The 51,302-nt window shown below is 38.8% G+C and overlaps 1 protein-coding gene across 1 annotated transcript; it reads right to left on the bottom strand.

Moving 5' to 3' along the window:
* Positions 1–7,424: 7,424 nt before the first annotated feature.
* RhoGAP54D (Rho GTPase activating protein at 54D) lies at positions 7,425–48,888 on the bottom strand. Its single transcript, XM_068368232.1, has 11 exons — positions 48,665–48,888; positions 46,249–46,395; positions 44,730–44,908; positions 33,265–33,474; positions 31,576–31,799; positions 28,199–28,285; positions 27,633–27,707; positions 26,033–26,296; positions 21,004–21,114; positions 12,372–12,944; positions 7,425–10,261 (listed from the first exon to the last, which is right to left on the bottom strand). The coding sequence occupies exons 2-11, from the start codon at positions 46,392–46,394 to the stop codon at positions 9,134–9,136; spliced, it is 2,997 nt and encodes a 998-aa protein (XP_068224333.1). The 5' UTR covers position 46,395; positions 48,665–48,888; the 3' UTR covers positions 7,425–9,133.
* Positions 48,889–51,302: the final 2,414 nt, after the last annotated feature.

Below are 51,302 nucleotides of genomic sequence, written 5' to 3'. Positions count from 1 at the left end.
TAAGAATTCGTTGGTTAATTTTAAGAAGTAGTCCTATATAACTGGCAATATTAAACTTTTAATATAACTGTGCAATAGTTTCAAAATTCTACTAAGTATGAATATATCAAAGAATTTATAGATTAGTAAGTATTCAAGGCAAACTAGGACCAGGTAGGGCCAGGCAATGGCTACTGATGACTAAGCAGCAGATAGATCTATAGGCTCCCTCAAACGCCCCACTTGCAAACACTACAAGCAATCATAGGTCTCGAACGCCCATCCAACAGATTACCAAGCAGGGACTTTTCCAATAGTATAAAACTATGAAGATTTATTTTCACAATTCATCTTTGTCTATCTTTTTTATTTCATATGTCTCTTGCTTGATTTATTTTAATTACCCTCTCCGTTTTCTAATTCTTATCAAAGTTTTGCATGATTTATTTGAGTTATCCCTCTCTTTCCCTTTTTCTAATCCTATCTATCGATAGATATTCAATGCTTGTGACATCACAACAGATAGATTTTCCTGCCTGGTGATCAGCTGGACTGGGGTTCAGATCCTGCTGAAGCTCAATAGTTTCTTGTGGTGCCTGCAACCTCACCATCCTGGTGAGCTAAGAAGGGGAGCTTATAAGTCTACCTACTGAGTCATCATCAGCCATTGCCTGGTCCTCCCTGGTCCCAGATTGGATGCTGATCATATGTATACAGTCAGTCTCTATGGCAGTCACTTGCTTCTGCCATTCATGAGTAGCCTTAAGCCCTTTAAATAATGTGTTGATTAGAAATGCCATTTCCACCACACACAGGCCCTGGCGAATTTTAATCTACATAAAATATTGTATATTTCAAACAGGTTTTGTTAACAAGTATATTCCTTTATAGACGTCCCTCAAGGCCTATGCTTTTACAAAAATTAATCATGATTTCCTATCCGATATGGCAACTCAAATTTGGGAGTGTCCCAAATTTATGACATTTGTTCCATGCCGTTTTCAGTGATTAAAAAAAATGTATGGGGGAGCCTATAGGCCTACCTGCTAAGTCAACAACAGCCATTGCTTGGCCCTCCTTGGTCCTAGCATGGGTGGAGAGGGGACTTTAGTACTCGATCATGTGTATACACTGTATGGTCAGTCTCTAGGGCATTATCAGTCCCTTGTCTGGGCCAATCATGGCGACCTTGAAACCTTGTCCTAATATCTTTTAACATTTTTTCTGGAATTTTCATTCATTGTGTAAATTTGTGGGTAAATACATAGGTTTAAGTGATATCAAATGTTGATAACCTATTCTTTTATTTTACTAATTTTTACAAAATGATACTGTCTAAACTGTGTTATCAGGTGAATTTTTAACGTTAATTATATAGATTCATTATGATAACCTCCTTCAGAGCAAATGTTTTTATGTTGACCAGGCTGACATGAGTCTTTTTATAGTTTATGTATGACATATCTGTTTTTGACAGTATTAATAGTTTATATAAGACATATCTGTTTTGACGCCGTTACTGTTTTTAGAATGATTTATTGTTAATTCATTCTCATCATTCATTTATTTCCTTATTTCCTTTCCACACTTGGCTATTTTTCCCTATTGGAGCCCTTGGGCTTATAGCATCTTGCTTTCCCAACTAGGGTTGTAGCTTGGCTAGTAATAATAATAATAATAATAATAATGATAATAATAATAATAATAATAATAATAATAATAATAATAATAATTGAAATATTCATATGCTCCATAGATTTTGTTATAAAATATTTTTGAGTTGAAGAAACTCCAGGTTCTGGGTGGTTTGTTTTAAACATACGTTAGAAGTGATGTTTACTGTTACATTTCCTGTGTTGCTGAAATGAACAGCTTTCATTCTAGGGTTAGACTACGCTAAATTTTTTATTACTTTAACCCAAAAAGTATCTTCATTACTATTAGCTAAGCCATAAAGGAGGATGCTATAAGCCCAAGGGCTCCAACAGGGAAAAGTAGCTCAGTGAGGAAAGGAATTAAATAAACTACAAAGGAATGAATGATTAATATAAAATATTTTAAGATCCCTAACAACAATGGATCTTTCGTGTATAAGTTACGAAGAGAGAGACTTGTCAGATTGTTCCCCAACACGTTCTTGCATTATTTATTTATAGGCCTACTAAGCTTATGGCGTAATTAATGTTCGCCACTCTCAGATAAGTGTACCATACCATGCTAGGTATAGCGCATGAATGCTTAAGAAGTAAAGTCTGATCTTAAAACCGCGTAATGTTTAATAAACTGCAACACTGTGTTTCCAATCTGTTAGCGATCCAATCCCCCAGGCTTGGATCCTAGATATGTTGCGGGAAGGTCTTTCCAGAAGTTAATTTGCCACACTCCCTCTGATTTTCACAATAACTGTATAAGTAGATATATTTTCTCTTTGTACTGTCACTTGAAGAAAATGCTGTATCATTTCATGAATTTACTTAGTGAAAACATTTCTCTTTTTTCGTACAAGAAATTAGTATACCATTTCTATAAAAAAAAATTGGATTATTATACTTCCTTTACATAATATCAATTGACTATAAGAAAATTGAATAGATATAATGCAGATTTAAATAAAACAAGCATATAATAAGAGAATTCACCTTATCTGTATATGATTTACTTTTAAGCCAATGCATAAAGAAAAAGAAAAAAAAAAAAAGACCAACAGCTAACTATCACACTCTTTAACCCCTCCCTATGTCTTTCTCTTTCTCTCTGTTTCTACATAAATTGACGTATTCCAAAATCAGGAACTCAAAAATAAGAGAAAAGGAATTTATAGGACCAAGGAAGCAACGAGTTTTGAAAAACAGCGACTGCTTTACGGCGACCCTTATTCCACCTTTGCACTCTCTTATAGCTCATCATCATTATGTGCAGATCCAGCAGAGTACCTCTTTTTACAAAATATACCCAGCTGTTGCTGCCAATGCAAGTGCCCGTGATCTGCCTTGATCCAGACCAATCCACACCCCCACCACCACTATTTCCCCCTCTCTCTCTATTTGCTTTGTCTTCTAAAAAGTTCACTGAAAAAAGGGAAAAATATATGTTCATAACAGAAACTATTTTGCTATTGGACCGGACACTCTTGACTAGAAATAAAATAAATTGATTCCATTGAAAATAAAAACTACAGTATTTGCAACATGAAATATTTCTGTTCTAGTAAAAAATACAATCTAAATTTCCAAATTCCATGTTTGTCACCTGTTCTTGTCGATCCCCTGTCATTCACCTGAGATTGGATTACAACACCTTGGCAGAAACCCAACGAAAAGATGCAGAGTACCAAGCATGCAGGACATCATGCACATCCCTCCGTTGGGCAGATGTCGTCCTTGACATTCCCAACACCACCCTTTTCTGTGATGTCAGTACTGGTAGGACGCAACGGTGGATACCTGCCCCATATGTCTACAGGTGGTTGATTTCATCCAGGGCCTCTCACATCCCTCGCACCATTATACTGGACAGCTATTGAAGACTAAGTTCATTTGGCATGGCACTACTAAGGATGCTAAGGATTAGGTCGGCGCCTGTACTTCATGTCGTTTCTAAAGTACATCGACACACGGATTCAGGAGTGGGCAATTTCCTCAACCTCAGCGTCATTTTGCCTAGATTCACGTCGACATAGTAGGTCCCCTACCCACATCACAACACCATTACCGTTTCAAAAGTACATCGACACACGGATTCAGGAGTGGGCACTTTCCTCAACCTCAGCGTCATTTTGCCTAGATTCACGTCGACATAGTAGGTCCCCTACCCACATCACAAGGACATCATTACCTGTCTACCGTCACTGATCGCTCCACTCGGCCTGAATCCATGCCTATGCAAACTGGTATCCCCGAGCATATTAATTCCGACAGGGATAAATTTTTCTTTAGCTTTATTAGAAACAACCTCCGATATTTCTTCCTTTTGTTGTGTCGAAAATACTAAGACTTTCACAGATGTTTGAGCAGACATCTTTCTTGCATTCTAAAAAAGCATTCTCACTTATCTACATCAATATTTTGAGGTCAATCATTGGTAAATAACAGTAACCCTTTGAATTTCAATTTTTAGTAATGTCTATACCTGTACAGAATGTATTTATAACCGGATACAGTATGTACAGTATGTATAGGTAGGTTGGGTGAGCTTGAGCTATTTCAACTAATTTCCTTTGCTCTACGTCATGAAAAAAACAATAGCAGACTTCCTACTTTTATTCTGCATTTCTTGACTAGATTTTTTGTGTGTTTATATTTTATACTGTTACCATCTGTGTACGGTAGGGAAATTTAATTACCGGTAATTGTTTTTAAAGGTAAATATGATGGCAACTTTCTTTTATTGACCGATTTGTTAATGAAATTTGTTAATTGTAAAACATTTCTAGTGTCCCCTAGGCAATGGAATTATGTGGACAACAAATTGTACAAGAGTGAATTGCTTCCTTTATTTCTAGTTACTGGCCAGACATTTCTACGGTGGATCCCTCTGGTTATGGCTCATTTTTCCCTTACCTACAGTTACACCGAATACCCTGGCCTATTCTTTTCACATTTTCCTGTCCTCATACACCTGACAACACTCAAGATTACCAAACAATTCTTCTTTGCTCAAGGGGTTACTATACTGTAATTGTTCAGAGGCTACTTTCCTCTGAGTAAGGGTAGAAGATACTCTTTAACTGATAAGTAGCTCTTCTGGAAGGACACTCCAAAATCAAACCATTGTTCTCTAACCGTGGGTAGTGCCATAGCCTTTGTACCATGGTCTTACACTGTCCTGTGGTAAAGTTCTCTTGCTTGGGGTTACACCATTTTATCTTATTTTTCTTCTTTATTTTATTTAAGTTTTCATAATTTATACATGAAATCTATCTTACTGTTACTGTTCTTAAAATATTGTTTTAATCATGTTTTACTTCTCTTCTAGTTAGTTTATCCATTTCCTTATTTGCTTTCCTCACTGGGCTATCTTTCCCTGTTGGAGCCCTTGGACTTATAGCATCCTGCTTTTCCAACTAGGGTTGTAGCTTAGCAACAATAGTGTAATTATTACAATTCTCCAAGTGCTAAAAGAACCTCTTATTTACTTGCCGAAAACACCAGATAGCTAGTCTTCATAAAAAAGAAAAGGTAAAATACCATTTGCCTCTACACCAGTGGTTCCCAACCTGGGGGAAATTTGAAGCTTCCAGGACGGAAATAATTACACTACCTACTAACTACAACAAGAGGAAAATGTCCACATACTACGTGCGGCAATTTGTTGTTAGCCATTCAATTGTGATATGATCATATAATTTCTCACTGACATGATATTCAAGGGGAGAATTGAAATATCATACCCATTTCCGAGGCAGGTGAGTGGGCATGAGGGCTGGGCGGGGCATGAAGGGGGAAATCTGGATGGTTGAACTCTGGGTGCAGGGGGGAAATGACAGAAAAAAGGTTGGGAACAACTGCTCTACACCAACAATGGGATCTATTGTTGAAGCCGGGACCTCAGGAGCAAGAATTACAGAAGAGGTGCTTTAAAGCACCCAAGAGCTCTTGGAAGGGAGATATAAATTTAGCTCCAGGGAATGGCACAAGCATCTATAAGAGCTCCCAGGAGTCTATATAAATCCAGTGAAACAGTACTACAGGAGCAGGTAAAAGAAAGGTATCCTTATGGAGGGTATGGTCCTTTTCCCCCAGACAGATAGAGTAGTTCTGTAAAATCCTATTCCTGTGGATAATTCTTGAAGAGAAGCTTGGCCGATTAGTGACTGAATTTGGAAGTGTGTGTGAGAGAAGGAAGTTGAGAGTTAATGTGGGTAAGAGTAAGGTTATGAGATGTACAAGAAGGGAAGGTGGTGCAAGGTTGAATGTCATGTTGAATGGAGAGTTACTTGAGGAGGTGGATCAGTTTAAGTACTTGGGGTCTGTTGTTGCAGCAAATGGTGGAGTGGAAGCAGATGTACGCCAGAGAGTGAATGAAGGTTGCAAAGTGTTGGGGGCAGTTAAGGGAGTAGTAAAAAATAGAGGGTTGGGTATGAATGTAAAGAGAGTTCTATATGAGAAACTGATTGTACCAACTGTGATGTATGGATCGGAGTTGTGGGGAATGAAAGTGACGGAGAGACAGAAATTGAATGTGTTTGAGATGAAGTGTCTAAGGAGTATGACTGGTGTATCTCGAGTAGATAGGGTTAGGAACGAAGTGGTGAGAGTGAGAACGGGTGTAAGAAATGAGTTAGCAGCCAGAGTGGATATGAATGTGTTGAGGTGATTTGGCCATGTTGAGAGAATGGAAAATGGCTGTCTGCTAAAGGTGATGAATGCAAGAGTTGGTGGGAGAAGTACAAGAGGAAGGCCAAGGTTTGGGTGGATGGATGGAGTGAAGAAAGCTCTGGGTGATAGGAGGATAGATTTGAGAGGCAAGAGAGCGTGCTAGAAATAGGAATGAATGGCGAGCGATTGTGACGCAGTTCCGGTAGGCCCTGCTGCTGCCTCCGATGCCTTAGATGACCGCAGAGGTAGCAGCAGTAGGGGACTCAGCATTATGAAGCTTCATCTGTGGTGGATAATGTGGGAGGGTGGGCTGTGGCACCCTAGCAGTACCATCTGAACTCGGTTGAGTCCCTTGTTAGGCTGGAGGAACGTAGAGAGTAGAGGTCCCCTTTTTGTTTTTGTTTCATTTGTTGATGTTGGCTAACCCCCAAAATTGGGGGAAGTGCCTTGGTATATGTATGTATGTAATTCTTGAATAAGAGCAGCAGGAATTATTTCAGGTAGAAGCATCAGAACCAAAGACGACTCATCACTCTCAGCAAAACCAACGATCTCAAAGTCCATACTTGGGAAACATAAATAAAAGTATGGAGAAATCTTATCAGCTATCAATAGAAAGGTCTCCCGGTAGATGATTGGACGACCCTTCAACATGATGACACTTAAATACGTTGATGACAAGCTTCAATGAACGATAAAGCTATTGCTGAAAATACTACGTAAGGAAAGTTTGTAATCTGTTTGGAACAAAATTTTATCAATTCTTTCATGGATTGTTTTATTTTACAAAAAAAGGGAGGTAGTTAGATTGCTATCTTCTTAAATTTTAGTCTGGCAAAGCAGCTAGTGGACAACACACAAACATTGCATTTTCTCACTATGTGAACGATAAAATTTTTATAAAGACAATACACAATAAGATTAATACTGTACAAAAAATATTAGGTACAAATAAGCAACAATTGCTTATTGTAATACAAAAGTAGAAGATGAAAACTAAATGCACAGATGTATTTGTAACTCAAAACAGGGAAGAATGAAATAAAATCAAACTTGCTGGTTAACAAACGTTTAAAAAGTAAAAATATGAGAAAGAAAAAAAAAGGTTTTATAAGAAAATAACAACAGTTTGGGTTTTAGAAGTTTAAACAGACATCTCAAGTAATGACTGGACAGTAACAACAAACACTTGGCATTTGAATCAACAAATAGACTCCAAGAATTAGTTACAAAGGTCTCAAATATTTGTTTGCAGTGTGTGGAAAAGCAAGGCGACATGTAGCATTGAATAAACTTGAATCATTTATTCTAATGGCACTTTAGAAAATAATACAAAAATTCCTGTGTATCCTTGAATATATATCTAACATTAAAGACAGAATGAAATTGCTTCAAGGTTTCAATGTACATGGTTTACCTTAAGAAAATATTTTAACAAGAACATCCTGTATTTTAACAATCTTTGGTTAAAGAAATATGGATAAAGTTTGTCATAAGTCTTTTCAAGCAGAATATACTATAAAGGGCAGATTAATTAAATTGCACTATTTGGGAAGGAAATTAACTAAATTCTAACCTAACAAATGCTTTACTCCACGAAGGAGTTTTAATAAACAAATAACTAGCAGACTACTGTTCCTTAGAGAAAGATAGAAGTTTTATTCCACTGGAGTTGCAACTCAAGTTGAGAACACATTCTTTGAACGACGCGGTCGTGTCCGTATCGCTTGAGGTGATAAAAGCTACGTGTCACGAATATAGCCGGTCCTCGACTTACAAACGCAATAGGATACAAGATGTTTATTAGACGAATTCTGTTAAATCTTGGCTTAGGGTAGGCCTAACCTGAAACCCATGCCTATGATTTTCAGTTACAAGTCAACAAATAGTTCCGTTTCATATAAAATAATTATCAGGTTACTGTAAATGTTATTTTGCTAACTGTATTAAATTACATAATATTATATACTATAGTATTTCTTTACCTTATTACAGTATACAAACCTCTGATACAATAGCTGAAATTTGATATTTCTTTTTGTATCGCTGAATGTTTGTGAGTCAATATTTGTATAGTCGGGGACCTTCTTATCATAAGTGATAAGAGCTTAAAAGGTTACTTTTCTACCAAAGTGTGTCTTTGGCAGTTCATTTAACCAATTGAACCTAAAAATGAATGTACGGATCTCAACTTGCATTATTTCCATTGAAAAGTCATTGTGTTAGCAATAAAAATCATTATGGGAAGAAAAGGGAAGATGAAATCTAATATGGAAAGAAAAATGGCAAGAATTATGGTATTAAAATATATGAAATGTACATAAAATATACAATTTGCTATTGAAAGTAATAATGGTTCTGTAGACATAAAATAAAGGCAGTGTTTAACAACTGCTGTCTTTTCTTGAAAGAGAAATTTGTACATGGAACTAGCAATATGTGCTAGCAATATAAGGAAAAAGCTTAGCAACTTCCCATCCTGAAATGTTAATTATTTTTATAATACTGTCAAAGTTTTTAACTTCTATGCAAACTTAAAAAATAATATACAAGAGGACTTGAGTCTACAGGACATGCAAAACCATAACTCAAGAAGCGGACATCTCGATTTAAAGTTACAAATAAAAAATTCATTCGTATCCAACGCTTGGTTTATGTACTCTGAACACATTTCACTCGTTAACGACTGCACTGAACAATATATCAAATAAAACTCTGATCTTATACATGAATTATTACAAATGAATACAGAAAGTACTGTACAGTATAAAGATAAATATAGAAAGACAAACGATGTAACAATATCGAAAATATTCATGAAATTTGAGTACTGTACATCAAAATGATGTTTCAAATACAATTCCTCTCCCGCTACCAAGAATATTTGTACCATCTTTATCTTGAGGGCGTATAGGTGTGCCCTGTCTCGCCTCAATTCTTGACTGTTGTTGACTATCTGGCGTGCACGAGCGACAGTCTGCGCAGGAAGCATTTATCATATTATGATCTTGAACGAAAGTTTCTTTGAGTTCATTATCTCTCTCTTTCTCATTCCTCTTGTCTGCTTTGACGGGAGATTCCGGAATGTTGCCGTCTAGGATGAACAGTAAAGAATCGGATAAACTAGCATTAGGGCTTAATCCGACGGCTGAGTCGGCAGAGAGTCCATGTGCAGGTGTGGAACATAGTTGAGACGACGTGCTGTTTGACCGGTGCATGCTTTTCACGTTAGATTCATCGTTCACAGGATGGGGTTCAATCGGCTCATCTGATACATCTTCCATGGGGTCGGAACGACCTTTACCATTTTCTTTAGCACCATTATCGACGAACTGCATGGATAGATCAACTGGATTGTCCGTCAATATGCTGCGGCTCATGAGGTACTCCCTGAACACGCTAGACAGGGACTCGTTCATTTCTGGTTCGTTGCACATCGTGGTGTCTGGACTATCCTCTTCTTTCTCCTCCATAGGAGAGTCGGCAACGGTAGACGAAGTCAGTCTGGTCGCCAGCTGACCCAGCGAGGACGTGCTCAGATGATGGAAGAAGCTTCCGAAGAGGGACCCTGTAGAACTCACCGAACTCAAGGTTCTTCTAAGCGATGAAGACTTCTTCAACTTTCTGGGCTTGGCATTCTTCTCACTGTCACTGATGTCATCCCCATCTCGTTCTTCCTTGCCGCCGTTTGTGTTAGAATTGCGATAGCTTCCGTAGTCATTCCTTCTCAAGCTGGATACGCTCGATGTTGGTCCCGTTTGAGGTGCTGGGGAAAACAGTAAAGCAGAGGGATTGCTAATAACCGGAGAATTCTGACGAACGTCGTCGCTGTCATGCTTTGCGTTCAGTTCCAAAGTTGTGTTGCAGCTCGAGGAGTCTCGTTCTTCCGGAATGGCTGTGTTTGCGAGGTTGGTAGCAGAGTTTATGATTATAGGACAGCGGCTCCTGGGCGTCATGATCACTTTCTGGAAAGAAATTAAAACTTTTTTTTTTTTTTTTTTACAGAAAAAGGTTTCCTCAAATGAATCTTAGAGTATATTGTATACTAAAGCATTAATATGTATCTTTAATAATACAATTTTTTATCAACATGATTTAATATTTTGCCTTTCTTAATTCCTTAATCATAGAAAATATAATTTAAGAATTACAGGCCTATTATTATTAATGAAAAAGATCTTCAATGCAGAGGCAAATATAACAGGCAACAAGCCTGAACCCAAAACCACGATCCAAATTACCACCATTATCATTACTAGCTAAGCTGCAAGCCTAGTTGGAAAAGCAGGATGATATAACACCAAGGGCTCCAACAGGGAATAATAGCCAAGTGAGGAAAGGAAATAAAGAAACTATATGAGAAGTAATGAATATAAAATATCTTGATATAAGTCACAACGTTAATATAGATTTGTCAAATATAAACCATGAAGAGAGACTTATGTTAGCCTGTTCAACATAACATTCACTGCAAGTTTGAACTTTTGAAGTTCCACCGATACAACTACCTGATTAGGAAGATCATTCCATAATTTGGTCACAGATGGATTAAAACTTCTACATTACTGTGTGGCATTCAGCCTCATGATGGACAAGGCACGACTGTTAGAATTAACTGCATACCTAGTATTAGGAACAGGGTGGTACTGTCCGGGAAGATCTAAATGCAAAGGGTAGTCAGAATTATGAAAAATCTTACGCAACATGGAAAAAGAACTAACTGAACAACAGTGCCAGAGTTTGATATCTAGATCAGGATTATTAAATCTAATAGACTGTAAGTTTTTGTCCAACAAATTAACCCTTCTACCCCCCGGGCTATTTGGAAATTTCCAACCCTTAACCCCCAGGGGGTTATTTTTTTCCCAGCACATTTTGCAGTATATTTTTTTTAAATTGCTCTAATAGCCTTAATTTTTGTCATAGAGAGCTCAGGTTGGTCTCATTCTCTTGGAAAATGGCTGAATTTTCTCAAAAAAAATATCAAAAATATGAAAAAAAATATTTTTTATAGCATTTTTTTGCAAGGATGTACCGGTACGTCCATGGGGGTAAAGGGATGGCTTTTTGTGAAACATACCAGTATGTCCTTTGGGGGTAAAAGGGTTAAGATGAGATTCAGCAGCTGAAGACCAGACAGAAGAACAATACTCGAAACAAGGTAGAATGAAAGAATTAAAACACTTCTTCAGAATAAATTGACTACCATAAATCTCAACAGACTTTCTCAATGAGACATGTTTCTGCACAATTGAATAAGATACAGACCAAGTGTGTTTCTCAGAAGTAAATTTGCAATCAAGAATCACACCTAAAACTTTTAAAAGTTGTATATCGTTAAAGAAACATTATTAATGCAAAAATCTGGATGTTGAGGAGCCACTGTCATTGACCTACTTACAATCGTAATGAATCATTCAAAAATTATATATTCTAATAGGGTTTGATCATTTATCATTACAATATTAATAAGCTTAATCAGAGCACTAGATATGTCTTCAATTAGGGACAAAAAGGGGATCAGGATATAACTCAGAATTAAGCAATAGAACAGAGTAGCTGGGAGCTAAATAACTGCTGCAAGAACCTTTTGATACTGCCAACCGCATGTCACACAAGGCACACTGCATGCTGTAAAATTATGGGTCACTGTCAGTTAACCCTTTTACCCCCAAAGGACGTACTGGTACGTTTCACAAAACACATCCCTTTACCCCCAAAGGACGTACTGGTACGTTTCACAAAACTCATCCCTTTACCCCCATGGACGTACCGGTACGTCCTTGCAAAAAAATGCTATAACATTTTTTTTTTCATATTTTTAATAATTTTTTGAGAAAATTCAGGCATTTTCCAAGAGAATGAGACCAACCTGACCTCTCTATGACAAAAATTAAGGCTGTTAGAGCAATTTAAAAAATATATACTGCAAAATGTGCTGGGGAAAAAATAACCCCTTGGGGGTTAAGGGTTGGAAATTTCCAAAGAGCCTGGGGGTAAAAGGGTTAAGATTAAGAATCCCCTTTTGAGGAGTACCCTGTACCTTATTCATATCAGAAAAAGATGTTAACTCACCTGCGGAATACTCGACCTCAGCATGGCTTCCGATATGGGAGACCGAACCTCCGTCGTCGACCCGGCTGGAGTGGAATGCATCATGTTGCCTGGGAAAATATCGTTCTCCTTCATCTCCTCCAGCACACTGTCGGGAAAGTCGTACATGCGAGAACTTTCGCCTCTCAAAGTGCCGTCAAACGTCGAGTAGCTCATGTCTGATCCTCGGTATCTTCTCGACCCTTCCAGCTGAGAATCCGTGCTTGAATTCAGAGCGAGAGGGGTGAGCGGTAAAGATGCCAGGCTACAGCAGGACCCGGAATCCGAATTAGAGCCAGAGCCACTGTTGTGCCTCGTGGGTCTCGCGCCAGATAAGAAGTGGCTCCCGTCGACCCGGTACCCGGAATTTGGATTGTACGCGGGATGCCTTATGGAGGAGCAGGTCGACTGGTCGCTGGATGGGTAGACCGGGGAGGCATAACCGCTCATCAGCGACGTTATGTCGTCGAGAGACTTTGTTCTCAGCTGGTCGCAAGCGTTAGTGTCCGTCTTGCGATGGAATCTCCGCAATTCAGGCGATCTTTTGGATGGACTCTGAAATTAGAAAACAATCAAAATTGGCAAAAGATCGGACTCTGAAATTAGAAAACAATCAAAATTGGCAAAAGATCAGACTCTAAAATTAGAAAACAATCAAAATTGGCAAAAGATCGGCCTCTGAAATTAGAAAACAATCAAAATTGGCAAAAGATCGGACTCTGAAATTAGAAAACAATCAAAATTGGCAAAAGATCGGACTCTGAAATTAAAAAACAATCAAAATTGGCAAAAGATCGGACTCTGAAATTAAAAAACAATCAAAATTGGCAAAAGATCGGACTCTGAAATTAGAAAACAATCAAAATTGGCAAAAGATCGGACTCTGAAATTAAAAAACAATCAAAATTGGCAAAAGATCGGACTCTGAAATTAAAAAACAATCAAAATTGGCAAAAGATCTGACTCTGAAATTAGAAAACAATCAAAATTGGCAAAAGATCGGACTCTGAAATTAGAAAACAATCAAAATTGGCAAAAGATCGGACTCTGAAATTAGAAAACAATCAAAATTGGCAAAAGATCGGACTCTGAAATTAGAAAACAATCAAAATTGGCAGAACTTGAAAAGTATGAAGTATCATCATTATTATTATAAGAAATTTGCTTTTATTTAATAAGTTGCCACTCATTAAAAATATGGTTTAGTTACTGGCTAAAACTGTTATGTATTGACTTTTAATGAATTGTAAATTGTATGTAAAGCTTATGTAACACCATCGTGATACAAGTATCGTGTGCAACATTGTTGTATCCGTACGTGTATGACTTTAATTATGTTAGTGATTATAAGTAATGATGTATACATATATACATATACCAAGGCATTTCCCCCAATTTTGGGGGGTAGCCGACATCAACAAATGAAACAAAAACAAAAAGGGGACCTCTACTCTCTACGTTCCTCCAGCCTAGCCCCCTGTGGCCGCGGGGGCATATAAAAAATTAGAATAGCGCCAACGTTATCCCTGCGTGTCGTAAGAAGTGACTAAAAGGGACGGGACGAGGGGGCTGGGAACCCCCTCTCCTGTATCTACATCCTGTGAGACATCGTAATGTTGTATATAATCCTTATTATTAGATCTTAAGCGTACTACTTATCTTTGCAGATAAGCACAGCAAAAGCCACAGTTCCGATAGCAATGACCACATAATACACACCACAAAAAAAAAAAAAAAAATTAAATAAAAAAAAAAAAATCCTGATAACATTTCCTTAACTGATTTGTTACCAAAACATTATTTACAATTGGATGAAGAACAATAATAAAAATGTGTAGCTGCTAAGTACTGATCAGCTTTCTCTACATACAGGAACTATCTCACTTGGGCAATTGAATGTGAGGTCCAAATCAAAATTTAAATTTGTTCAATGTTGTGGTCCTTTTTAGTACAAACTAGGACACTCAGTAGAGTGCAAACCTTCACCGCGCCAGCTTATTTCTCGACCATGACCTTGACCTTAATATGTATTAATTGGCGTGGATTTTCATACACTCAAACATGAACCAAATTTGAAGTCTGAGACAACGATGTCCAAACTTATGGCTGATTATGTGAATTGGACATTTAGCTTGACTGTGACCTTGGAAGTACAGGGTGGTTTTAGAAGAGGTAGGGGTTGTATGAATCAGATTTTTACAGTTAGGCAGATATGCGAGAAATATTTAGCAAAAGGTAAGGAGGTGTATGTTGCGTTTATGGATCTGGAGAAAGCATATGATAGAGTTGATAGGGAAGCAATGTGGAATGTGATGAGGTTATATGGAGTTGGTGGAAGGTTGTTGCAAGCAGTGAAAAGTTTCTACAAAGGTAGTAAAGCATGTGTTAGAATAGGAAATGAAGTGAGCGATTGGTTTCCGGTGAGAGTGGGGCTGAGACAGGGATGTGTGATGTCGCCGTGGTTGTTTAACTTGTATGTTGATGGAGTGGTGAGAGAGGTGAATGCTCGAGTGCTTGGACGAGGATTAAAACTGGTTGGCGAGAATGATCATGAATGGGAGGTAAATCAGTTGTTGTTTGCGGATGATACTGTACTGGTAGCAGACACAGAAGAGAAGCTTGACCGACTAGTGACAGAATTTCGAAGGGTGTGTGAGAGAAGGAAGTTGAGAGTTAATGTGGGTAAGAGTAAGGTTATATGTGGGTAAGAGTAAGGTTAAGAGATGTACGAGAAGGGAAGGTGGTGCAAGGTTGAATGTCATGTTGAATGGTGAGTTACTTGAGGAGGTGGATCAGTTTAAGTACTTGGGGTCTGTTGTTGCAGCAAATGGTGGAGTGGAAGCAGATGTACGTCAGAGAGTCAATGAAGGTTGCAAAGTGTTGGGGGCAGTTAAGGGAGTAGTAGAAAATAGAGGGTTGGGCATGAATGTAAAGAGAGTTCTATATGAGAAAGTGATTGTACCAACTGTGATGTATGGATCGGAGTTGTGGGGAATGAAAGTGATGGAGAGACAGAAATTGAATGTGTTTGAGATGAAGTGTCTGAGGAGTATGGCTGGTGTATCTCGAGTAGATAGGGTTAGGAACGAAGTGGTGAGGGTGAGAACGGGTGTAAGAAATGAGTTAGCGGCTAGAGTGGATATGAATGTGTTGAGGTGGTTTGGCCATGTTGAGAGAATGTAAAATGGCTGTCTGCTAAAGAAGGTGATGAATGCAAGAGTTGATGGGAGAAGTACAAGAGGAAGGCCAAGGTTTGGGTGGATGGATGGTGTGAAGAAAGCTCTGGGTGATAGGAGGATAGATGTGAGAGAGGCAAGAGAGCGTGCTAGAAATAGGAATGAATGGCGAGCGATTGTGACGCAGTTCCGGTAGGCCCTGCTGCTTCCTCCGGTGCCTTACATGACCGCGGAGGTAACAGCAGTAGGGGAGTCAGCATTATGAAGCTTCATCTGTGGTGGAAATGTGGGAGGTTGGGCTGTGGCACCCTAGCAGTACCAGCTGAACTCGGCTGAGTCCCTGGTTAGGCTGGAGGAACGTAGAGAGTAGAGGTCCCCTTATTTGTTTTGTTTCTTGTTGATGTCGGCTAACCCCCAAAATTGGGGGAAGTGCCTTTGGTATATATATGTATGTATGTGACCTTGACCTTCCAAAATTTAATAATTTCCACCTTTTTATATAATAGTTAATCCCTGCAAGTTTCATTACTCTATGATTAAAATTGTGACCAAGAAGCTGTTAAAAAACAAACGCACAAACACAGGGTAAAACATAACCTCCTTCCAACTTTGTTGGCGGAGGTAATGAATGAATGAATGAATGACTGTTGAAGTCTGGCATCATTACATCAATGGTCATTGATGCCGATGGGAGTAGGATTAATAACGAATACTTAATTCAAGATAAAAATTGAAAAATAAAACAAATGAATAAATAACTTTATAATGAATCATTCAAAATTTCATGAACTTAAAAACGTCACCAAGAAATGAACGATCTAATTTAATATAGTTATTCTTCTTAAAACATTTTATTTTGAATGTTCGTTACTCCTCTTGTAGTATATCTATTTCCTAGTTTCCTTTCCTCACTGGACTATCTTTCCCTATTGGGGCCCATGGGCTTATAGTACCTTGCTTTTCCAAATACATACATACATATACCAAGGCCCTTCCTCCAATTTTGGGGGGTAGCCGACATCAACAAAGAAACAAAAACAAAAAGGGGACCTCTACTCTCTACGTTCCTCCCAGCCTAACAAGGGACTCAACCGAGTTCAGCTGGTACTGCTAGGGTGTCACAGCCCACCCTCCCACATTATCCACCACAGATGAAGCTTCATAATGCTGAATCCCCTACTGCTGCTACCTCCGCGGTCATCTAAGGCATCGGAGGAAGCAGCAGGGCCTACCGGAACTGCGTCACAATCACTCGCCATTCATTCATATTTCTAGCACGATCTCTTGCCTCGCTCACATCTATCCTCCTATCACCCAGAGCTTCCTTCACTCCATCCATCCACCCAAACCTTGGCCTTCCTCTCGTACTTCTCCCATCAACTCTTGCATTCATCAACTTCTTTAGCAGACAGCCATTTTACATTCTCTCAACATGGGCAAACCACCTCAACACATTCATATCCACTCTAGCTGCTAACTCATTTCTTACACCCGTTCTCACTCTCACCACTTCGTTCCTAACCCTATCTACTCGAGATACACCAGCCATACTCCTTAGACACTTCATCTCAAACACATTCAATTTCTGTCTCTCCATCACTTTCATTCCCCACAACTCCGATCCATACATCACAGTTGGTACAATCACTTTCTCACATAGAACTCTCTTTACATTCATGCCCAACCCTCTATTTTTTTACTACTCCCTTAACTGCCCCCAACGCTTTGCAACCTTCATTCACTCTCTGACGTACATCTGCTTCCACTCCACCATTTGCTGCAACAACAGACCCCAAGTACTTAAACTGATCTACCTCCTCAAGTAACTTTCCATTCAACATGACATTCAACCTTGCACCACCTTCCCTTCTCGTACATCTCATAACCTTACTCTTACCCACATTAACTCTCAACTTCCTTCTCTCACACACTCTTCCAAATTCTGTCATTAATCGTCCAAGCTTCTCTTCTGTGTCTGCAACCAGTACAGTATCATCCGCAAACAAACACTGATTTACCTCCCATTCATGGTCATTCTCGTCTACCAGTTTTAATCCTCGTCCAAGCACTCGAGCATTCACCTCTCTCACCACTACATCAACATACAAGTTAAATAACCACGGCGACATCACACATCCCTGTCTCAGCCCCTCTCTCACCGGAAACCAATCACTCACTTCATTTCCTATCCTAACACATGCTTTACTACCTATGTAGAAACTTTTCACTGCTTGCAACAACCTTCCACCAACTCAATATAATCTCATCACATTCCACATTGCTTCCCTATCAACTCTATCATACGCTTTCTCCAGATCCATAAACGCAACATACACCTCCTTACCTTTTGCTAAATATTTCTCGCATATCTGCCTAACTGTAAAAATCTGATTCATACAACCCTTACCTCTTCTAAAACCACCCTGTATTTCTAAGATTGCATTCTCTGTTTTATCCTTGATCCTATTAATCATTACTCTACCATACACTTTTCCAACTACGCTTAACAAACTAATACCTCTTGAATTACAACACTCATGCACATCTCCCTTACCCTTATATAGTGGTACAATACATGCACAAACCCAATCTACTGGTACCATTGACAACACAAAACACATATTAAACAATCTCACCAACCATTCAAGTACAGTCACACCCCCCTCCTTCAACATCTCAGCTCTCACACCATCCATACCAGATGCTTTTCCTACTCTCGTTTCATCTAGTGCTCTCCTCACTTCATCTATTGTAATCTCTCTCTCATTCTCATCTCCCATCACTGGCACCTCAACACCTGCAACAGCAATTATATCTGCCTCCCTATTATCCTCAACATTCAGTAAACTTTCAAAATATTCCGCCCATCTTTTCCTTGCCTCCTCTCCTTTTAACAACCTTCCATTTCCATCTATCACTGTCTCTTCAATTCTTGAGCCAGCCTTTCTTACTCTCTTCACTTCTTTCCAAAACTTCTTCTTATCCTCTTCATATGAATGACCCAATCCCTGACCCCACCTCAGGTCAGCTGCCCTCTTTGCCTCACGTACCTTGCGCTTTATTTCCACATTTTTCTCTTTATATTTTTCATACTTCTCTATACTATTACTCTGCAGCCATTCTTCAAAAGCCCTCTTTTTCTCTTTCACTTTTACCTTCACTCCTTCATTCCACCATTCACTGCCCTTCCTCATGCTGCCTCCAACAACCTTCTTTCCCCACACATCACTTGCAATCCCAACAAAATTTTCTTTTACTAACTTCCACTCCTCTTCTAAATTGCCAGTTTCTCTTACTTTCACTTCGTCATATATCATTTTCAACCTTCCCTGATATTTACTTTTTACCCCCGGTTTTATTAGCTCTTCAACCCTCACTACCTCCCTTTTACATCCACCTACTCTATTCTCCCATTCTTTTGCTACAACTAATTTTCCTTCCACCAAAAAATGATCAGACATACCGTTAGCCATACCCCTAAACACGTGCACGTCTTTCAATCTTCCAAACATTCTTTTAGTTATCAACACATAATCCATTAATGCCCTTTCTACTACTCTTCCATTTGCCACTCTTACCCATGTATACTTATTTTTAACTTTCTTTTTAAAAAAGCTATTACTTATCACCATCTCTTGCTCAACACACATATCTACCAGTCTCTCACCACTCTCATTTTCACCTGGTACGCCATACTTCCCAATGACACCTTCTACCTCTGCAGCGCCCACTCTAGCATTTAAGTCCCCCATGACAACTACATAATTCCTTCTACCCAGTCCTTCTACACACCTAGTTAATTAATTCCAGAACTCATTCCGCTCTTCTTCACTTTTCTCACTACCTGGCCCATACGCACTGACAAACGCCCAACATTCCCTACTCAACCTAACCCTTACCCACATTAACCTAGATGATATCTCCTTCCATTCCACAACTTTACCTGTCATCCATTCACTCAGCAATAAAGCCACCCCCTCTCTCGCTCTTCCCCTTTCAATCCCAGACACTCTACCAGACATTTCCCCAAACATCACTTCACCCTTTCCTTTTATCTTCGTCTCACACAAGGCCAATACATCCATCCTTCTATTCCTAAACATACTTCCAATTTCACATCTTTTACTCTCTATCGTACTACATCCACGCACATTCAATCACCCCAAAACTAGAGTGCGGGGAGCAGTCACTCTCCCCCCAGCTCCATCTCTTTGTCGATGTCTCACAGGATGTAGTACAGGAGAGGAGGTTCCTAGCCCCCTCGTCATGTCCCTTTTAGTCGCCTCTTACGACACGCAGGGGTAACGTTGGCGCTATTCTTGTTTTTATGCCCCCGCGGCCTTGTAGTAGTAGTAATAATAATAATAATAATAATAATAATAATAATAGTCCCCAAGACTGGGACATTCAATAAGTAACAATCAGGGGAACCAAGCAATCATTGCAAAAGGGTTGGCACCTGCCAGTCATCAAGAACTCGTGTAAAGCGCGTGTCCCCAATTCTAAGGCGACAGAGGACAGTTTCCTATCTTCTAAGCATGGGGTCACGGTCATGAAAAATCTAAACATTTTCGCGGTCTGAAATTTTGTCTTAGAATGCTTCAGAGAGATGTTTTATGAGTAATGTGTGGTCAGTGCATGTTCAACTTTATTTGTTACAATTATGAAGGACATTGAAAGTAAGTTTGACTGCATTTTCAACGGGAATAGTATCTGTTACAATCATAAAAGGTATACAGTACTGTATAGATTTCAAGTTTTCCCATATTTTCAATGAAAAACTCCTGAGGTATGTGGAAAATAGCCAAATGTTAAAGTTTCCATTTTTGCCATGAAATGTTGGGCAGTTAAGCACTTTTTTCTATCTGTCGAACAAACCGAACCAGGAGTGAACCCATATAAATGACTTTGAAGTCTGTATCGGCACAGGAACAAATGGCCGGTAAATAAACCTGGAGAGAGAGAGAGAGAGAGAGAGAGAGAGAGAGAGAGAGAGAGAGAGAGAGAGAGAGAGCGAGAGAGAGAGAGAGAGAGAGAGAGAGAGAGACTCTGCACTCAACTGTAGCTAAATCTAGAGTTAGCTCAGTTACTGGGCGAGGGTACGAGTTGATCTACCTTACGCTCCTCCCCGCAACTAGCAGAGGGTTATCCACACATCGCGTAAAATTTTTTACGGTTAAACTAAAAGGTTTGTAATTTGCATAGGAACAACCATTTAAGTCTATGTTGATGGATGCTTCGAATTATATAATTCTTTCGGATGACTGAACACCACATCAAAAATTTATGTACTTTGTTTAATCTTACAAGTTCTTCTATTAACATTCTATTAAATAAAATGTACCAATATAAGGCTCCCTGTATTACAAAGGTTGAGCTTAACAATTGAATTTTAGACTTAAAATCCCTCTTCCAACAAGAAAGCATCTGATACTCACACTTAAAATATCCTCGCTGTTAGTTCGTTTGACTCCGACCGTGGCGACCAAGGACGCAATTGGCGTCGATTTGGACTTGGAGGACTTGATCGTTTTGTAAAACAAATGTTTCTGCAATCAAAAGAAAGGACTTTAGGACATAACACTGAAAGAAATTCTCTAATCAGGATTGTTATTTGATAAAACCTTAATTTAGTCAGCTCAGGATTCCTACTTTCATTTCAAAAGATTAATTTTGGTCAATAAGGATCTCTTAGTAGGATGGAGGGGACTTACAGCCAGACCTATGTGGCATACTGTAAATGTATCACATCCTGTCTTCTTTTAATTTACATCATTTTCTGTCGGTTTATTTTGAGCTACAAGAACTTAAAAACTTTTCTCAGTAGCTACCTTAAAATTACTTCATTTGAGCACAAGGTTTTCAAACTTTGCTTTTATATCAATTTTTAAGGCAAATTGCATCTTAGTCTACAAAACATTTACAATTTTATCGTATTCTCATTTCTCAACTATCATAAAAGAATAAATATGGAATTTTTATTTTAATATTCATATCAAAAATACTTACCTGGGCCCTGAATTCTATTAACATGTCACAATTTTTACCACATTGGCAACCCTGACATCTCCAATTCTGTCCTGCAATTGGTAACACTGATAGCTGGAACGAGTCAAAACTATTCTTTCCTCAGTTGCGTAATACCAAAAGTGGGGAGGGTTGGGTGGGACTATCTATATCATCCAGCCAAGTATTACTACTATTAATTTTAGAATGAAAATTGCATATTAATAAACATTACCTTAAGATACTTTATCTGCCTATTTATCCCCACTGACAAATAGAAGGGAATTAGAGAATTTCCTCATTTATGAATAGGAGGTAACACCAAAGATTAATTCAAGCAAGGATATACTGAACCTGAACAATTCTCACATGAAACAAAGCGAACTGCAAACAAAAAGACCAAGGGAGAATTGAAGGTCAGTCCAAACAGTGATTGCCTGAAGAATCACTTAGGAGGAGGACAGACCATCGTCCGACAACTCCTGAGGAAACAACAAATGTCCAGCCTATAAAATCATACAAACTATGAGGCGAAAGGCACCCATAGCTTTATGGAGTTCAGAAGACAATGCCTTTGGAGAAGTGCCAGAAGACGGCCGAATGGAAGCAAACAAAACTCCTGTGACAATAAAAGAAGCTAGCTTCTCGCCTACCACCTCTTCCTCTCACAAAACGAGACCCAGAAGCAGGCAACATAAAAAAAAGCACTGGTTAAGGCTACTAGAGCTAAACAAAATCTCTCAAAGAACATGAGGAAGGAAAAAAAAAAAAAAAAAAAAAAAAAAAAAAAAAAAAAAAAAAAAAAAAAAAAAAAAAGACTCCAACAGAAATTTTGCCCCAAGGGAAAAACGAAAATCTTCTTTGTAAATCAACAGAAGACCGCGTACAAGCAGTCAAAAGCCAATCTTGAGTTAGGCAGCAAATACTCCAATCGAGAAAGGAAATCAAATAAAGGAAGCCTAAACATCTTGACAAGAGAAACCTCAACATACCTCCTCCTGCTCAACAGCCAAAAAGGAGGAAGCGCGCACACAGTTGGAATCGGAACAGTCACCAGGACAGCCTTGTAACTAACTCCACAAAGCCGCTGACCAGAAACCACTAACAAATGCCGAAACAACTCTTGAGAATGACATAAAAGGGAAAGGCATAGTTGACAACTCCGTCTACCAGAGATACAAACCATCTCGCTGGAACAGTGCTAGGTGAAGGGAGGAATTTCACACAGACCAGGGTAGCTAACACCGAGTGGCAGACTACCTGTTGCTTCAGAGAAAATGCTTTTGTCAGAAAGAGTGGGGACAGGTAGAAGGCGAATCATGCGCATTAAGTGAGTAATTAGACTGATTAAACCTCGCAGTGTTAAGTGACCTGGAGTTATTGCAAACGACAACTAACGTGGCCAACACTGACCGAGAACATCTGCCACCTAACCCCTGGAGGAGCTGTTGCCAAGCAACATCAGGAGTTGGCAGGCAGCGTTTAGCTTAACAACAAAAGAGCCTGGTGAAAACCCAAAGTTGTCAGCACAGGCCTCAAACTATCATGACACCAGAGATGATAAGGTGCTGGCGTCAAGAGAAAAAGAGCAAGGGAAGAGGACACCTCTTTTCAGCGGAATGAGTCCCTGGACCAAGGCATTGTTTTCAGTATTAGTAGACTTGAGGGAACTCCACCTGTGACTCAAATCACCAACACTGACCACAGACTACTAGTCATCTGATTCATCCAGGCACTGTGCCAGGCAAAAGGCACAAGGAGGCCTTGAAGCACTTAACGTCAAAGAGGAGGGAGCGCACCAACAGTGTGTTAGGATCTGAACAATCTCCAGGATAGGCCTGTTACTAAATCCTCAGAGTCACCTAACAGAGAGGCACTTACGAATGCCAAACCACTCCTCAGAATGGCATTATAAGCGGAGGGAAAAGTCACAGTTGGCAACTCCAACTCCCGAAGGGATCTTGTCTTACTGGTTCAGTGTCAGGCAAAAAAGGGGGAAACTTCACACAGCCCACAGTTGCCACCACTGACCAGCAGACTACCTGTCACCTCACATGAGAAGGCACTGTCATCAAGAAGCCATCTCCAACATTTAATGACAGGAATATTCCACCTGAGAGTCACTGTTGTAGTCATGACTCTGAGCCTGTCGACTCTTGGATCCTGGTTCCCATGGACACCCAGGACCCCTAACCAGAGCCCCCATCCAACAAAATGCCTCTCTAAAAAAATGAAATCACATTCTAAACAAAAAGCAACAAGAACCAACAAAGAGACTTAAAAGCAACAAGTACGATTAGGCACATCAGGTACTTCTACGTAAGAGAGGTTCTCACTGAACAGGTAATTAATTACTTGAAGGCTGTTTCTCTGGTTATAGCACACGTGGAAACCCTGTGCCCTGCCGGAGCTAACAGATCAGTTTGCCATATACAGTCTTGGGGAAGGAGAATTATACAGCGTACTCCACATAAAATGCCAATTCCAAAGATTGAAGCACTCAGAAAACAAAAAAAAAAAAAAAACAAAAAAAAAAAAAAAAAAAAAAAAAAAAAAAAAAAAAAAAAAAGACTTCCTACTTGAAATCTTTCGGATGTCTAAAGTGAGCTTGTTGTAAGACTAGGAGCTATATACTGAACACCCAACACTTACCGGAAAGTCCATGACAAAAATTTCTCATTAACCGTGGCCTTCTAAAGCCCTTCCTGCTGCAATGACCTATGATTATTGAACTACGCAGCCATTCATTTTTGGCCAAGAGCAACACAATATGCCGATGGAAGAATGATTAAAAAACCTTTCCTCTGCATTCGAACATTCTCATAACATTCCTTAGAACTCATGCATTTCCTGCGGCTGTCTTCTCACAGAATTAGAAGTGGAAGCATCGGTAATTCTTGAGAACTCCAATTTCGATGGGTTGCAGAAATAACGACTGCCATATTAATAGCATCAAGCAAGATAAAACAAAGCACCCTTAACACTGGAATTGCTATAAGACACTACAAACCAACAAATGCTTGAGGAAGCTATGGCAACAATCTGTTGAAAAGACTCTCATGGGTAATAGAAATTCAGAGCCTTTGTACATGTTTATAACACTTTCAGAAGGCTAAAATACCACATGCACTCACTGCATATCATCAACAATGTTTATGACGATTCCAAAAGACTGAATTAATAAAGGAGTAGCCGTTGTTATCCGACCGTCGCTCAAAGCAAACTGACAAAATAACATTTTTGACTCTTGCTCCACCCTGCAGTGTTACCAATGGCACGACAGAATAGGAGGTATCAGGGTTGCCAATGCAGTAAAAATTTGAGCGGTTCATTTGGATTCAGGGCTAGATAATTGATCCTTAGGTAATGTTTATTATTTTTTCTTTTAATGCACTAATGTACTGAATGATGTTTGACATTACTAATTGGTGTGATTACTTGCAGTACGATCAAGCGAATGTGCCTCGCTACAAAACTTAAAAGGCTAAATATAGCATAAAGATTCAATAATCTTCTCATGACTGCATTACAATATTCAGAAATTCTATATATTATCATTAATGGCTTTTTCTTCTAATCAAAAATTACCATATATAATAAGCTGAAACTTTTTAAAGATTCCATCACTTGATGAGAACTGCAAGAATATCCTCAAAGGTTTGTATCCGAGAAACGACATTCGATGCAAGTGAAGATGAGAAGTAGCTAAAAGTACATCGAAGCTACAATTAAATCGAATTCTCTTCACTTGTGGAATGGACGAGGCAGGAAAATAACTCCTTAATCATTACAATTACCTTAACCCTTTTACCCCCGAGGTATTTGGAAATTTCCAACCCTTAACCCCCAGGGGGTTATTTTTTTCCCAGCACATTTTGTAGTATATTTTTTTTAAATTGCTCTAACAGCCTTAATTTTTGTCATAGAGAGGTCAGGTTGGTCTCATTCTCTTGGAAAATGCCTGAATTTTCTCAAAAAATTATCAAAAAATATGAAAAAAAAATTTTTATAGCATTTTTTTTGTAAGGACGTACCGGTACGTCCATGGGGGTAAAGGGATGGCTTTTGTGAAACGTACCAGTACGTCCTTTGGGGGTAAAAGGGTTAACATAATAGGCTTTATATATACATATACATATATATACCAAGGCACTTCCCCCAATTTTGGGGGGTAGCCGACACCAACAATGAAACAAAACAAAAAGGGGACCTCTACTCTCTACGTTCCTTCAACCTAACCAGGGACTCAACCGAGTTCAGCTGGTACTGCTAGGGTGCCACAGCCCAACCTCCCACATTATCCACCACAGATGAAGCTTCATAATGCTGAATCCCCTACTGCTGCTACCTCCGCGGTCATCTAAGGCACCGGAGGAAGCAGCAGGGCCTACTGGAACTGCGTCACAATCGCTTTATATATATATATAAAACCTCAAAACAAAAAATGACAACAACGTTAACCTTTATGGAATCACCCAAGCTTTTCCCCGGGACTTCTTGCTTTCGAGACACAGTACTGTTGTTGAGGTGCGGCGTCCCGATCCCGCTGGCGTGATTGAACTTCTTGATCAGACGTTTCTTCTTGGCCGAGTCCGGCAACGATTGCACGTAGGCATAGAGTTCGGCCAGGGCCACTTCGGTGACGTCTTTGTCGTTCGCCTGGGCCGTCAACTCCCGGTCGATGAAGGTGAATATTGTATTCGTAGGAGCATCCATTAATGACCTCTGAAGAGGGATTAGAAGTTTTAGTATTTTATACAACTTTCTTTTAACGTTTTCTGTATAACTAATCCAAATAAAATAATGCTAAAGACCTCTCAAATGGATTAAAATCATTAGGATTTCAGATAGATTTCTTTTAACATTCTCTGTATAACTAATTTTAATAAAATAATGCAAAATTACTATAAAATATTGTCTCCAGGTAAAGTAACACTAGCAATCATGATTTAATTTGAGTTATATATAGAATATATTGAGTTAAATAAATATTGCAAATATAATAAGATGCAGTTAGTAATTTTTGTATTGCAATAGTGTTTCAAGACTATACCTGTACAATACCGAAAAGAGGATAGTGTACTGTACAACAAATTTATCATAAGCAACTATTTTGTGACATCAAATCATTAATGTACTGGTTAACTTGTACTTGAAGACTAAATATACTTGAAATAACAAGAACAGAACTTTCTTTACATTTATGCCCAACCCTCTATTTTTTACTACTCCCTTAACTGCCCCCAACACTTGGCATCCTTCGTTCACTCTCTGAAGTACATCTGCTTCCACTCCACCATTTGCTGCAACAACAGACCACAAGTACTTAAAATGATCCACCTCCTCAAGTAACTCTCCATTCAACATGACATTCAACTTCGCACCACCCTCCCTACTCGTACATCTCATAATCTTACTCTTACCCACATTAACTCTCAACTTCCTTCTCTCACACACCCTTCCAAATTCTGTCACTAGTCGGTCAAGCTTCTCTTCTGTGTCTGCAACCAGTACAATCATTAATGTACTGTACTGGTTAACTTGTACTTGAAATAACACAATCTACTTATAGATAATAGAGTAATGTGATTTGTTTACGGTACACCAAGTACAAATCTTCCTCCTTCTTTGGCATCAATGACCTTAGATGTCAGGATGCCGGAAAACCTCAAATCAATCAATCAATCTTTGGATCACATTTTTTGTGCTTTATACAGAAGGTCCTCAACTCACTAACTTTAGTAGGTTCCAAGAAGCTGTTTGTAAGTCAAACTGTTTTTAAGTCAAATTTTCAAGGATTTTGGCTTAGGTTAAGCCAAACCTGAATCCAATACCTATGATTTATAGCTAAAAATATCAAGAAATAGTATAGTTTCATATGAAGTAGATGTCAGTTTATTACAAATGTCATTTTGATTACTGTATTCAATGATATAATATTGTTTATTATAGTATTTCTTTATCTTATCTTTGTTATTTTTAGTTGGATTTATGTTTATATCTTTGAATGTTTATAATTGGGGACCTTTTGTATATATTTTGCTTTATATAAAGAACTCACTTTGGACAATTGATGTCTCAACCTCTTCTTATTATTCCAGTACTGAAGAACGTCATATTCCAGCTCGAGGGGTACCTGAACAGAAATACAAGGGACTATCAACTGTATGCAAACACAGTGAAATATAGATTACTGTGTCGCAGAGAGATACCATTTTGAGAAAAACCCCGACGAGCTCAAGAAATTCATTATACTTAACCTTAACTTAGAAAAACTGAGGTAAATATATAATTTTTTGTTTTTAAATCATCCAGGAAGATTAAAAAATGGTCAGATCTCACTTGGAAAAGATACTTTCCGTTAGAACTTATATTTACTTCCTATCAAAGACTAAAAATGATCAAGACTCACTTGGAAAAAATTCTTGCAGTTAGAACTTCTATTTACTTCCTATCAGACTAAAATATGGTCAGGACTCACTAGGAAAAGATGTTTTCAGACTTAGAACCTATATTTACTTCCTACCAAAGACTAAAAAATGGTCAGATCTCACTTGGAAAAGATGCTTTCAGACTTAGAACTTGTATTTACTTCCTGCCAAAGACTAAAAGACGGTCAAGACTCACTTGGAAAAGATGCGGAGCATTTTCGATCATGAAAGCAACAGCAGTGCTTAACGTACCCGACAAATATTGCAAGTCACTTCCAGTCATCTGTAAATGATTTAAAATTAGTTCAAAAAAATTGAAAGATTCAATAAAGTATATTTGAACGATCAGTTTTACAACTTCGTTTTAAACGTACTACTGTACAGACTGAAGTATTACAAATTTATAATTTATTTTTTATTAATAATTTTTTATTTTACCTACCTCTACAAACCGGAGTATATCAGAGTATGATTTTGTAGTTACCTTCCTAAAATATTATATATTTATAAAGTAATTTGTATTTTTCCTAACTATAAAAACAGTGTCCTTCAGAAGGAGTATAATTCTCTAGTTATTATTATTATCATTTACTAAGCTACAACCCTAGTTGGAAAAGCAGTATACTATAAGCCCAGGGGCCCCAACAGGGAAAATAGCTCAGTGAGGAAAGGAAACAAAGAAAAATAAAATATTTTAAGAAGAGCAATAAGATTAAAATACATATCTACTATATTAGCTATAAAAACTTTAACCAAGAGTAAGAGAAATAAGATAGAATAGTGTGCCCAAGTGTACCCTCAAGCAAGAGAACTCTAACCCAAAAGACAGTGGAAGACCATGGTACAGAGGCTATGGTACTACCCAAGATTAGAGAACAATGGTTTGATTTTCGAGTGTCCTTCTCCTAGAAGAGCTGCTTACCATGGCTTGAGTGTCTCTTCTACCCTTACCAAGAGGAAAGTAGCCACTGAACAATTACAGTGATGTAAGAAGAATTGTTTGGTAATCAGTGTTGTCAGGTGTATGAGAACAGAGGAGTATGTGTAAAGAATAGGTCAGACTATTCAGTGTGTGTATGTGTGTGTGTGTGTGTAGGCAAAGGGAAAATGAACCGTAACCAGAGAGAAGGATCCAATGTAGTACTGTCTGGCCAGTCAAAAGACCCCCATAACTCTCGAGCGGTAATATCTCAATACACCACTTTGACCTTAACTTGGGGACTTTCTCGGCAGTTTAAGCAGGGAATGTATCTTGAAGGATTTGTTCCTACGCAAATACAAACTAGTCCTATAATGGGATACTTATCCTTAGGAGGGAGGGATGTCTTATAACCAAACTGGCTGGTTCAATTCTTCGGATGTCAAACTTGGATCTGTAAAATGAGCCGATCTAATGATCCCTACCAAACTCCTAACGACCTGGGAAAAAGATGTCTCAGTTGTTAGATTAGGTTTCTGCTAAAAAAATTGGCAGGAGGTTATGGAAGCACCTATATCTACGTGTGGATACAGCATCTGAGATGTATGATCATATAAGAGAAATGGTTTATATACTGTGCATCTAAATTAAGCTATTACCGTAATTGGAAAAGCCAGATGCTATAAGCCGAACAGGTCCAACAGGGAAAAATATCTCAGTGAGCAAAGAAAACAAAGAAATAAAAAAAATTACAAGAGAAGTAATAAAAAATAAAAATAAAATATACCAAGAACAGTAATAACGTAAAATTAGATCTTTCATATATAAACTATAAAAAACTGAAACAAAAAAACAGGAAAGTGAAATAAGATAGAACAGCATGCACAAGTGTACACTCAAGCAAGAGAACTCTAATCCAAGACAGTGGCTATGGCACTACCCAAGACTAGAGAACAATGGTTTGATTTTGGAGTGTCCTCATAGAAGAGCTGCTGACCATAACTAGTCTCTTCTGTCGTTACCACGAGGAAAGTAGCCACTGAACAACTACAAGCAGTAGTTATCCCCTTGAGCGAAGAGGCATTTGGTATAATCTAAGTGTTGTCAGGTGCATGAGGACAGAAGAGAATGTGGAAAGAATATGCTAGACTATTTGGTCTATGTGTAGGCAAAGACATAATGAGCTGTAACCAGAGAGGAATCCAATGTAGTACTGTCTGGCCAGTCAAAGGACCCAATAACTCTCTAGCGGTAGTATCTCAACAAGTAGCTGGTGCCCTGGCTAACCTCCAACTGTTATGCCTGGAAATCTTTTTCTTTAGTCTACCGGTGCTAATGAAGTGTCTTTGGTGCTGTAATTCGAGTCCCCTTCAGGTAGAATCATACAGCCCTCACAAGAATAAGAGGGAAATCACCCTGACCTCTGGTCGCTTCTTTCAAGGAGATGCGGTTCTCTTACTCAATTGTCAAGGCCGAGGACAGTTTTGTGGGTCAGATCCTCACCAGACACCTCTCTTAAGTATGGTAAAGTAAAGTAATATCTAAAGTGAGGGAACGGTAGCAACAAGCATGTTGTGAATAACGGCAAGTTTGCAAAAAAAAACAAGCACATTTTTAGTGTATCCAAAAGACAACCTCACATCCTTATCTTTGTTTCATATATCCATCGAACATGACTATCCACCAGCACATTTATTCAAACCATAAGAAAAAGCAAAAGATTAAAAACAGCCACAAGAGGCAGCAAAAGCACGTCTGTCTGTACAGTTTGCGGCTAAAACCAAAGAGAGTTTCGCCGACTGTCGGGTGGCTGGGGATTAGCCTTACCCACTAGCAACTACAGTTACCTACGCAAATGCTTAAATGGCCATTACAGCTTCACTGAAATGATACTCCTGTTACAGTATGAGGTTTTGTATTCACACTGGAAAAGTACCTAATTTGCTTGTTTATAAGTTTTTTAATAACTATATAATTTGGCTTTGTCTGTGGTGATTCCTAACTTGTAATTAATTCTAAATATATCATTAAAGATTAATATTGTTTATATATATGTTCCTGTATGAACATGATCATCCTCCAACAGATTTTGTAGATTTTATAACAAAGCCCTCAGAAGAACATTGGGAGTTACAATGGCAGGACAGGATCAGAAATGAAACTATAAGAGAGATTACTAGAGTGCCATATGTGGATGAGATCATGGTGAGGGGTAGATGGAGATGGTTTGGGCATGCTCTTGGCACTATCCAAGAGAAATTAGTTCACCAGACGTTCAGCTGGGCTCCACAAGGCACTAGAAGTGTTGGAAGAACCAGGCTTATATGGCTGAGAACTATGAATCATGAAGTACGAGAGGATGAATGGAGAAGTATTGATTTAAAAGCTAAGGATAGAGACGACTGACGAAATCTAACCAAAGCCCTTTGCGTCAATAGGCGAAGGACGAGATGATGAAAATGATGATGTTTATATTCCACATGCAGTACCAATGCTTCCAGACAGAATAAAAAGATCATAAGTATATTACTTAGCATGGGTATAAACAAACTTTTTTTAGGGAAAGGAAGAGCACATACTAGCAGGTACGAACATTCGATTTCCACTAATTATGGGCATTAAATGAGTAAAGTCCAGTTACAAAAAAACACAACCTTTCTGGGACACAAGATATGTGGAGCAAACATCGTCCCCAGATTCGTGGCGGACATGAGGTTCTGTTCCTTGTGCGCAGTCACGCGGTGCAGCAAAATGAGGAGGTCTTGTAACAGTTGGTAATTTTCTGGGGGTAACAACAGAAACAGCAGCCTTAATGCTTTTATCTGGCGGTTGTGTGCAACTTCTTTCTGCTCTTGGCACATGTGGTCTTGTAACATTTCTGAAAAATAAAAAAAACATTCAATACAGAAGGTCCGCGACTTACAAACATTCTTTGGAGATACAAACAAAAATCCAAATGAAAATAACAAAGATAAGATGAAGAAATACCGATATAAAACATATCATTTAATACAGTAAGCAAAACAGCATTTGTAATAACCTGATACAGTATATATTTCATATTAAACTTTACTATTTGTTGACTTTTGTAGCTGGAAATCATAGGCATGGGATTCAGGTTAGGCCTACCCTAAGACCAAATTCTACTTATAAATAGCTTATAGTTGAGGGCCTTCTGCACTGTGGCTTGTTAAAGTTTCGACGTGTTAAGATCATTTTATGAACTTTCCCTAGGACTAGTTAAGTTTGTTCCTTAAGCTGTTCATTAGTGGGAACAGTTCATAATTGTTCATTCAACTTTTACTGATATTCATTAGTGGGACCAGTTCACAATTATTGTTCATTTTACTGGGATCAAGCATCCATTTATAAACTTTTATATCATGAAATTTCAATTACAACATGGGCAAGGGGTTTCTATGAGTTGTAAAAGTAGAGATTATTGATAAACTGATGAATGAAAACTATAAAAACCTACTTAATTTGGTCAAATGAGGAAGAATGAAGTTGCAATACAGTGGTAAACAAACCTGACCACTATGGGCGCAGAGAAATTTTATGGAGAAAACCTAACTTGGGGATTCAGAGAGAATGCACACAAGCCAAACAAGTGCAGAGAGAAAATAAACAAGCTAAACAAGTGTAGAGAAAAAAGTACACAAGCAAAGTAAATGTAGAGAGGAAGTAAACAAGCTAAACAAGTGCAGAGAGAAAATAAACAAGCTAAACAAGTGTAGAGAAAAAAGTACACAAGCAAAGTAAATGTAGAGAGGAAGTAAACAAGCTAAACAAGTGCAGAGAGAAAATAAACAAGCTAAACAAGTGTAGAGAGAAAAGTACACAAGCAAAGTAAATGTAGAGAGAAAAGTACACAATCAAAGTAAGTGTAGAGAGAAAGTAAACAAGTGTAGAGAGAAAGTAAACAAGTGTACAGAGAAAACTACACAAGTAAAGCAAGTGTAGAGAGAAAATAAACAAGCTAAACAAGTGTAGAGAGAAAAGTACACAATCAAAGTAAGTGTAGAGAGAAAGTAAACAAGCAAAGCAAGTGTAGAGAGAAAATAAACAAACTAAACAAGTGTAGAAAGAAAAGTACACAATGAAAGTAAGTGTAGAGAGAAAGTAAACAACCAAAGCAAGTGTAGAGAGAAAGTAAATAAGCTATACAAGTGTAGAGAAAAATTAAACAAGTTAAACAAGAGTAGAGAAAAAAGTACACAAGCAAAAAAGGTTAGATAGAAAGTAAACAAGCTAAATAAAGTGTAGAGAGAAGTCATCAGACATACAAATTACAAACTGAAACAATTGAAATAAAATACGCTAAAATTCTCCAATCGACTTACCAGCGATCTTACAATGGATGGAATAATGAGCTTCTGTCAGCAGCGGTTCGGGCAGGTCGGCGAGGAACGACTTCAGGACAGAGGCGCAGTCGTGGGCGGAGTGCGAACCGCTGTCCAGATTTAAGTCTCCTCCCGAGTTGAGAAGATTCTTCAGTTCCTGCTGGCGAGTGAGGCTTCCGCTCTTTCGAAATAATCCTTCTTGTGATATATCTGCGATACAATTTCTGTACTTTAACTAAGCGTATAATTTTTTCAATTCAAACATACATTAATGGGACATTTTATACTATTATTTTCTACACATTAATTAAAGTCTACATACAGGTGTCAAATAACTTGCCTATTTTATAAGAAAATGGATCGATACAAAACTGACTCACAAAAGATAAACATTTATATGAATACAAAAGTCCATTTTTGACCTGGAGAATGGACACTTACATCCTCTTTACCAAGCTCCAAATCTTCCACTTATTGAAAATACTGAAAGGATGTATAGTACAGTACTTTATAGTTATTTAGATTTTTTTTTTTATTAATGAAGAATACTGTAGAATGATAAAAAATCTTCCACTTTCTCAGCCAAGTTGACCCCTGATCCAAGTGTGGCATGTGGTTTTTCCTTCCACAAATTGAAAGCTATGGAACCTAACACACATGATAACCAAAGAATTACTGTAACATATTCTTTGAAACCATTATGGTTGTTGTAAGAAGATAGAGGAATATATTAAGAAATAGCATTATGTATTATATGGTATTTAATGGTTGTAATATCAAGTTAACTGTGACTTAGGAGTTTTTATATTAAGTAGCTTAAATCATTCAGGAAACTGCAAAATTTGAATACAGTACTGTAATAATTTCATTCTATGTGAAATTATAGAGGTACAATCTCTTTTGTATACAGTACAATTATTGATAAGATTTGTTCAGTGATTAATCTGAAGGTAAAATCCTGAGTGTATGGAAGAGAATATATGTCATTGTATGTAGGTCCATAGATAGTTAAATAAGAGTTGAAATCAAGTAGAAGTGAGTTTGATTCTGTTCCATGGTGCTCTGAACTCCAGTACAATGTTACAGCTTTGCAAAAGTAACACTGAGCTGATATGTCTAGAGGCAGTAATCAATAAATAAAAGTACTGTATATACAGTTTATATTTCAATACTAAAAGGATAAGTGTAAATACATAGGGAGCAGTCTCCTCATAAACATTAGATTTCTTGAAATTCCAATGGAAAAATAATGTCGTACATATTTTGGGGTTAGTAAATCAGGTTGTATGGAATTCTTTGTTCTAGCTCTTAACTGGAAACACATTGGAGAACACAGAGCACCTAAACTTTAAGTGTTTCCTTTGTCAAAACTCCTTATTTGCTTCACTGCATAGTTAAACCAAAATGACATCGGTACATCGCTACCAGACTTTACGCGTTACGCTTTCCGTTTGATCTCCCATACGTCTGGAACAAGCAATCTTGTGAATGCCACTCAAACATTTACTAAAGATAGAATGTCTGCTACTACAGGTACTTTCAAATACTACAACACATGTACAGGAGGTCTTACCTTTGCAATACCCCAGCTTTCTATCAAAATAAGAATGAATCATCATAAGTACAGAGACAAACATTACTTGATTAAAATTGCCTTTCCTACAAAATTCTAACTTGAATCTTTATCTAAAATTCCAAAAGACAAATCACACATTAAAAGAAACTTTGATTGTCACATTATTCATAAATGGCAGAAAGTTAAAAAATCTGAGGATTTATAAAATTTAAAAGTGAATTTCAGCATTGCTATCAATTTAGTTTATCCATATCATTTAACTAATTGACTTTCAAAAGGTTTGGTCGAAACAACTGGTTCTTCAATGATATATATATAAAAATGAAGTTTAGGCCATTAAAGATAAGCAGTGGAACCTATTTCAGTTATTAAGTACATTTTTCATTCACAATAACAAAGTCTCTCCTGGAAAGGTAAAAAGGTAATTTTCTATCATAAAACAAATAAAATATAGGAGTATGGTATCACATTTTTCAATTTGCATTTTTCCTTACTATACAAACATGAGCCCTTCAATAGTGGTTTACTTCCAATAGTTGTATAAGTGGGGAGATAACAGCGATACCCACGCCTTGTTGGCAAGTCTCCTCATCAGAGAAAAGGCGGGGAACGCAAAGACGTCCAGGTTGTTCCACGGATGTTGAAAGACATTTTGCAGAGCTGCCTGGGGATCCTGAACTGGCGAGTATTACACCGGAAGCTTCCGGTTCAGGGACATCACGAACAGATCTATCACCAGCGAATGCCACAAAGTCAAGACCTTGCTGGCTATCCTAGGAATCAAAGACCACTTGGAATCAACTATACAAGTCTTTCTGCTCAAATTGTCCCTATTAGTATTTCCAAAACCAGACGACGTAGCTGCTGTGAAAAAGTACCTCCTTGCTCATTTAGATAAGCCACTACCGTCATGTTGTTGCTCATCAACACAATGCAGTGTCTCCTGAACGGAGCTGCTGGAAGTGCTTGAGAGCCAAGACTGCAGCTCTCATTTCTAGGAAGTTTACATGGTACTACCGATCAGATTCGGATCACAGTCCGGAGGATGTACGTTGAAACAGGTGAGCCCCTCACCCTTCGTTTGATGGATCTGTGAAGAGCATTAAATCCATATGAGGAGAGACACGATCTACTCCCCTGGGTACTGTCTACCCACCAACCCAGATCTCTTTTTTGCTTTGATGCTATCGGAACTTGGAAGTCTGCACGATCCCTGTGCTGAGATCAAAAGGCTTTCAGTTGCCACTGGAGAGAACGAATCCGTAGACGGCCATTAGGGACCACAAGCTCCAAGGAAGTCAGGTGCCCTAACAGGCATAGCCACAGGTGTGCTTGTAGCAAAATCTCATTTCAAGAAGGGACGTAACACACCTTTTAGTCTCTCTATTCTGTCTTGGGACGGAAATAAATGGCCTAATTGGGTGTTTATTTGCATCCCAAGATATACCAGATTTTGAGATGGTTGCAGAGAAGACTTCTCGTGATTTATGACAATCACCAGATCGTAACAAAATGCGAGGAGCCTATTTCAGTATAGAGGTCTCTATTGAGACTGCTAGAATCGGCCAATTGTCTAGGTATTGCAATTGATGAATGCTCAGGTTGAAACTTGTGGTACTTTGTACAGGCCAAAGCACAGCACCCCCAATTGATATATTTTCTCGTGAAGGATGAATCTTAGGTACTTTCTTGACCTAGGATGGATTGGAATATGGACGTACACATATTTGAGATCCAGTGTTATCTTTCGGTCCGACAGCCTGTCTTACCATATCTGCTATCTCCATCTTGAACAGGGTTTGCAGCACAAACCTATTCAGGACAGAGGAATCGATGACCAGTCTCCAGCCTACAAATGCCTTCTCTACAAGAAAGAATAGACTGTAGAAGCCTGGGGATCCGTTTAGGACCTCTTGGCGAGTGTCCTTCTCAAACATAGTTTGGACTTCCGCATGAAGGTCCAGGTCCTTCACAGATCCCTTTGCGAAGTCCAGGTCCTTCACTGATCCCTATGCGAAGGAACATGACATCACTGGATGATGAGTCAACAGAGGGAGAGAGAATGAACAGAACATGGTACCCACCCCCAGGGAAATGGTGATCGTCCAAGGTTTGGCCCTGTGGAACTCCTGTCTCTACCACCTGTGCTTCAGGCATCCTTCCACCAGTGCACAGGCAGGAGGAATGGACCCCCTAGCAGGAGCAACCATGTCTTCCACCTCTACCTCCTCTGCCCTTGCCATGAAACAGCTGCTTTGAGGGGTTGCTTCATACAGATGGACTGCTTAGAAGCTATTGACCCTGTCCTATGTTCCTATCGATTGATGGGGGACAATCTGCAACTGCTCCGATGCCTTCTGAGTTGAACAGGGAAGAACCCTATAGTAAAGAGCTAAAGGTCAGTATTTTTGTAGGAACAAAGAAACTAAATGTTAATAGACAGAAACTGAAGGCGTTTGAAAATTTACAAAATTTAGGCGCAGGGAATTTGAGCATTGCTATTATTTAGGTCATCCATATCACCAAGTTTAACTAATTGACTTTTACATGGTTTGATCAAAATGACTGGTTCTTCAATGAGATGTATATAATCATGAAAGTTTATGCCACTTAGAATAAGCAGTGGAACCTATTTCAGTTATATAGCATCATTTTCTCCTATAATAAAATACAGTCTCATGGTAACTCAAAAATTAAATTTTTATCACACAAAATAAAAAAAGATTGTAAAGAATCAGATTTTTAAATTTGTATTTTTCCTGGCTATGCAAACCATGAGCAGCTAAGACATCACAGGGACTTAGTAAGATCATCACACTGAGGACGACTTGATTCGTACAGTTCTACTGATAAGCAAAGTTGCCCAATGACTTGACTGTTCAGAAACACCTAAGGGGTACTCTTAACAGGCTATCTGGTCATCTTTTTTAAGTGCTAAAATGGAAATTGCTGTTTAAGATTTTCAATTCATCTATCATTCAATAGTTCTCATATACAGTTCATTTATTTCCTTACCTCACTGGGCTACATTCCCTGTTGGAACCCTTGGCCTTATAGCATCCTGCTTTTCCAACTAGGGCTGTAGCTTGGCTAGTAATAATAACAATAACCAATAATATTCATATTCTTATAATTCAAACCATAACCTTTAAATAATAACAAATAATTTAAATCTCATCAATAGTTATATCATTCTAGCAAAGTAAATTACAAAAAAAAATATAAAAGGAAGTAAACATTAAATAAATTTACAAAATCAAATTATTTAAATTCTGTAACAAAATGTTATTTTCATTAGTAAAATAAATTTTTGAATATACTTACCCGATGAGCATGTAGCTGTCAACTCTGTTGCCCGACAGAAATCTACGGTCGGGATACGCCAGCGATCGCTATACAGGTGGGGGTGTATACAACAGCGCCATCTGTGAGTAGGTACTCAAGTACTTCTTGTCAACAAGAACTCAATTTTCTCCTCGGTCCACTGGTTCTCTATGGGGAGGAAGGGCGGGTCCTTAAATTCATGCTCATCGGGTAAGTATATTCAAAAATTTATTTTACTAATGAAAATAACATTTTTCAATATTAATCTTACCCGATGATCATGTAGCTGATTCACACCCAGGGTGGTGGGTGGAGACCAGCATACATGTTAACAAAGAAGCTAAGTATCCCGTATCTTATTTTAGCCGTTATTCAAAATAAACATAAAATAAATAAGTACCTGGTAAGGAAGTCGACTTGAACCATTACTCTGTCTTTTTAAGTACGTCTTCCTTACTGAGCCTAGCGATCCTCTTAGGATGCTGAGCGACTCCTAGGTGCTGAAGTATGAAGGGCTGCAACCCATACTAAAGGACCTCATCACAACCTCTAATCTAGGCGCTTCTCAAGAAAGAATTTGACCACCCGCCAAATCAACCAGGATGCGGAAGGCTTCTTAGCCTTCCGGACAACCCAGAAATATTTCAAGAGAAAGATTAAAAAGGTTCTGGAATTAGGGAAATGTAGTGGTGGAGCCCCCACCACTACTGCACTCGTTGCTACGAATGGTCCCAGAGTGTAGCAGTTCTCGTAAAGAGACTGGACATTCTTAAGATAAAAGACGCGAACACTGATTAGCTTTTCCAAAAGGTTGCGTCGAAAATATTTTGCAGAGATCTATTTTATTTAAAGGTCACGGAAGTTGTGACAGCTCTAACTTCGTGTGTCCTTACCTTCAGCCAAGCTTGGTCTTCCTCATTCAGAAGGGAATGAGCTTCTCGTATTAACAGTCTGAAAATAATAGGATAAAGAATTCTCTGACATAGGCAAAGATGAATTCTTAACTGAACACCATAAAGCTTCAGACGGGCCTCGTAAAGGTTTTTAAAATAGAACTTAAGAGCTCTTACAGGACATAATACTCTTTCTAGTTCATTTCCAACCATACGCTAAGTTTGGAATAACGAACGATATTGGTCAAGGCCGAGAAGGTAGCTCGTGTTTGGCTAGAAAACCAAGATGTAGAACATGTAGCCGTTTCAGATGAAAATCCGATGTTCTTGCTGAAGGCATGAATCTCACTGACTCTTTTAGCTGTGGTTAAGCATATCAGGAAAAGAGCCTTAAAGGTGAGATCTTACAGGGAGGCTGATTGAAGTGGTTCGAACCTGTCTAACATAAGGAATCTTAGAACCACGTCTAAATTCCAACCAGGTGTAACCAAACGACGCTCCTTCGTGGTCTCAAAAGACTTAAGGAGGTCCTGTAGATCTTTATTGTTGGAAAGATCTAAGCCTCTGTGACGGAAGACTGATGCCAACATGCTTCTGTAACCCTTGAAAGTGGGAGCTGAAAGAGATCGCTCTTTCCTCAGATATAAGAGGAAGTCAGCTATTTGAGTTACAGAGGTACTGGTCGAGGATACGGATACTGACTTGCACCAGTTTAGGAAGATTTCCCACTTCGATTGGTAGACTCTAAGGGTGGATGTTCTCCTTGCTCTAACAATCGCTCTGGTTGCCTCCTTCGAAAAACCTCTAGTTCTCGAGAGTCTTTCAATACTCTGAAGGCAGTGAGACGAAGAGCGTGGAGACCTTGGAGTACCTTCTTACGCGTGGCAGACGTAGCAGGTCCACCCTTAGGGGAAGAGTTCTGGGAACGTCTACTAGCCATCGAAGTACCTCGGTAAGTTATTCTCTCGCGGGCCAGAGGGAAGCAACTAGTGTCAACTTTGTCCCACGTGAGAGGCGAACTTCTGCAGTACCTTGTTGACAATCTAGAACGGAGGGAATGCATATAGATCTAGATGAGACTAATCTAGTAGAAAGGCATCTAAAAGAACCACTGCTGGGTCCGGGATAGGTGAGCAAAGTATTGAGAGCCTCTTGGACATCGAGGTTGCGAAGAGAACTATGGTTGGCTGGCCCCAGGTGACCCAAAGTCTCTTGCATACATCTCTGTGGAGGGTCCAATATGTTGGAATTATTGTCCCTTCCTACTGAGACAAACTGCTAAGACATTCAAGTCGCCTTGGAAGAAACTTGTTACTAGTGAAAAGTCTAGACCTGTTGAACAGAAGAGGAGGTCACTAGCGAACTCGCACCATGTCAGAGAGTAGGTCCCTCCTTGCTAGGAGATGAACATCAAAGCAGGGAGTTGTCTGTGTTGACCTCCATTACTTTGTCTTGAAGGAGAGACCTGAAGCTTTTCCAGGTCAGACGTACTGCCAGAAGCTTCTTGCTGTTAAAATGCATTGTCCTTTGACTCGAGAGCATAATCCCGAGCATTCCCTACCGCCTAAGGTCGCACCCCAGCCTACGTCCGATGCGTCTGAGAAGAGAACGTGGTTGGGAGTCTGAACAGTCAGGGGAAGACCCTATAAAAGGTTGATAAAGTCCTTTCCTCAGGTTAGACCAGACTTATCTTCCGGAAACCGGGATCGAGACCGCTTCTAGCGTCTTGTCCTTTTCCAGTGAAGAGCTAGATGAAACCGAAGAGGACGGAGGTGTAGTCTTCCAAGTGACACCAATTGAACCACGGATGACAGTGTCCTAACCAGACTCATCCACAGCCTGACAGGGCCGTATTCCTTCTTCAGCATCTTCTGGATGGATAGCAGGGCTGGGGATTGATTTTCTTGTTCAGCCAAGTCCTCATCAGAGGGTTCCTCATCCGAAACTGATGAGGAAACGGCAACGGAGTGGGCAACGTCTGACTCGCTGAATCCGGTCGCACTGGTGGATGCATGACGGAGCCGGACACAAGATCATGGAACTGCTGCACAGTCTGTGAACTGTCAACCATGGGGATGCGAGGAAGTACAGCGACAACCCGAAACTGTCTAGACTGTCTGGGTAGTACAGACAACCCCTTATCGGGTTGCTGAGGTTGCCGCACTGCGTCACAACAAGTCACCTCTGCTGGTTGTTGAACGTCTTCCCAGTGACACACTGAACGTCCACAACCACCTCCGAGAGTAGCTTAACGTCAACGTGCGACTGGCAACCCACACTGGGTCGCACCGGTGGAGGAACCATCTCAACTGGCGGACGTGAGTAGGATACCTCAGCGTCAACAGGGCGTACAACCAACCGGTAGGAAGGTCGTTGGCAAGAAGGTTCTTCTCCGTAAAAAATCCTCTATCAAGGACTAAGCTTGGACTGCATGTCTTGCAACAAAGCCCAAGGTCTATGGGAGCAGGTGTGGCAACAGACGGGGTTAGCGACTGAAGCGGAACCATTTACCCTCCCTGGAAGCATGTTATGCTTAAATTAAAGTCCATAGGAGGCTAAGCAGCTTAAGGCTCCTCTCCAAATGACAGAGTCCTCAAGGGAATATCAGAAGGAGGGAGAACAGCACTTTCTCATCTACAGGAACCATGTCCGAGAAAAGCTAGGTTCTCTCAGTGAGGGTTTCACTGGTGCAAAAGCAGCAGACCAGAAGGAAACGTTATGAAACTGCTTGACAGTCTGTGAACTGTCAAAAACTGAACTGTCAACCACAACAGGAGCGTGAGGACATACAGCACTGGTGTATAAGTAGCAGACCAGCAGGCAACGTCATGTAACTGTTTGACAGTCTGTGAGTTGGCAACAACCAAAGTTGTGTGGGGAAGCCTCAACTCCTGACTGACTAGTTTGCTGCGGGCGAGTGGCGGTAACCACAGTGTGTGGCGGAGGCTGACACACCGTGTCAAAACACGGCAGCTTGTGGTAGCTCACGCACGGCAACGGAGTGCTCTGTGTGTGGGAGTCATCATACATCTGGCAGGGTTGACTGTGCATGGGTGGAGGAGCTCTCACAACAAGAGTGTGAGAGCAGGAAGCCATGCCGGGCGCACAACCGTGGGAGGTGTAGGCCCACGGGTGCATCGTCAACCTTCTCCGCAGTCGGAGTGTGGGAGCTGGCAACAACAAAAGCTGAGTGTTGGTGCGTGGGAGGGGCTGTGGTGGGTTGCAGAGCATGCTGTATGGTATGCGGAGCATGCCGCATGGGTTGCGGAGAATGCCGCATAGTACTGGAACCCGGCAGCTCTACAGCACCTTCCCACTGCTGATGCGGTAGCTCACGCATGTCAACGGATGGTGCAGCAAGAACATGCGTCTGGCAGGGTGGACTGCGCATCGGTGGTGGAGCTCTCACAGGTGGAGTGTGGGAGCAGGCAGCCGCAGTATCTGCTGAGCGCACAACCGTGGAAGGTTGTAGATTAACAGGTGCATTGTCAACCTTCCAGCACGATACTCCTGCATGAAGGAGCAAGCTGAGACTGTATAGTCTGCAGCATGGACCACTAGGGTCTATGAAAGACGACAACAAACGGAGCTACTGTCCGTTGTGACTGAGGGTCTAAAACAGCTGGTGCGGCAACAGACGGAGTTACTGCCTGTTGCGGTACCGCCTTGCCTCTCTTGGGAGGTGTGCAGTCGTCGGATGACTGGAGCGAGTCCGAACTGACCCAGTGGCTACACCTAGGCCGTTGGACTTGCGCGGAAGGGACCGACTTGCACTTAAAAGCTGCAAGATTTGGTCCATGGTTTCTGCGAGAAACCTCTTCCGCAGACGAGGAATAAATGGGCTCTCTCGTCTTTGTGTGGGTGGGGTGATCACGTCGGCAACGTGTGTAGATACACCCGAAACCACGGAGGGAAACGTCTGTTCATCGATCAAGACCTGTGGAACCCATAAGTCCTTCGACATTACTTCTCCCCTGGGCTTGGGAGCTTGTAAGAGGTATCAGACTAGGTGAACAACTGGCATGAACAAACGAACCCTCGAACGCAACACTGTAACACTTTGCGCATATCACTTTATCACTTCTGATTTTCTGTTAGCACTTATTTCACTGAACTCGAAACTTTAAGTGATTTGTACCTGAAACACGCAATCCTATCCTTCATTAAAAGGTAGTAATTGCGAAAACAGTTTTACAATGTAACAGAAAAACATAATGAAAGATAAAGAATTCAGTGACTGGAAAAGAGACTAAACACTAGATCAAATAAACTACGTTTAAAATCTCTCACCGCAAAAAGCCTGGGAACAAGAATAAAACTCTAGAAACGTTTTACCTTCTTCCCCTATAGCGACTAGGGAGAAGAGTAAAAAAACGAGAACAACGTTACCCGCTTGAACGAAACGTTTATCCTCCTCTCTCTCCCTCCGTCTCTATCTCTCTCTCTCTCTTGACTTAGAACCTGAGAGATGAGCCCAATTATATATCGTTAAAACATATTATTTGTTAAAGGAAAAAAAACTGAAAGGTTTCCCAAATAAAAAGTTCCATTATTAGAATTAAAACCATTTAAGCTAAGAAAGAATGAACGAAACGCTAGAATCGGTTTACTCTTACTGCAACGTGAAACCGTGAAATACTCTCTCTCTATCGTAACGATAGAGCGCATGTTGAACGTTCTGAACGTCAACAACTGCGGAGACTAAACTAAACGTTAGTTCATCTTTGAAAACAGTACGAGACTATCAAAGAAATTCTTTCAAAAACATTAAAATTAAAATAGCATAAATTCTTAACAGGAAATACGATATGACGGGCTCAATGTTAATTAACTTCGGTTCCAAGTAAGGACCGCCTACTATTAGGAAAGGTCGCATATAAACAAACATAAAAATTAATTTTTATAAGTTTATAATAAATGGAAAGTTAATCGAAGAGGCCTATAAATGGCGGAGAGATATAAAATAAATCTATAACTTTGTTAAGCAAAATTACCAAAAACCTAAACACACTTCCGTCTAAGGGAAGGGTCGGTCATTAAAAGTGAAAGAGAGTCTATACTCTCTTCGACACCAACACTTCCGTCTAAGGGAAGGGTCGGCCATTTAAAAGTGAAAGAGAATCCATACTCTCTTCGTCACCATAATTAAATCTATCCAAAACGAGTTCAAGTTTTGAAATGAAGATAAAACCCCTGCATAGCGAAAGCTCAAAACTGGAATAGTGTACTTCACCAAAAAGTTGTGAAAACAAATCCAGTTAGGGACGGCGTATTAGTAGGTCTTGCCGGTGGCACGACAGAGGAAAAATTGAGTTCTTGTTGACAAGAAGTACTTGAGTACCTACTCACAGATGGCGCTGTTGTGTACACCCCCACCTGTATAGCGATCGCTGGCGTATCCCGACCGTAGATTTCTGTCGGGCAACAGAGTTGACAGCTACATGCTCATCGGGTAAGATTAATATTGAAAAAACCAGTTTAATCAATTAATTTTCTAACCTCATTAGACATTTATCCACGCAACAGCAAGTCATTGTTATGCACCTTCCTCTCTTCCATATGTTTTAAAAAAAACATGCTAAAACTTGATCTCTATCTCCACGACATACAGCCACAAGAGTCGAGATTCTAACCCAAGACTTCTTCAAACACAGAATACAAAATCCACTTACTGTATTCCTTATTAAGGAAATGTATGAGCTGAAAAGCTTGACATACGCCTTCCTGCGTGAGCGGAGCCCCCTCCATCACGCCTCTCGTGGACACTGTCGCTCGTCCCAGTCGACGTATGAGGGGCGTCAATTGCCACTTTCGGTTGGCGGGCTGCTTGAGGGCTCCTCTACCATCACACCTGATAAATTCAAGAGGTCTGAGATGAAGAGGATTAACAGTATTCTATAGCTGTGTTCACTGTCGGTCTCAAAGTCTACGGAACCAGTCGATAGGTTTTGCTTTAATTATGTGAATCAAGATGTCCCTTTAGAATAGAGAGTATACTCAAGAGTTCTTCATTGTCTTTCTCAATGTCTAAGGAACCAGTTGATAAGTATAAAATTTATTCAAATCCAACTTCAACTTTTATGCGAATCAAGATGGGCCTATTGTGAATCTACAAATTCAAATTTTTGCTTTGGTTAAATTTTATAAAATAAGTATTGTCAAACCTAATTCGGTTCCAGTAACTAGCAAATATAAAATGGCAAAGACACTACATCACTTAAAGGGATTGAAAAGCTTAACAAAATCAATTAAAAGAAAATTAAGAAATGGAAAAGTACCATAAAAATACACTAAGTGTGCAAATTTTCCAGACAAATATACTCCCCTCTTGATATCTTTAGATTATTGCTTGAGGTTTCAATCTAAGACTTCAAACTACAAAAGCTTCCAAAACATGTAAGTACACAAAATCTTTTTGGATTAAAAACATATTAAAAAAAATACAAAAAAAGTACACAGTATACTATACTGTACCATTATATAATATTCATCTCAGTATGAACAAAACACCAACAGAATCCTAGATAAAAAATGACAGAACTCCACATTACCTCAATTAATATACACTGGGCTGTTAATTCTAGGATACACAATGCTACCTTCTCTTAATCCTCTGAGACCCACAGGATGCATAGAGCCTCAATGAATTCACGTCTCTTTCCTGTGCCACCTCTCTGAGCTCAACCTGATTCTCAGATCCAACCTCCCTCCGCTTGTCGTCAGCCTCGTTTCTCTTGGTCTACTGCATATCTCCTGTCCAGCAGCTTCCATTCAGGTACATCCTGGATTAATTCACCCTCCCTTCTCAAAATGTGCCCAATTCATCTACATCTTGATAATATATATAGTTAACATTGGGCACCCACGATGACACTTAACCCTTTTACCCCCAGGCTCTTTGGAAATTTCCAACCCTTAACCCCCAAGGGGTTATTTTTTCCCCAGCACATTTTGCAGTATATATTTTTTAAATTGCTCTAACAGCCTTAATTTTTGTCATAGAGAGGTCAGGTTGGTCTCGTTCTCTTGGAAAATGCCTGAATTTTCTCAAAAAATTATCAAAAATATGAAAAAGAAAAATTTTATACCATTTTTTCAAGGACGTACCGGTACGTCCATGGGGGTAAAGGGATGAGTTTTGTGAAACGTACCAGTATGTCCTTTGGGGGTAAAAGGGTTAAAAATACTCACTCATCTACGGGAAGATCCGTAGCAAAGGAGAGGTGCATCTTCACCAGCGCCTGGTACTGGGTGGGGTCTTCGTATCGCAGCTGCCAGAGTTGCTTCTGAATGTTTCCCTCCCATGGTTGTTGGCTGTGCTGCTGGGTGGTGTTCATCCTGGAAGACAAAAGAATAATGAACATTTTCCTCTGTTTTTTTATCCAATTTGTATTTACTGCTATTGGTGTATAATTTTTATTCATTGTTTTCTCATCTTCTTTATCATATACAGCAAATACATGTTCTGTTATAAAAGCTACTTTGCAAATATAATCAGTTCGAAATCGATTTATATTTCTCATGACCGTACAAACCTGAAACTTTAAATAGGATTACAGAAAGTCCTCATTACATACTTAATAGGTTCCAAAGAGCTGTTTTCAAGTTGAATTATTTGTAAGTTGCATTTTATTAATCTTTGGCCTAGGGTATTCTTCGCCTGACTCACATGCCTATGATTTTCAATTGCAAAAGTCAACAAATAGTCAAGTCTTGCTTACGGCATTAAATATATGTATTATTTAATTACAGTATTTCATTACAGTATGAACTTTTGATACAATTTCTGAGATTTCTGATTTCAGTTGGTTTTGTGTTTCACTCTCTGAATGTTTGTAAGTTGAGGACCTTTTGATATGACTTCAGCAAAGCTTGAAACATCTGTCGAGCTTTTCAATGGAGTAAACATAGTTGCCAGGTAACGGGTAAGTCCCACCCACCCAAAAGGTAAAATTACCTTCACTATGACCTTTAAGAATAGCTTCTCGTGGTGAAGGAAGACAAGGAAATCGGCAATTAATTCCTGAGGCTACAACCAAATAAAAATCCCATCTACGACACCAACTGAAAAAGATGGCCCGCTTTCTCTGTCTGCAGGTATCTAGACATCTGTACAGCGCCTTGCAAAAATCCTTTTGCTCAGAGGAAATGCTGGATAGTCTCCAAATTTGAAGTGACAGGGAAGTCAGTGACCCATGGTACCTTCCACAGATAGGGCTATCAGAGAAGGTAGGACCATTGGGGTAGTTCAACCAGTACCCTGAGATGAGGAGCATCAGCAAATCCATAAACCATTCGATGTGTGATTACTTGGGGGGCCACAAGGGTTATCCTAACGTTCGAAGTCATCAACAGTCTGTTGAATATTGGACGTATTCGCCAGAAGGATGACGAGGCTTAAAATCCAGATTGTCCCAGGGATGTTGGAAGGCATCCTCCATCATTGGTGGTGGGTCTGGGATTGGTGAACAGAATACTTGAAGCTACTTAAGGAGATACAGCGTGTGTAGACTACATGTCATAAAAGAAAAATTGTGGAATGATCTTCCTAATCAGGCAGCTGAATCGTTAGCACTTCAGAAGTTCAAACTTGCAGTGAATGTTTTTATGTTGAACAGGTTAACATAAGTCTCTCTTCTTAGCTTATATATGACAGATCTATTTTAATGTTGTTAATGATCTTAAGATATTTTATATCTGTCATTCGATACTTCTCATGTAGTTTACTTGTTTCCTTTTCCCCACTGGACTATTTTCTCTATTGGAACTCTTGGACTTATAGCATCCTGCTTTTCAAACATAGGTTGTAGCTTAGCTATTAATAATAATACTTTTGGCCACAATCGGACCTGGCCACTATGTTAGGATAGGTTAAGTTAGGCACGATTGTAGATCAGCGGACACAGGTCGGCTCCGGCATAGAAAATGGCAAAGTTCAATCGCTGATATACAAAGGCTGCATTTTGGTAACAATAAGTTTAAATAAATCAAATAATAAACAAATGTTAATAATAATCTTTTAATGTTTATTATGCATTTCTGACAATTAATATTTCAGTACACTGTTATTAATTGTTCCCCACCCAAAATTTCAGTTTCCCACTGGGATCCCTCATTATTGTTTTAATAAAAAGGGTTAGTAAAACTAGTAGTTCACCCTAATATGGGTAGTAGGGAAACTCATAACTGAGTTGTTTACAAATATTTATGGTCAGATATAGATAAAGTTTAAGATAACGTGTATGAAAAATATGACTCACATACTCGTGTAGCCTACAGTAGGCCTCCTGGTACTGTCTACTGTAGTATTATTATTAATTCATTGCCCATTAATATAGTTACATATTAATTAAAGATATCTATTACGGTAGAGAAAGATAAATAGATATTTTGTCCATGGCCTTCGTGTAGAGTCCAAAGCTTGGACAAGCCATGCTACGCATATTTCTTGCCTTATCAGCATTATTGCTGCAGTTAATAAATAAAAATTTGGCAAAATTTAAGCGACTTAAATAAAGCTGCAGTACCTAATTACCATTTTAGTATATTACAAGAAATGAGTCGTCATTTCAAGGTTAAATCACAATATTTTTGACACGAGACTAACCTGGTGCTAAGACTTGCTGGCGTAATTTAAGCTTATTTCTTTAGAATAAATCTTCTCCAAGCTTAAAAATCCATCACGGATGAACATCCAGTCAATTTAAACGAATATCTTCAGCTTAAGACCGCTCCATCACTAATAATTGCCGAAAAGTAGAGCGAAATTCAACCTAGAAGCAACTATGCACCGCCATTCGAATACATTACTCTAATTGACAGCGCGTCGCTGATTGGTCGAGGGATGAAAACATGCCAATGCGTTGACCAATCAGCGACCGGCTTTTGTCTTGTAGACTAAGGACCGTTCGGTATGATTTTATTTATTATTGCGGTTGAAAAATTCTGTTTTTTTACTAATTATATTATTTATCATATAAGGTATTTTTAAATAATTATTTTTATATGAAATTTGTTGTATTACTTGGCTTTAAAAATTATTATTCATAAAAGTTTTAATATAATAAAGAAAACAGAGTAGAACGCAGCCAAAGAGTCACATTCACTAATGTGATAATAATTTTATATGCAATATTTTTGCACTATTTTCAAGAAAATACACTAAAAATTATTTTTTTTATATTTAGAATTATCTAATATTTACTTATTACTCAGAGGAAATATAATTCAAATCTAACCAGAAACATTTAGATATAACGTGAACGTAACCAGCCGAAGGGGGCATATTCAATAATTATTGTAATTTAATCTAATTACCAACATAACAGGAAATAGCATTTTTTACAAGATGTATCTTATTCAAAATAATATTTGGCATTTAGCGTATGAAATCGTTTAATTTCTATAAACTCTAAACATGGCTGAAGCTAACTATTTCAAATTATGTTTCATCCAGTATTCTCTTATTTGAATCGGATACATGCAAATCTTCTCATAAAAAAACACTAGCATAGTTCATATTATTTTTTACTTAACCCATGATAGCCCCAAGTCACAAGTCCTAAACACGCAATTCTATAAAATCTATATTTCAATCTCCACAAAAGCAGACAGTTCATTGAATATCCAGCACTCTAATATGAATAAAATATGAATTAACTTTATCTTAGTACAATATATTTAACAAAACTCTCGCAGGTGTTTAATAGCATGTAACGTATATCTATTTTTTTGTTAATGTTGGTCCGGTAGACCCTTGGAGCTAAGCTGGAGGGTTCTGTGCAAGATGCTGTTTTTTTTTTTTTTTTTTTTTTTTTTTTTTTTTTTTTTTTTTTTTTTTTTTTTTTTTTTTGCAACGAACAGTTCTCACAAACAACTTCTACGGCTTCGGATGTATTATTATTATTATTATTATTATTATTATTATTATTATTATTATTATTATTATTATTATTATTATTATTGCAAAATATGTCAATATTTATATTAAAAATTCAACATATATTAACTTGCAAAATAACTTGGGACAGATAGTCAAAAACAGGAAACAGTAATGACAAATATGTTATTATTATTATTATTATTATTATTATTATTATTATTATTATTATTATTATTATTATTATTATTAGACAACGTACAACCCTAGTTGGAGAAACAGAATGCTACAAATTCAATGGCTCCGACAAGGAAAGCAGCCCAGGGAGGAAAGGAAATAAAGGAAAAGGAAATAAAGTACATAAAAGTATGTATAAAAATATGAAATATCCTAAGATAAGTAACGTTAAAATAGATCAGTCATATATAAACTATAAAACGGAACATATCAACATGTTCAAAAACTACGAATGTAAAACAAGTTTGAACATGAAGTTCCAGTGATTCTACTGTCAGATTAGGAAGATCATTCCACAATCTGGTCACAACTGGAATAAAACTTCTAGAATACTCTGTCATATTATGACTTATAGTGTAAAAAACATGATTGTATATCGAGGCTACAGTCTGGGAAGATCTGAATGCGAATGGGTCATCTGAATTGGGGAAAATCTTATACAACATAGGCCTACACAAAGAACTAATTGAACGACTTTCTCAATGAGCCATTTTTGTGCAATTGAATAGTAAGAATATTGAATATGCTTTGCAAGAGTAAATTTGCTATCAAGATTTGAATCTAGAGTTTTGAATTAGAAACTTTATCAATGTAAAGTTCTGGATGTTGAGGAGCCACTGTCCTCGACCTACTTACAATCATACTTTAAGTTTTGTTAGGATTCAACTTCATGCCCCATAATATTCACCATGCACTAATTTTAGCTAGATCTCTATTAAGGGATTCCCCAACCCCAGATCTACATTTAGGAGATGGAATTGATGCAAAGAGAGTAGTAGGTTGGCCAGGGCACCAGCCACCCGTTGAGATACTACCACCAGAGAGTTATGGGGTCTTTTAACTGGCCACAGAGTACTACATTGGATCCTTCTATCTGGTTACGGTTAATTTTTCAGTTGTTTAAACACACACACACACACACACACCGAGTAGGCTGGCCTATTCTCTACATATTCTCCTCTGTCCTCATACACCTAACAACACCGAGATTACTAAATGATTCTTCTTCTCTCAAGGGGTAACTACTACAATGTAATTGTTCAGTGGCTACTTTCCTCTTGGTAAGGGTAGAAGAGACACTTTAGCTATGGTAAGCAGCTCATCTAGGAGAAGGACGCTCCAAAATCAA

This window comes from Palaemon carinicauda, unplaced genomic scaffold (genome assembly GCF_036898095.1).
Source record: "Palaemon carinicauda isolate YSFRI2023 unplaced genomic scaffold, ASM3689809v2 scaffold175, whole genome shotgun sequence".
Lineage (NCBI taxonomy): Eukaryota > Metazoa > Arthropoda > Malacostraca > Decapoda > Palaemonidae > Palaemon > Palaemon carinicauda.
This window is presented reverse-complemented; position numbering and strand designations above follow the sequence as displayed.

Coding starts and splice junctions, on each gene's coding strand:
- RhoGAP54D (XM_068368232.1), bottom strand. CDS start 46,394: ATGAACACCACCCAGCAGCACAGCCAACAACCATGGGAGGGAAACATT. Junction 26,297..27,632: donor TGAGACATCAATTGTCCAAA/GTGAGTTCTTTA, acceptor ATCCCTCTTCAG/AGGTCATTAATGGATGCTCC. Junction 12,945..21,003: donor ACAGCGAGGATATTTTAAGT/GTGAGTATCAGA, acceptor TTCTAATTTCAG/AGTCCATCCAAAAGATCGCC.